At 39.6% G+C, this 72089-nt stretch overlaps 1 protein-coding gene across 1 annotated transcript; it reads left to right on the top strand.

Annotated features, from left to right (window-relative positions):
• The first annotated feature begins 23942 nt into the window (after nucleotides 1–23942).
• LOC140852427 (DNA-directed RNA polymerases II, IV and V subunit 9A-like) lies at nucleotides 23943–60291 on the top strand. The gene is made up of 4 exons (XM_073245357.1): nucleotides 23943–23971; nucleotides 24076–24151; nucleotides 39855–40013; nucleotides 60142–60291. The coding sequence occupies exons 1-4, from the start codon at nucleotides 23943–23945 to the stop codon at nucleotides 60289–60291; spliced, it is 414 nt and encodes a 137-aa protein (XP_073101458.1).
• The last annotated feature ends 11798 nt before the right edge of the window (nucleotides 60292–72089 follow it).

Here is a 72089-nt window from a genome sequence, read left to right as displayed (position 1 = left end):
AGAGAAGAATCCATCAAGAGAGAGAAATATCCTAGAGAGAGAAAATTCTAGAGAGAGAAAGTAGAGAGAGAAAATCCAATTTCAGAGAGAGAAAGTCAGAGTTCAGACTGAAAAGAAGAGAGAGAAGAGAGAGAAACTCTTTCTCTCATCAATTTCAATTTATTTATTTATTTATTTATTTATTTATTTACTTACTTATATATATATATATATAAATATACATATATATTTATTTATTTATTTTTATTAATATTATTATTATTTTCTTTTCTTTTCTTTTTCTTTTTCTTCTTTTTTTTTTTTCTTTTTCTTTCCTTTTCTTTTCTTTTTTTTTTCTTTTTCTTTTTCTTTTTCTTCTTTTCTTTTCTTTTTCTTTTCTTTTCTTTTTCTTTTTTTTTTCTTCTTCTTCTTCTCGGTTCTTCCCGCACCGGAACAGGGGACCGGCGTCCCCTCGGCCTTGACCGGCCGTTCGGGCCACGGCCGCCGTGGCGGAGGCCGGCGGCCGATGGGGGTCACTCCCTCGGTCACGGAGGAGACATGGCCGGCGATCAATTCCGATCGCCGGCGCCGGAAATTCAAGGAGATGAATTGCGAATATTCTAAAATCAAGTGTTATAATTTTGAATAGAATCAGACTGGAATCAGATCTACCGCACGAATTTCGGAGCAATCTCAAATCATCTTATTTTCATCCTCAAGTTTATTCTAGGGTTCATGATGCAATCAGAGAGGAAGAAAAGATCCTAGAGAGACAAAATCCGTAAAGAGAGAGAAAAGTCTAGAGAGAGAATCTAGAGAGAGAAAATGTAGAGAGAGAAGGTAGAGAGAGGAGAGAGAAAAGAGAGAGAAAGGAGGGAGAGGAGAGGAGAAAATTTCTCTCTCTTCTTCTTCTTCTTTTTCTATTTTTATTTTCTTTATTTTTATTTTTCTTTTTCTCTTTTTCTTCTTTCTCTTTTTCTTTCTTTTTTTCCTTTTTCTTTTCTTTTCTTTTTCCTTTTTCTTTTCTTTTCTTTTCTTCTTCTTCTTCCTTCTTCCCGCGGTCAAAAACAGAGAACCCGCGCTCTTTCCGAGCACCTCCCCCATATCCGACCAGGTGAGCCACCTCCGGCCACCCTTTCCGGCAACGTCCCGACGCCGGCGGTGCTACCCTGTCGGTGGCAGTGCCACCGTCCCTGTTGCCGGCGGCAGAAAAGGAAAAAGATCACACAAACAGGGTATCCCTGTTTGAGGCCGAACCGGCACCTCGCCGGCTTCCCAAAAACACCGATGACCGGAGAATAAAAAGGAGAAGAGAAATACCTTGTTCCGCCGTCCAAAGAAAGCTCCGACGACCCCCTTTCTTCTGATCAACCACCCACGGTAACCTTTGAGAAAATTTCTCAAATACCTCGATTTTCCTCAAAATTTTTGTTGTAATTTCCTAAGAGAGGACGGGGGATCTTTATACTGGAGGTTTCCTACCCTAGCCGGACTCTTTGAGTCCGATTTTGCCGGAATCGTGAAGGAAGAAGACTCCGGCTAGGAGTCTTCCTCCTCCTCTGTTTTTTTTTTTTTTTTTTTTTTTATTGGCTGTGGCTGATTCTGGACCGGGGTGTTACATTCTCCCCCCCTTCAAATAATTTCGTCCTCGAAATTAAGTTATGTTGTTTGAGATACCTATTTCAAAGTATACATTCTTCATGTTATTCTCAAACTTACGATAATGTCATATATATTATTTATTTCTCATGATCTTGTTATAACAAAAATTATTTAAAATCTCAAACTCATCCCTTCTTATTGATTTCTTAACTTTTTGAAGAACTGTAATATTTTGGACTTATATTAATATACTACCATTATTTGTCTAATATATTTCACTCGAAATTCATAATTATCTCAGACTACCCTTGATAGAAAGTAAATAAAGAAAGGTCGAACATTGGACACTCTTCACGATTATCGATTTCTTTCTTCTCTTGACCTTCCAATAAATTTTATATGTAGACTCTCATCTTAAGGAAAATCTCAATCTTCTATATTAGTTCAAGTAACAATATTAGATTTAAAAAAAAATATGAGATCTATGTCAGGACATTCTAAGTTTGAACTAATATCAGAACTATCAAGTTATTAATAAACTTGAGATATCTAGACTTTCTTGGCATTATCTATAATGAAGCAACCTACTAACAAAAATTATCCGACTATGATCATATAAAAAAATTATTTTTTATTAACAACTAATGTATTCCATAATATCTTCAGAATCAAAGAATTAATATTTCTAATCAATTTAACCCACCATGCTTTTGCTGCGCACTTTGATCTTAATTTATCAATTTATATAATTATATCAAAGATAAAAATATCTTTATATGTTAGATCAATCCAGAATAGATCCAACCTTCAAATTTCATATAAGACTTAGGGCAAAATTTTAAGTTTCTTTATCTTTACTACCTTTGAGTATAGCATATAAAAATTAAATCTTGATCCACTTTCTATGTTTGAAATCATTGCATAAGTTTCATCACTCTTCAAGAATCCAACATATTTAGAATCAATTAGAGTTAACCTTAGATTTACCTTACAATCATTTAGATAATTTCTAAATCAATCTTCCTTTTTTTTTAAAAGAATTAATTCTAATTTGACAACTAAAAGAACTCAAGTCAACATCCTTATAAATAGAATTAACTTGATTATTTCTTATAGAGCTCCGTTCATCATAACCCTTAATATTAATCAATAAATCCATACAAAATTTTATCCCTTGTATAAGTCATTCAAAATTTAACACTAACAAGATGTCTTAGTTCAATTTAAAATCCAAACTTAACTTGAATAATTAATACACTTCACCATCTTCAATCATCACAAGAAAAAAAAAAAAAAAAATCTAATCCAAAGATAGTAATACGAATTATTAAGGATTTCATCATAACCTGTATATCATACTCTGACAAAATAAATTTTCTTCTTTAATTTAATAACAATATCAAAAGACTTTTGATCCACTTAAAAAGAAAATAAGCTATTGACTTGAAATTCAATGCAACTTGAAAGATCAAGGAATCATATTCAGAATATGATATTTTGAGTAACCAAAAATTTTACCAAGATGTGTATCTCATATTCTCATAATAAAATTTAAGTATATTTTCATCTAAGATTGAGTTTCATATATGACCTTTTATAGGTTCAGTGTTCAAAAATATTTCTCTCTCATATGATGTAATTTCTTCTTAGACCATACCCTAATTAACTTTCTTTTGATAAGTCCAAAATTCATAATGCTCAGTCAATTATCATCGAAATTAGAAAAAGTATCATGATCTTCGATCATATAAGTTTTATATTCCAAAATCATCTAGTATACTCAACATAACTTATCAATACCTCCCACTTCAATCCAAGGTCAACTTTTTTCATACTTAGGTCAACCTTACTAATTGAAATCTAAGATATAACTCGTCAATTCTATTATAGATCTCATATGCCACTTATACATAAATTTCATCTTAATATCTATTGATTTGAAATCTCAATATTGAATCTTCTCTTTTATATCTATCATGTTCCTCATGATCATGACCTAAGTTCAGATATCACTAGAATTATAATTCTGAATAATTATAACCTTAAACTCAAATACCACTTAAATCATATTTCCTAGTGATCATAACCTAAACTCTAATATCATTCTATCATACCTTTAATGATCAAAATCTTAAACTCCGATATTATCAATCATACTCTAATGATTATAATCCCAAAGTTTTGATATCACTTATATGACAATCCCTAGTGACCTTAAACTTGGGTTCTAGTACTGTTCTGTCATATCCTAATCACTTGTATCATTGTCTCCGAATAAACGTAACCTAAGCTCTAAGCTCAAATGCCACTCTGTCACATCCTACTGATCTTACATAAAGTTTTAATCTCTCTTCATAATCTTTAGTGATCTTAAACCTAAGCTCTGATATTATTCTATCTCATCCTAATCATTTATATCGTAATCTCCAATGATCATAACCTAAGCTCTAATATCACTCTATAATATTCTAATCACTTATATCATAATCCCTAATGATCATAACCTATGCTCTGATACCATTCTGTCACGCCCCGAACCCAACACCCGGGTCGGATACGTGATGGCCGCACACTCCTTAGAGCAAGCCCTAAAGAATATGCAAGGCCAAAATAAATCATTACAATCTTATCAACCATAATATTTAATTTCAACAGTAATTCATAAAACTTGCATAATAACAATTAACATTCCTTCAATTCTCTGATCAGATACTATGACACTCTATTTATCCTTCTGCTCACCCGTAAATCCAAGCCATAGCCAATCTAAGTCATCCTGCAACTCTGAGAAGAAAAAGAAAGATGAAGGGGTGTGAGCTTTACAGCCCAGTAAGAATTCCCATATCACACTGATGTAGTAATATAGTCTGAAAATAAGGATAAGCAATAAAATATAAAATCTCATGTTCAATGTCCAGAATAATGCAAACATTCATAAATTTTCTGTCTTGTCAAAATAGATGCATCATCATATGTTAACCGGTGAAACACTTTTGTTCAACAATTGTTTCATATCTTATCTTTCATTTCTCCTTTCATAATCATATGATTTTAACATTTTCTTTCTGGCTCTGGACTATCCAAGTCTATACCTCAGTCATCATCCGGATCGAATCCACTTTAAAAAGTCTTTCAAGACTGTCCCAGGATGAGCTCCTGGCCGGCTGTCCCACGTACCAAAGCCCGTGAGAGGCTGTCCCAGGCATAAGCTCCTGGCGGGCTGTCCCAGGCATGAGCTCCTGGCCGGCTGATCCACCTGTAAGCCAGTGGGGGCTGTCCCAGGCATAAGCTCCTGGCGGGCTGTCCCAGGCATAAGCTCCTGGCCGGCTGTTCCACATGACAAGGCTAGTCCATACCATATATCTCTTTCTTTTCATTTAATCATTATGTGTTGTATTCATCAATCAATTCTGTCTTCCATTATGATCAATTCAGATATGTCATATCCATATAATCATGCCATCAATCTCTGATACATATATATTAACATAACATACTCATGCTCAAAATCAAATAACAGTATCTCAGATATAATAATTTCATCAATCTCAAATCCGACGATGCAAAACCAATAATGCAAGACCAACAGTAAAATAGCATATATATAATGGTGATCATGTACAGGGATTCTTACCTTTACCGGTGACTGATCCAAACACAGAAATCAATGTTCTTCTTTGATTTATGAATTTCTTTAACAAAATATTCCACTCGATATCATATGCAGACAATCATCTCTTCATAACCCTGATCAAATATAAAAATCATATATAGAGAAAATTATCGATAATCGATCCTAATAACACAGATCGAGGACCTCTCTTAGAATTAATCAAAATTAGGATTTGTCTATGTATCAGGATCCTCCACTGATCCATAAGACTTCTAGAGAGAGAAAATCCATGAAGAGAGAGAAAATTCTAGAGAGAGAAAGTGGAGAGAGAATCTTCGTATCTTTTCGATGAGGCAATCATGGTCGAGACCATCAGAGGTCCTATCAGGATGACTCAATATGAATTAAGTGTTATAATTTTGAATAGAATCAGACTGGAATCAGATCTACCGCACGAATTTCGGAGCAATCTCAAATCATCTTATTTTCATTCTCAAGTTTATTCTAGGGTTCATGATGCAATCAGAGAGGAAGAAAAGATCCTAGAGAGACAAAATCCGTAAAGAGAGAGAAAAGTCTAGAGAGAGAATCTAGAGAGAGAAAATGTAGAGAGAGAAGGTAGAGAGAGGAGAGAGAAAAGAGAGAGAAAGGAGGGAGAGGAGAGGAGAAAATTTCTCTCTCTTCTTCTTCTTCTTTTTCTATTTTTATTTTCTTTATTTTTATTTTTCTTTTTCTCTTTTTCTTCTTTCTCTTTTTCTTTCTTTTTTTCCTTTTTCTTTTCTTTTCTTTTTCCTTTTTCTTTTCTTTTCTTTTCTTCTTCTTCTTCCTTCTTCCCGCGGTCAAAAACAGAGAACCCGCGCTCTTTCCGAGCACCTCCCCCATATCCGACCAGGTGAGCCACCTCCGGCCACCCTTTCCGGCAACGTCCCGACGCCGGCGGTGCTACCCTGTCGGTGGCAGTGCCACCGTCCCTGTTGCCGGCGGCAGAAAAGGAAAAAGATCACACAAACAGGGTATCCCTGTTTGAGGCCGAACCGGCACCTCGCCGGCTTCCCAAAAACACCGATGACCGGAGAATAAAAAGGAGAAGAGGAATACCTTGTTCCGCCGTCCAAAGAAAGCTCCGACGACCCCCTTTCTTCTGATCAACCACCCACGGTAACCTTTGAGAAAATTTCTCAAATACCTCGATTTTCCTCAAAATTTTTGTTGTAATTTCCTAAGAGAGGACGGGGGATCTTTATACTGGAGGTTTCCTACCCTAGCCGGACTCTTTGAGTCCGATTTTGCCGGAATCGTGAAGGAAGAAGACTCCGGCTAGGAGTCTTCCTCCTCCTCTGTTTTTTTTTTTTTTTTTTTTATTGGCTGTGGCTGATTCTGGACCGGGGTGTTACACTCCCTTGCGTACATAGCTGTTGTTTTTCAAGGATCGTTGAGGCACATTCATATCAACAACCTTCAATAGAGTGCAGCATAAAGGACGAGGCCAGCAAACAAATGGGCAGTCAAACTGTGAACTGGTGGAAACTGGATGATGGATTGTCACGCCCCCGATCCGAGATTGTGAATCGAGGGTCATGACAACCGCCGCATACTCATGAAGAACTCTCTCCATAAGCATGCAAGGCATCTCATCACGATATCGATGCATCACAGCGGAATAAATTCAAATAATTATTATTCAACTTTAATTCAAGTAATTAAATCAAATGTCTTACATCCAATAAATTTTTTTACTAAATAATAAAACAATAGATCTAAGTTCAATGAAGTTGACAATGCTAAATCTCGCCTCTAAAAGCTCTGTCCCAATATTTCTTCCCATGCTCGAAATTAATTATCTGAATCTGAAAAATAGAAAGAAAGGTAATGAGCTAGACAGCCCAGTAAGTAACAAGTATCTCAACTAGATAATTCAGATATTATATAATTTTCAAGAATAATGCTGCAAATAAACATAAGAGTATATTTCATGCTGATTTAATGCAAATCAAATATTTTCAAATATTCACATATAATATAATCATAAATCCGATTCGATTCAAAATACTCGTAACTCAACGGCCTCGACTATGACCAACGTTTAACCCTCATTGGCGGGGTCCACAGAATACCAGCGCACAACCCCCACTGGCAGGGTCTACAAACACCAGCGCACAACCTCCACTGGCAGGGTCCACTGAGTACCAACGTATAATCTCCATTGGTGGGGCCCACTGAAACATAGTTAGGCTGAGAGCATAAATCCGATCTGTATCAAAACACTTTGTACCATAATATATCATAATTTTTTTCACTGAACATGTGCATAAATCGACGTACCATAATATTTCAAAAGTATTTTTCTTTCAAAATATAATTTCATAAATCATGCATAATTTCAGAGAATAATTATTTATTTTCAGAATAAATATGGAACATCTCGAGAAGATGATTCATTACTTACCTTTCACGGAGCACTGAATGAACAGATCGACTAACTTCTAGGAGATTCTTCCGTACCTATTATCCAAAATTATATTTTTACATTAATTTTAATTCAAAATTAAATCTAACAAATTCCAAAATCAAAACCTCACTTAAAATCAGACTCTTCCCTAAACTCGACCAAAATCATCAGATGAAGCCTTCCACTATGCTAATCCTAGAGGAATAACTTTAGAGAGAGAGAAATCCATCAAGAGAGAGAAACAATCTAGAGAGAGAAAATTTTAGAGAGTGAAAGTAGAGAGAGAAAGTCCAATTTCAGAGAGAGAAAGTTAGGGTTCAGATCGAAAGAAGAGAGAGAAACTCTCTCTCTCATCATTATTTTTATTTTATTTATTTATTTATTTATTTATTTATAAATATATATATATATATATTCTTTCTTTTCTTTTTCTCTCTTTTTTTCTCTTTTTTCTTTTTTTTTTCTTTTCTTTTCTTTTCTTTTTCTTTTTTTTTCTTTTCTCTTTTTCTTCTTTTCTTTTCTTTTTCTTTCCTTTTCTCTTTTTCTTTTCCTTCTTCTTCTTCTTTTTTTTTTTTTCTCCCATGGGTTTCCTTTGGGCCGAAACAGGGGACGGCAGTCCCCTCCTTGTGCCGGGCCGTTCAGGCCGCGGCCGCTGTGGCGGAGGCCGGCGGCAGAGGGGGCCACTCCTCCGGTCACGGAGGAGCATGGCCGGCGATTGATTGCGATCGCCGGCGTCGGAAAATTCACGAGAAAAAGAGACCAAAATCGATCGCTGGCACCGAAAAATTCACGGGAAAAAGAGACCAAAACAGAGGTCCCTTTTTTCGACCGGAAATCGGCGACTCCCGTCGCCGGCAGCCGCTCACAAATGCACGGGAGAAAGGGGAAGGAAGAGAGGAAGGAGAGGAAGACTCACCTCGGCCTCCGATGACCCCACCGGCAGGCAATCACGGCGAGAATCAAAACGGTGTCCGCGGCTCCGATCGGGAAAAACAGGGAGAAAGAGAGAGGAAGGGGGCCGATGTTGGGTTTCTAGGAAAAGAGGAGGTCTTCTTATAGAGGGCCCTAGGACTTCGAGAGGTCCTAGGACTCCTAATTTACTCGGGTCTCATCGGAGAAGAAGACTCCTATCGGGAGTCTTCTTCCCGGTTTGATTCCTCTGTTTTTTTTTTTGGGCTTGGGTCTGTTGGATTGGGCTTGGTTTTGGGCTATGACATGGATGGTATCCAATGTATCATCAGTGCCACATTGTTTAAAACATGAGCTGCTACTCATCATTGAGGTCCCTATGGTCCTGGTATGATGGCTTCCCTTGTCGCCATTTGGCTTGGTATGTGTAGTATATATTACTCTGAGAGAAATCAAGCTTTAAACGAGTAAATTATTTATATGATCATTTCTCTGACATACCGATTCATGGTCTGATAGAGAATATTTGCATGTAATGGCTTATCATGATTTAGAAGATTGAGTTTATACCGCTTGAAAGACATCTTTGTGTGCTCTTATCTTTTTTTTTTTAATTATTATTATTATTATTGTTATTTATTTTGGTGAGAGTTAATGAATTGCTCTATAGAAAAAAAAAAGATCATTTCTTGAGAACAACGGTGGGAGAATTACCGTATTCTCAATGAAACGTTTGAGAGCAGGGCTCATCCTTTTCTGAAAGATCAAATAAAATAATTACCCGCATCACTCTCTTTTTCTAATGATATGATCACTCACATTTCAGAGATCCAATAAAGAGAAGAATGCTCTCATACTCTTCCTCTGTCAGTACAATAGTTGAAGTTGCCTCTATAGCCCCTAAAGAGTCTCCAACAATCTCTTTTCATACCCTCCTTGCAGTGAGAAATGACTATTGACTAATGTGTTCACAAGTTGAAGTTATTCATTTCCACTGTTTTTTAATTTCTTAAACTAGTGAATGATGTACGCAGTCTTTGACATGCCTTGGTGAGGTCCATTATTTTTCTGCCCATGGGGTTGGTTTAGGATAGTATATGTTGACATGGCATGAACTGTTCCAATAAGAAAACTACCAAACTTTTCCTTTTGTTTCCTTTTACTATATACATGAAATTAAATTAGATTAATCTATCGTTGGACGTCCAATGGAAAAGGTGAATGTCTCCATATATTTTTGAAAATTTGTTATTACTAAAACAGAGGGCGGCTACCTTTATCATTGACCTTAACCAGTCGTATATGTTTAAATCAAAGCACCAATGCATTCTGGTTACCCAAAACAGAACTCATTAGCTACTCTTCTCTCCTCTCGATGACCACCTGATGGTGACTGATAATTACCAACGTAATGTTGCCAGCATCGAAGAGTATTGTAAAGATTTGTCCATTGTTCGATGCGTGCATTGAGAATATAATCGGGGATGATAAATGGATAGTATTTTGATTCGATCGTTGATATAAAGAAAAATGCCTACAAGATCAGTTTCCAAATCTTTTCAGGATTTCTCACACTCCTAACATCACTATGCACAAGTTTCTTCTATCCTCAAATTGACGAGGCAACTTCCATAACCCTCTTAATTCAGCAGTTGGAACGGAGTTCCACCAAATGCAAACTAGCAACTATTTAGCCAACAATTGAGGAGGATGTGATACGTTGGAGATGAAGCGCTAATGGTATTTTCTCAATTCGCAGTACTTACAGCTTCTTCACCCATAGCGGCATAATTTCAAGATTCTCGATGAGCTTTTAGTCCTTGCACATACTCGTTAAAATTAAGATCCTCCTTTGGCTTGCATTCCACAATAGAATACTCACTATCGATAACCCTCAGAAGAGAAACTTTCTGGCACCTCAACATTGCCCACTCTACTATTCAACAGAAGAAAATGTTGATCACCTATTCACAGCATGTCAATACTCCTCCCAGATCTGGAAAGCGATTTCTGAAAGGTTCTCACTACCTTCTCCACCACAAAACATTCAGGAGTTCTTGGGAGTACGGAGGAGCCCAAAACAGGTGATTCGCTGTCTTGTTTCCGCGGTGATGTGGTGCTTGTGGAAAGAACGGAATAGAAGGTTGTTTTATTTTGAAGCTAACTCCTATGAAAGGACCATGGAAATGAGAATGACTTTGTTCAGAGACTGGCTAAGAGCAACTGAAATGCAAAATCGGACCCTGTTGGAGAGGATAATTCATTCACTGGAGCATCTTAACCTTCAAAACGATAATTTTTGAAGAGCTATTTTATTTTGAACAAATTCTTGACTTTGGCCGTTCGGTCTGGTTGAGCAAATGAATCAAGTACATAGCAACACCAAACCGACATGCATCATCTGAAAATTTGAGACCTATATCTGAAAATCCATCCTCTGAGTGGGCATATACTGCGATGGATGCAATAGAAACTCTTACAAATATGAAAAGGGTTCTGACAATCTGAAACTTTGAAGCCTGTATCTAAAAACCTGTCTCTGAAAAACCTGGAAACCTGTTAACTGTAACATGAGAACCTGAAAATCTGTAACTGCTTTTCCCTCTGTTTTGTTTGGGTATGGATTCAAGCTTTCTCAGCTTGATACATTCTTCCATCTGTAAATATTCTACTGCACGTACTAATAATTATAAGGGTGGTATAACCTCCCAGTTCATAAAAAAAAAAAAAAAAAGAAAAACATAATGTTGCCAGTAAATATGTATGTGATGGAAAGCATGCATAAATGACCGTCATCGTGTGAGAGAAAGTTGTGAGGACCGATGCAAGTGTGAGCTGAGTCCTGCATTGTTGATAAACCAATAAATCTTAAGTATTTATATCGAGTTATATAAGAAGTTCAAATAATATTTTCCAGTTAGTTTTTTAAAATAAGATCCTAGATCATTATAAACGCATATTAATAACTATGATACTTTAGGCTATTTAATAAATGTGTTTCTACTTTTTTCTATTATTTTTTTTCCCATATTATTTTCTTGAGCAAGAGTTGAAGCACATTTTGATGGAGCATTTTAAATATCAGATTGGATCATTCATCATGGATGAAGCTGCTGCGATCCTAGCCAATGTGGTCCACAACCCTATGATTTTATCTCTTTGCTGTGCCCTTGCTTATTTTTGGAGCATATTTGTCAAAACAATGAAAATAATTAGGTGGATCAGATCCATCGTAGACCTAGAATGAAATCATCTTAGGACATACCGTTCTTTCTTCTTTTTATGTGTAATACCAACATGTGCCAGGATAACTTCATTTTAAATCTATGATGGATCTGAATCACCGAATAATTTTTCTCAAAATACGTGATAGAGCCTGAAAATATGAAAAAATAATTTACCAAAAAAAAAGAAAAAAACACGAAATAAAAGTGAGAGAGAAACAACATGGTAAAATATCCGCCAAGAATTCCGCATAGCATCAAAAAGGATAAACAGAAACACACTGGAATAAAGACATATAAAATCCATTAGAAAACAAATACGAACCTCCCAGGAAACCAGCCGTCGGAGTTCTCCGGTTCTTTCTCCCACACGTTTAGCGAGAATCGTTACTCAGCCCAATTAAACTGGCTTCCAGGAAATTAACTAACACATGGATTCGCTTACTCCCCTCGTGAGCTTACCTCCCTCGACCTCGGCCGGGTTACCGAAGCTTGTACCCTCCGCCAGTGCCATCCCTGACGGTCCGAGGTTGGGACGCCGATCCTTCCCTCGGTAGTCCCTAAGCTCGCTGCTTCGATCGCCGGCGGTGACCGCACTCCGGCCCGACGGCCGGAGGATTTTTTTGACCTGTTTGACTGGCCGAAGTAGTGGCTCAGTCTTGAGTACCTTATCTAAATAATTTTTTAAAAAATATATTTATAAAAATAATTTAATTTTTAATTTATTTATTAAAGTGATGCAAACTCTATAAAATATCATTCAAACCAAAGCTTGTACCTTCTGTCAGTGCCATCCTCGACGGTCCGAGGTTGGGATGCCGATCCTTCCCTCGATAGTCCCTAAGCTCGCTGCTTCGATCGATGGCGGTGATCGGACTTCAGCCCGATGGTCGGAGGACTTTTTTGAACTGTTTGACTGGTCAAAGTAGTGGCTCAGTCTTGAATGCTTTATCTAAATAATTTTAAAAAAATTTATTTATAAAAATAATTTAATTTTTAATTTATTTATCAAAGTGATGCAAACTCTATAAAATATCGTTCAAAATGATGTTTTCTGATGGTCACATCACCACCTCTTTTCCACCCTTTTTTCACATAGACGACAAAAAAAAAAAATCGTCATTTCAAATGGTATTTTTTAAAACACCATTTGAAATGACATTTTTGAAAACGTCATTTGAATGGCGTTTTCAAAAATATCATTTCAAGTGACGAGTTTAATTATTAATTTTTTTAAAAAAAATAAAAAAAATAAAAATTATAATTTTTAATTTTTTAAAAAATAAAAATTATAATTTTGATTCAAATAAAAATCATTATTTCAAATTAGTATCCCCATTTCAAATTATCTTTTTAAAAAAATATCTGAAAAAAATTGATGTAAAAAAAATAAAAAAAATAATAAAAAAAAATTGAAAAAAAATAAAAATTATAATTTTAAATTTTAAAAAAATAAAAATTTTAATTTTAATTCAAATAAAAATCATCATTTCAAATTACAATCTGCTTTTCAAATTAATTTTTTTAAAAAAATACCATAAAGGAAGAAAAACATGAGAAAAAAATAAGAAAAAAAATAAAAATTATAATTTTAAATTAAAAAAATAAAAAATTTTAATTTTAATTCAAATAAAAAATATCATCTCAAATTATTTTTCTCATTTTAAATTAATTTTTTTAAAAAATATTCCAAAAAATCTTTAAAAATTAAAAAAATACCATAAAAAAAGAAAAAAATGAGAAAAAAATAAAAATTATAATTTTAAATTTAAAAAAATAAAAATTTTAATTTTAATTCAAATAAAAAATACCATTTCAAATTACTTTCTCCATTTCAAATTAATTTTTTTAAAAAATATCCCAAAAAAATATCTTAAAAAATTAAAAAAAATAAAAAATACCATAAAAAAATGTGAAAAAAATAAAAATTATAATTTTGAATTTAAAAAAATAATAATTTTAATTTTAGTTTAAATAAAAAATATCATTTCAAATTAATTTCCATATTTCAAATTAATTTTTTTTAAAAAATATACCAAAATTAATTTTTCCCTTTTTTATGGTATTTTTAATTTTTTTAGTTATTTTTATGTGATTTTTTAATAAAAAAATTTATTTAAAATGGAGATAGTAATTTGAAATGATAATTTTTATTTGAACTAAAGTTAAATTTTTTTAAAAAAATTATAATTACAATTTTTATTTTTTTTCATTTTTTCCAATTTTATTCACTTTTTTATGACATTTTTTATTTTTTTTATTTTTTTTGGAATTCAAATTAAAATTTTAATTTTTTTTATAATTTAAAATTATAATTATAATTTTCTCTCATTTTTATCCTTTTTGGCATTTTTTAGGAATTTTTTTCCTTTATTTGAAATATTTTTAAAAAAATTAATTTTAAATTAATTTAGTAATTTGAAATGATATTTTTTATTTGAATTAAAATTAAAATTTTTATTTTTTTTAAATTCAAAATTATAGTTTTTATTTTTTTCTTATTTTTTTATTGTATTTTTTATTTTTTTAATTTTTTAAAATTTTTTAGGATATTTTTTTAAAAAACTTAATTTGAAATGAGGAAAATAATTTAAAATAATTTTTTTATTTGAATTAAAATTAAAATTTTTATTTTTTTAAATTTAAAATTATAATTTTATTTTTTTTCTTATTTTTTTCTCATTTTTTCTTCTTTTATAGTATTTTTTTAAAAAAATTAATTTGAAAAGGGGATTGTAATTTGAAATGATGATTTTTATTTAAATTAAAATTAAAATTTTTATTTTCTTAGAATTTAGAATTATAATTTTTATTTTTTTAATTCTTTTTTATATATTTTTTATTTTTTTATGGTAATTTATTTTCAGATATTTTTTTAAAAATATAATTTGAAATGCGGATACTAATTTGAAATGATGATTTTTATTTGAATCAAAATTATAATTTTTATTTTTTTAAAAATTTAAAATTATAATTTTTATTTTTTTATTTTTTTTAAAAAATTAATAATTAAACTCACCATTTGAAATGACGGTTTTATTTTTTTTTTCATTGTCCACATAGAAAAAGGATGGAAAAGGGGTGGTGACGTGGTCATCATAAAATATCATTTTGAATGACATTTTATAGGATTTGTATCATCTTGATAAATAAGTTAAAAATTAGATTATTTTTATAAATAATTTTTTTTAAAAAATTATTTAGGTAAAGCGTTTCTCAGGCTTAAAACATGCCACCTTCCCATGGGCCCATCGATCGGAGGGCCCTGATCGCCGGATGTTCCGCTGCCAGAGTCGTACACTGTAAAATTCTCTCTCTCCCATTGCACGGGTTCGCACGTGCCGGGGGGGAACTGGGTACACGTATCGCGCGACGCGTAAAACGTGGATCGCTGTGATGCACGGACGGAAGAACAGGGATTATCCGGCAGCGGAAAGCATGTGAGGGATGGTCGGCTTTGCGCGGTCTGATGGGGATCGGACGCGTGAGGATCCGAACTTGTCTACCGACCTCGTTCTCCTCCTCCAGATTCTGCACTGAGCGTTCCGTACAGCCTGTCGACGTCTCTGTCAGATATCTTTACCCGCTAATAAATGCATTGTTGGAGTCGCATGGATTTGCCGTTGAATGGTTAATAGCATTCGCGTGCTAGCATGTCCGCTTGACCATAACAAAAAAAATTTGTATGTAATATCATTGCTTGATTCATGCCAACTAAAGATGAGCAGACATGGAAGAGAAATAGTGACGTATGGTCTTTAGATAAAGCATAATATAATAAATATATCTTATCAAATAAGATAAAAGATAACAAATATGTTTCATCGGATAAGATAGGAAATAATGAACATATCTCATCTAATAAGATAAAAAATAATCGTCTGATTCTTCTTCCTCCTCACGGTGCCTCAGCCTCTGTTTATAAATAGAGACCCATAAGAAATCTCAAGGAATGCAGTCTCCTCTCTCACAACATACTCTTTTTTTATATTTTCTGATTTTCTAATTTGAGCATCGGAGGATTTCCATCGAAGTCAATTTTGATCAGAAACTTATTTTATAAGTCGAGTTGCCGCTGTCAAGAGTCTATCCACATCCTTTCTCCAGCCAATCCGGTGTTAGCCAAAAGATTAGCGATAATAGATCGGCGCTAGATGAAGGATCCACATCCAATATGAGAAGGAACAAACACTCTGTCACCATGACACTATGCAAAAGAATTTTGTTGTGCCGCTCTAATGCCATTATCTCAAGGTTGAGTTCCAAAGGCCGAATGCCAAAAGGCCAAACTTCTAAAAATCAAATTGGCTAGATACCGGCCAGATCTAGGCCCTATTATCAGATCGGCCAAATGCCAACTAAATTCAAGCCAATCATCTATAGATAAGCTAGATATTGATCAGATCCGATCATCTCCAGATCTACCAACATTGTTCAGGTTCAACCATCTTCAGTTGAGTCGAGATAAAAATCAAAACCAAGGTCAAGCTACCAAGCTATCAAGATTGAGTCGAGGTAACGATTGATCAAGATTAAGGCTAAACTATCAAACCCAAGATCGAGCTGAGCTAAACAAAAAGATTGAGGCCAAACAAATGGTCAAGTTAATACCCATCGAAGAAGATGTTAATGTAATATTCACTATCAAGTTGATAATCGTTTATATAATACAGAATGTTTTACATCTAAGTTATATGTATCTTAGTTCTGGACATACATACTCACACCTAAAACTTTATAATCCACATTTTAATCTTTAAATTATTTTAAATTCTTATTTTCTATACCATATATCCATTCATTTGGAGAAATCCTTTACATCTCCTTAGTTATTAAAGATTTATTTAGAGTTAGGAGAAAATTTAGCCCATGTGATAGTTTTAGGGCTTCCAAATTACTTTTTGATAACTTAGGTAATGCTTATCCACAACATAGTAGTCAGGATAAGCAAATGGGAGGACAACATGATAGAAAGGTATGCCATGAAGTTAAAGGATAAAGTGATTGATATGCAGATTAATTAGTAGATTCACCCTATTACAATGGGGATTTCCAATCCCGAGCTTAAGAAACCTAAATCAATTGTTTGAGCTGTAGATTATTAAAATGCACTGCAGGAAAATAATGATTCCCACCGAATCAAAAGAAAACCTTCCTCTTTTCTTCTCTATGTCATCTTTATGAACATCCCTCTCTTCCACTATTTCCGCGTACACTGCCACTGCCACAAGCTCCTCTTTGAGAGTGCCACTACAACCATGAGCGACAACTCCTATATCATTCCCATCTCATTTTTCTTCTCCTTTTTTTGGTTATTTTTGAAGTATTGCGGATGACATCCTTATCTCTCCTTATCAAAATATTTTAAAAAAATTTGCATATTTGAACTTTCTCTACATCCAACTAGAAGTATTGTGGATGGCATCCCTATCTCTAAAATTCCAACCCCTTGTTTTAGTCGAACTTGGCATGCTCACGAGACTTCCCTGTTGAAAATCAAATCATATACGTGTATAATGTTTCATGTAGCCTCTTGATCTCTACATTGGAGGTATGTTAAACCACACATATTGTTTTTAACTATACAAATAATATGTAAAATATTTCATATATTTCATAAACTTGTAGGTCATTTGGTAAAAACTTTACACCATAAAAAAATTGCAGCTTATAAAATTATTCTTCTCTGTTTTCTTATGCATTATTTGTCTTTTTGTTCTGCATATCATTTTTGTTGTCTTTCTTTTGGTGGTATTTGATTTTATTGTTCGTACAATTTCAGCAAGAAATGGAAACATATACTTTTGAAACCTATGCATGCATTCTTGGGATATTCTGAACAAGGTTAAAATTCTCTCCTTGAGCCCTTGTAGAGCTTTCTACATAGAAATAAGTCCTCTTGGAAGAAGCAGCTGAAATTAGTCCATTGATCTAGAGGCTATATCTGGTTTGAAGTTGTCAGCTTACCAAGCTAGTAAATTCTCTCAACGATTATTCCAAATATCTGAGTTCCAATCTCATGTACACTAGGGACCTACATGTTATTGTGATTGAATTGCATATTAAGTGGTTGACTTTCATGTTTAATAATGAATATTTAGTATTGGTACAAAAACTAGGAAAAAAATCTTGGAGGGTGCATGCTCTATAACGAGACAAGTGAATCGGTGGACCATCTTTTCTTGTCATGTGTTGTAGATCTGTACCTCGACCTCGATTGGAAGGATCCTCGGCTTCGACTAATCTATGGAAAATAGATGCTTGACAGGTCACATGCATACAAATCATGAAGGTCGTCGAGTACACTCAATTGAGCTAGTTGTAGTTGCTACATGTCCTCCGCCCTTACTAATGATTTCACCTCGGCCGTGGACGTTATATTTTAGCTCGTCCATGGCCGACTAATTCCAAAATATCTGAGGTCAACACGCACTCCATGATCTCCAAAACCTCGGCTTTGGACGATCTATTCTAGATTGTCTATAGCCTAACTAAGCTCTCTGCTATCAGATCCATCTCTCTCCTTTCCAAATTCGAAAAGTTTAGATAAAGAAGGATTCTTCCGCGATTTAATCTCTCGCAAAAGAAAATAACTTCTCCGAGTCAATCTATACACCAAATCTAAAAGCAATCACGACTCCGAGATATATACAACTCCGATTCCTCCTCTGTAAATAAAGAGGCTTCAGAATCCTCAAAGTAAGTTCTCAATCCTCTCTCTCTCCTTCTCATTGTTCTTCGTCTCCTGACTTGAGCGTTGGAGGGTCTTCACTAGAGAATACTCCAGTGAGAATTTTTTATAGGTATTCAGATGGAGCTCCAATGACAGAATCACTTCGACCATTGTCATCTCGAACACTTCAGTGAGGAATTTTTGTAAGTATTCGGGTGGAGCTCCAACGACAGAATCACTTCGACCATCCTCATCATCCGACCTCAGGCGCGGAGATCAGGAGCAACACCATGCAATTTCTTTTTCCATCATTTGAAGTGTGTATGTTCATCATTAGGTGTGCTTTATCCACAATTTAGTTTTTGAGCACCTCTATATAGATAAGTGGAGAAGAAAATTCATAAACCCATCTCACTCTATCTTCTTAATATTTGTTGGCTACTACTTGGGTGTGTTGGAAGAGAGAGGAACTCTAGGATCTTTTAAATATCTTTTAAATAAGCAGTTATCTATTGCTCCAGCCATTTCAAAGGGCCTCTCAATTTTCATTGCTTGGTCTAATCCACGCAATTAGTGCCCCCCATGCGTAATTAGTACATCCACCAGGGCCCTTATGCTGCATTCACCATGGTCTCCGAATTACCGGAGCTCGTATTATTAGTTTGCTTATTCTTGGTGCTTTATAAATTGAAATAGAGAAATTTACTTTACGGGAGTGTAATAACATGTTGTTAAAACTCTTCTATTTGAAATAAGCATGGTTTGTATAGTTGTAATTTGATAGCCAATATGAAGCAAAAATATCGTGGTTATTTGATTATGAAGTTTATGAATGTTAACAATAAATTAGATGAAGCTCAGCATGGTTTCGCAAGTTTAGTAAGATAACCGAAGTCCTTGATCTATTGTGCAAGTTAACTATTTCAACTAGCCCAATTTTGCTAAAGAATTTGGGTTGATGTCTTTACAATGACATCTTTCATGGGAATGCATGATATGGATTTTGGCATTAATTTCACTGATTTCGTAGATGTTTAAGAATGGAAGACGGCACCTTGTTGCTGAAAGAGTATGGGCCGGATTTAAAATAACTGGCATTATAATACGCTCTGAGGGATTCGTTATGCTTATATATGAAAAACAGGCATTTGATTCATAGCATTTTATTTTATTTTTTTTCTAGTCAAATGCGTTGTCACTTCATTGTTTCGGTACATGAGAGAAAGTAAGTGAAACGTAGTGTTATTTTTCGTATAATAACACTACCAACAGCATAAACATCCAGAGGTGATGATCTGTACCCTGGACCACCTTCAAATGGGGCCGAAACCTCAACTTCAGGAACTCTATGGCGGGCTGGCTCGAAGCATTTATCAATTTGAAATTCCTTCAGCACGTCTCACACGCGATCCACCTCGGCCGCTCTCTCAGACATTATGGCTAACACGGGATGCACCTTGGTCCTTCCGACCAACGGCCCCGCACCGGCATAAAATCGCGGTGCAACGTTAACAGGAAAAGGAAAAAACAACAGACGCGGCGACGTTAGCCACCTAAATCATTTTTGGGCGAGAAATTATTGCATAGGCTTTGAATTATTCAATAAAATATTATTATATTATTTAATAATTTAAATTTTTTATATGATTAAAAATATAATTGAAAATAAAGTAAATGGTTAACCACAATTAGTCATTTTCATCCAATTTTTAGTGAATTATTTTAATTTTGTTGAATATTATAGTCATATTTTATTAGATGGTTTAAAGTCCGCATATTGGAACAGTTCTAACCAATAACTTCTTATTCGGGATTATCTTTCATATGAAAGAAGGGTTCGTTTTCCTCCACGTAAATCCACCATTGGATCACCCATTTGTCGCTTTGAGATATGTGTATATGGAAGAATGATGGAATTTAGAGCGATATTTCGACGCAACATCAAGATTCAAATATTTTTTCCAATTTTTTCTTCAGCTTATGTTTGCTCCAAAATCCGAGATCAGGAGATTGGTTTTCTCGTACACATAAGATTCAAGGATAACAAAATGTCGTCGTTCTAACTAGATGATCTTTGTTTGTTTTCATTATTTGTATGTTAAGATGACATGAAGCCCCCATTGAACTGATCGTAATTTTGACAACATTCATTTGATGTAGTGATAGCACTTCCATTTAAATGATCAGTAGCCTTCGTTACATTTACTGACTTGTTGGACTTAATGAAAATGCGCTCATGTGTCCTGTCTCACAATTCAGAGCACAACGTATTGGTACTAATAAGCTTTTGAATGAACGAAATTAAAATACCTCGCCGAGAGTAGAGGTGACCGGCAGGATATAATCGGTTAATATTATATAGTGACATAGCTCATGGGGGTAGGGGTATTTGGTATGAGATGATTAATCTAGAATTAAAGATGATGTGGGTAGAGATAATGAGATCAGCTTTGGTTGCACGGTGAACCTACGTAGCGGTGATTTCAAATCACCCTCACTTCTCAAATCACTATCCAACGAGGTGATTGGAAACCCAGACGGATATCCAACATCATTCTATCATGATAATCTTATATTAAAATATGTTAACCAAAATACCCTCACGATTGAGAAGTTTTTAGAAAGTGAAAATTATTTTTTTTGCCGCAATATTTTTTGCGCTGGATAGCTGAGGCATCTTCTCCACGGAAGAGAAGAAAAACGTGCGGATACTCTCGTCATATTGATTAGAAAGAGAAAAAATCTATTTGATTTTGTTCTAAATTTTTTCTATCTCAATTCTCAATTTCAACTCCCAAATAAATTGTCAAAGATATTTTTGATATTATATGGTCAGCGATCTTAAATTCTCGTAGTATATCAAACAAGTAGTTTGTATATACCTGGAGATCTTTAATCACTGCATTTTGGCAAACCAAATATAGTGATCTTAGATCACTATAGATTAGATCACCTCAGAATTTGGATCATCAGTGATCTTAGATCACCGCGGTGATCCAAATTGGATCACCAAACGCCCCTATATGCATTTGGTATGACTTTAAAAATCCTTCAACCCTTTACCAAAAAAAAAAAAATCCTTCAACCATTTCTAAAGTAAAAAATTTACTCTTAAAAAAAAATTAGTATTCCATAATATCACTTAAAAAAGTGCTTTCACAGGAAGTTGAAATAGCATTTTGAAAGAAATCAGACAAACTCAATTTTAGCTTCTTCATCCGTGAGATTGCCGAAAACTGCTGGAATATGATTAGTCAATCTATGAAAGATAGTTAAACAAAAATAACTACCAAATATAAAAAATATATCGAAAACAATTTTTAACTGAAAGCTTAAATAAATCTGATATCCGGAAATATATCATCTTTTTTAAAGTAATGAAACAAGAAGCATGCTCATAACTTGTTTGATAGAAGGTAAAACTATTTCTAGTCGAGCAATCTACAAAATTGCAATCCTAGTTCATTATTTGATGTTCTTTGTGGTTCCACCAAAAGATGAATCGAAAAGAATTTACATATAATGCACGTCAAAGTGTTTCACAAACTCAAAGTTGAACCTGCTAAGAAAAAAAAAAATCGAACAAAGCAGATTTATAAGCATGCATTAAGGATTAATTCTGTTATGCAAGATACTGGTAGATGTCCTCCAAATTACCTTATGATACATGTTGATTGATTGGGGGGGTTCTGCTCATGGCATCTAAATAGAAGCAAAGTCAGTCAACTTGGCCGTTTGTATCCATCAAATCCACATAAGGGAGGGCACGCAGCGGCACATCCGTGTCATCTAACAGGGATGGAACTAGTGATCTTTCTCTTTGTGCACCATGTAACAATTATTAATAGGTAATAATTTTTTATGAGAAAAAGGAACAATAGCTTGAATAGTTAGTTCAATTCACGTAAGATGTCATCATTTGAATTGGGTCTGTTGCTGCTAGTTTCCGGATCGATCAAAAATGAAATGTGATTGACGTTTGATAGTGATGGCTTGACTTGCAAAACAAGTCATTAACTGAAATTGGCTCTGATAAAGATCCTTCGATGGTAAGAAAATTAAAGAAGAGTGAAATGAGCCTATTATTAGAAGAGAATTGATTGTATATCTTCAGAATTCCCTTTGGCTCTCTTTTCATAGGTGAGAGTGGAAGCACTGTGAGGAGTTCAGAGAAACATATTGTTAGCTTTGCCTTATTACACATATATTTATTATTTTCTAATTTATTAGGAGAGATATGAAATTTTCTCAACCAGCATAAATTAGGCAGCAATATAAGCATAAAACTTTTCTGAAATGCTCCTTTGGATCGATCTTTAAAATATCTTGAATCGGTTAGCATCAAGGTCAAATCGGATCGAGATTTTTTTTTGTATCGACTCTAACTAAGATAAGATTTTTCTATCCGCATCAGCACCTACCAATTTTGACATGATCTAAACTTTGTTCTAATTTGTAACGAATACGAGTCGGCTCGATCCTATGACCGAACGAGCCAAATCTAGCCTCAAGATCTGAGTTTGGTGGGGAGCCTGATATAGTGATACGTTTATAATGTAGAATTTTCACGTGACTGACATGTGATCTATCTCTACCGCTCCGACATTCAGCCCCACACCCTCGCTAAATCCAGATGAGAGAGCGATTCAAGAAGCACGCTGCATATAAGGACATGTTTGGTTGACGTAAAGTGGAGGGAGGAAGAAGCATTTTCTGAGAAGTAAAAAAAGAGTTTCTTATTTGGTTGGAGTTTTAAGAAGAGAGAGTGGAAAAAGTACTTTTCATGAGAAGTCACTTCCCATATTTTATGAAAAATGAAAATCCATAGGGGAGGTGGGTTTTGGCACTTCCCGTGATATGAAAAATGGTGGTACTTTTTTTTTCTTACAATATCTTTTTAAGATACATAGTTAAAATTTAATAAAATATCAATGGATGGTTAGGATGAAATACTGAATGGTAATATAATATTATCTTAATATTTATATAAATTTAATATTAATATTAATTATATTTTAATATTATTTTAATATTTATATTAATATAATATTTATATTTATATCTATATTAATAAATTTATTATATTAAAATATTCATATTATATTAATATAATATTAATATATTAGTATTTTATTAATACAATAAATTATTATGGTCTAATATTATATTATAATATATTAATATTATATTTATATTAATATAAATATAATATTAATATTTATATAAAGTTTATGATTAAAAATGTATGGTTTTATATCTTAGTATAATAGTTATTTTATATAATTTTTTTAAAAAAAATAGATGCTTACCTATATTTCATAATAAATCATCTTTTCACGATCAATTAAATATATTAAAATTTTGTTTTTAAAAAATAATTTTTTAAAAATTTATTGGGCAGAAAATTTTTTTCCACGTGTCAAACGAAAGAAAAGAGGGGGCAGGGGGGCCGACCACATCAGCCAGCGGCAACAGGGACCGCAGGCAGCCACCATGAGTACCATGAAGTTCTGCCGCGAGTGGCACGTAACTCCTCTCGCTACCCTCTCCCTTCCCTTCCGTGTCTCTCTCTCTCTCTTCCTCTCTTTTGTTAAGCTCTCATCATCTCCTTTGTCTTCGGAGACAGCAACAACATTCTGTACCCAAAGGAGGATAAGCAGAAGAAGAGCCTCCTCTTCGCCTGCCGCAACTGCGACTATCAGGTCTCCTTCGTCTTCCTTCAGAGCTCTTGTTTTTTCTCTTTCCTTTTTTTATTTTTTGAGTGTTGGGATGATCTTTTCGTCGGTAATCACAGGTTGCTAGGGTTTGGTCTTTTTTTTTTTTCTTTTTTTTTGCGACAAATGCTAGTTAGAATAATTCATGCGCAATCGATTGCAATGGCATCTCCGAGGTGTGATCAGTTTCTAACCTAACCCCAGGCGTGCTTTTTATATGTATCCATCTCGATGTTGATGTCGGGAACAAGAAACATTGTGCAATATGGAGTGTCCAACAGCAGCGATGGAGCTGTTTGTGTGGATTTAAGTTACGACAAGACTTGGGTTGTAGATGAGGATTTCTTTCGAAGGGATCCTTGCGAGCCCGTAGCAGTTGATGATAAGGTGGTGGAGAAACATACTTAGATGGTCGTGAGATGTGTCGTGGTGATTTAGTTTGGCCTTTTCACGGAATCAGCTTAGGTTTTAACAGGTATTAGTGGTGACAGAAGAAGAGATTTATGTAGCTTGTCCTGGCATAAGCATTGGTTGTTATAGTCTTATAGCCTTAATTTCTATGAATTCACTCATTCTTACTGTTTTTTGATTAATTTTATGTTCTTGCCCATGTTATTCAGTATGTTAGTGCTTTTAAATTCTAATTTACAATGCTTTAGTTTGTTTAAGGCAATATCTCTTTGAATATATGATCTTTGATATGTATTAGATTGTTTAGGCCACAACCCAAAACATAGGCAACCTTCCCATTTTTTCAGTTATACCCCTTTAGGTAACTTCTTCAGTTATGCTTTAAGTTGATTAGACCACATTCTAATGTTGTCATTTCTTTTATAAAATTCCTTTAGGTAACTTCCTCAGATTTGTCAAGCGTGTTAAGCTCATATTCCACATTTCCTTCAATATACCGCTAAAGTGGCTGGAAACTTAATTTGTTTGTACCAGTGAAAAGTTCTTCCATGAGAATGGTCTCGTCCACCATAGATATATATATAACTTGATGCTAGTGATGAAAACCAAGTGCAGAATGAAGGGAAATTTATAATGTTTTTGACTTGGGAGCTGGGGCTATATTTAACCAGATCCTAATATCCAGATCATCTAGAATTACTGAAAAATCTTTTCGATGTAGTTATAACTTACATATAAAGTTGTAGCAAAGTTGAAAGTTGAGCAACTAGAAGACACTTAAATACCAGATCAGAAAAGGTATCAGATATAAAGCTGTCCATTCTAGAGAAATTTTTTCTAGAAAATTGACATTCGGATGGAAACTTTTGCTGGGTCTCAGCTTTTGAAGCTGTTGTCTTTTGTTAAGGTGCGTGACACAGTAGGTCCAATATGTGTAATTCAGATTCGAGGAGAGGATCAAAAATGTATAAAATATAATGGAAAACAAAAATAAATATAACTAACCTAAGATTTGGATCAATAAAATATAAAATATACAAGCATTTAGAATAACATAAATAAAATAAACTACATAGAATACAATATAATAAGATGAATTGGGAGAATATTAGATGGATGGAAAGGATCTCAGCAACCTTTCTTTTACATTTTAAATGGGTCTTTCCGTCATTTAATATTAAATCAATGCCTTAAATTAGTAGTGAATCTTAGTTTTGGAATGTTGGCTGATATTTCAATATTTTGATTACTATATATCAGCCAGGATCCCAGGTTATCTTTTTCCAGCTTTCCATATTAGTTGACATCAGTCATTTGCCAAGTCGAACAATTTACGGGCTCTAAGTCCTTCATTATTACCCCAAACCCCAAACAGATGAATTCCATCTAAGTAAAAATTGGACATCAAACTTATTACTGGATGACAGCTTAAATTAGACTCCATGCAATCAGCTCCATAACTAAATTAAACCTGTGCATGTTGAGAATTTCCTAAAATTTCTCATCTAATTGTAGGATATTTGTATAGTTCCTATTCTTCCTCTCTTTCCTTATTCACTGTAACCATATTTAATTATCCCTTATTTGATGGGATTTATATGGGATTTGATCTTATCCCTTATTTCATAGGATTTACACGGGATTTGATCTTATCCCTTATTTCATGAAATTTGATCTCTTAAGAAGATCATCTTTTTGTATATTTATGTGAGATTGATTACCTACTGAAAATATAGAAGTGAATCACATCTTTTCTCAGTGCATATAGTAACCTATTAACTGAGCGGCTCTAGAAGATCCATCCATGAAAATTATCACAGTTCATGGGATAATATGGGCTGAAATTCGACCTGTAAATTAGACTTTTGATCCTTGGGTGCTGTCTTGACATCTCAGCAAGAAATGCGACCCAATCTAAGTGCTGGAATCATTGGATTAGGTTTTCTTAGAAGAGTGGAAAGAAGAATTAGGTTTAATTGCTGTTCTGAAATTTCAAAAACTGAGAAAACAAATAGCACGAGACCCTGTCAAATAAAACCTTGAAACCACTTTTTTCTCATTCCTAAACCATACCCCATGAGTCTCACTTACTATTCATGATACTATTCACACTATGGTAATAGTAAACAGGGAAGCAATAGTAATTTTTTTTGACAACTTAATGAGGATGGATGTGGTGTATTAACTTGAATAATGTATTGAAAAATATGTCCTAAAGTCAATCGTCTGTTTGTAAATGATTGTGCTATTTGTAAATTATATATAAATTATTAATTAATAGAAGTTATTGGTATTTTCATCATAAATTATGTATCTTCTTTATTGAACTCCTGTGTTATGATGAAGTACTTAAAATTACTTTCAATCGATAAAAGAGGATTTATCGTATAGTTCTTAAACTTATTCGCGACCAAACGATATATTATTACTAGGACGATAACATTTATCAAGTATAGATCATTGTGTGTCATATGAGTTGATTGTCCTCGTAACCAAGGAGCGTGGAGATATTGGTATGATATGCAGGTGAAATGTAGGAGTACATTTGCACTGAACATGATCAAACTAAAGAGTACTCTGCTATCAAGAGTAGCTCGCGAAGGATATGGATGTATCTCTTTGATCTGAGATCACCACGGTGACATACATGCAACTCACTATGCTTTGGTGCCGGACTACCTATTTTTTCTAATACAGTGATGAAAGGTTTTTAGACACAGTCAAGCACTTGCTAAGTCGGTGTGTGAGTCAAGATAAAATTGACCGCTTCAAGTTGTTGGAAATAATGCTATAATATGTTTTAATTTAGTAAAATTTTGGTCAGGATAATCTTTGTAAGGAGTCACAGGATTTATAAGGTTGAGACATACTACGGATGTACTGATCAAGAGTTGACAATTTAACTCTGAAGTCATCCTAAGCATTGAGGGACAAAGGGATGAATTATATGGTAACCATATGCCAAAAGTTCTTGAATGTTGCTTTGTGATCATTCGATCTATCCGGATGTCGGATATCATTGCTATATGATCACTTCGATTAGTATAAGAATTTATTCTTGTGCAACTGACTTAGGTTCGAACTTATGAAGTCACACACAATAGAAGTTTCTATCTGATCAGATGGTTGATCAATGATTGAGAATCGTTCAAGGGTATAAGTATCAATATGATTGATGATTAATCTTATGCAAAAGTTGCTTTGAAATAATTTGCTAAAAATTAATAAATTATAAGAAGATTAATTAGTAATTAGATTATTAATTAGCTCGATTTGATTGAGCAATGAGGTTTGGATCAAGTCTAATTGAATTGGATTCAATTAAGTTTGACCCGATTAGATTATGAGATGACCTAATCGTTAAGGAAGATTAATTTCTGATTTGATCAAGACTTGGACTAGATTAATTTCTGATTGAATTAGGATTTAATTGAGTTGATTTGCTACCTAATTTGATTAGGTTCACTCTCATCTATTTGGATCTAACTAAATGAGATTTGGTTGGAACCAAATAACTAAAACCTATAGTCTAATTAGATTCGACTTCTCCTTAGCACCAACCCATGACCATGCCGAGAAATTTTTCATGCCCTCTTTGGTTTTGCGTGATGAATTCCCATGCCAAAGATAGGATTCTCGCCCCACCTCAACATCCTAGTGGATAAGGATAAGTTTGTTTGAGTTTAAATTCAAAAAGATTTTGAATTTGAACTAAAACCAACTCTTATCTTTATCCTGATCTTTATCTCATCACCAACCATAAAAGACCTCCATTTTGTGCGACAAAGTGTGGATGTTTTTATCGTGAAAATTATTCTTGAGTGGGGTGTGAAATAGTGAGTGGGGCGGGCCTTCTGTGTGTGAAACAAAGGATATCTATTTCCTCTTGGGCTTGAATCTCTTGAGTGGGTTCCCTAGGGTTCTGATTCTAGGATTTTGAGAAGAGAGGAAAGTGAGAAGAGAGTTTGTCTGATTTTCATAGTCTTCCACCACTTAATTCTCCTAAATCCATCTTCGGCTTTGGAAGAGTCCATGAGATTTGAAGAGGGGCGTAGATCAGCCATCAAGAGGCCTTCGCAAGGAGCTAGCACTCTAGGAAGATCGATCAGCATCAGGGCTTCGTGTGGATGTCCTATAGAGGTCGGATATTCTGTGCGGCTGCTTAGCATCAGGAAGAATCTCAAATCCACGGTTGTTAGTTGCGGTGATCAGCTACTCGTGCTCTGGTATGAGATCTAATCTCTGTAGATATGATCTAGTCTATCATAGATGTGATCTACTACTTTATTGATATGATCAATAGTGCTAAGATTTTAGATTATGCATATTATTTATGTCATATGATCCTTAGTAGGTAGTTTTGAGATCTGATTTAATACATGCATAGTAGATTAAATTATTTAATCTAGTTTGTTTTCGCTAAAAATTTTAAAAATACATGCATGAAACTGCCTATATTTTCTTCAATTGGTATCAGAGCCGAGGTTCGATAGGACATGAATCCATATGCATATATATATGAAATTAATCTATCTCATATGTGATATGTTAGATTAGATGTCTTAGTAGCCTAATACTCGGATTGTGCATCACCAGACCGTCCGATCATAAGAGCAAGTAGGATTTAAAGATCTTCTCTTCTCATTCCATGGGTTCTCTTATGACGTGTAGGGATGCCATTATGATGTTTCATGAAGAAAAACCATAATTTTTTTTAAAAAAAATTATTGTAATCATGGTAAATAAAATCTCAAATCAAAAATAAGTTTAGATTAGATCTAAAAATAATTTATGACTGATTTTATTGTTGGTTATGCAAAAATATTTGTTCTGAAAATTCTGCAATGTGTTGCTGTCAAGCATGCTGAGTCGACTCAATTTTGATTTGAGTCGACTCAGAATCTTGGTGGGTCAGCTCTGTTCCTTGATGAGTGGATCCAGTCTATGCAAGCTGAAAATAAAAGTTATTGTTCATCATCAGTGAGTCGACTATATCTCAGAATTTAGTCGACCCATTGTGATGAGTCGGCTCAATTCAGGAGTGAACCGACTCAAATTTTAAAACTAAATATTTATACATAAAATTTAATATAAAATAGTTTACACTTGAAATGGTTTCAAAATCTAACCTAAATCCATGTTAATTCTATACTTAATTGAGAATTAAGGGTTGAACATTTAGATTTAGAATTATTAATTTAAGATCTAATGATATTGCATAAAACATGGGGCTATGGGTTAGCTTAAATCAAGTCTTTTTAACTGGGTTAGATCTAGGATTAGAATCAAAGAGTTAATTGACTAAATTAAGTAATTGATCAAATCTAACCAAAAATTGATTTAGATTAGATCAAGGACACCCTAGATCAAATATAATAGTTGTAGTTGATCAAATTCATGTCTTTGATAAGACCAAATGGATCTAATTGTTAGCTCAGTGGTTGAATCCAAGTCTATAAGTTGATCAAATCGAAACAGATAAACTGATTGGTGTCTAAGGCAAGTGGTTGAACAAGATTTTTAATTGGAACTGTTCTCTTTTCTAGCCAACTACGTTGGTGTTTAACTAAGAAAAGAAATGAGGACCCTCCTGTCAGTTTCCACTTACTTGGCCAATATGGTTGATTTGATTTTGATTAGATCACTTAATGATTTGGATTAATCCATCCTAGCTAGGTAAATCAGTTTTAACTGATTTAGGTGTTTTTGGATCGACTTGTTTGTAATCTTCTTTGATGGCTCTGTGAAATCAGTGAGAGGATTATATTAGCTGATCAATCTCTTCTCTTATTTATGAAAACATATAAATAAATCTTTTAAATTATTAGGTTCTTAAAATGGAATAGTTATAGGGATAACTAGATCATAGCCTTTCATTAAGGTGGATGATAATCTGTCCAATAGTTTGATAATCATTGGAGGCGCCACACGTCCGGTGCTTGTCTGCTATTGAAATTATCATTCATTATATGATGACTCAGTTGTGACTCTCTGATGGATGGTCAGTTTGGCCGAGCCACTCGGGTCTGATCATTCATTAGTTAGATACGCTAAGTGTGGTCGTATTAATGGTTGGACCTAATCAAGATTTTCAGTGGATGCGCTACACGCCTGTTGAAGTGATACTTAGGGCAAAACTAATTACTAAAAATTATTTGGAGAAGTACTTGGTTAAGAATCTACCCATAGATATATATGGATTGGCCGAGCCATATTTCGGTCCGTGTGTAGTCTGTGTGGATTCTAGTACCTGCTAAGGAATTAAAATAATTTCTCGAATTGGAGGTAGAGGCTATGAATTCGTATAAAATAGTGGAAGAACCTTTAGACTAAAGTTCGAGTCTTTAGGCTTGAATAATTTATATACTAATAGGTCTTATGGCTTTTCTTTTTATGCAGTTATGGCTAGTACCTTATCGCTTCAATCACTGTTGGACAGTGATAAGTTGATGGGACCCAATTTCGATAGCTGGTATCGAAAAATTAAAGATCATCCTGAAGCACGAGTGGATCTTATATGTTCTAATAGATCCAGTATCTAAAGAACCCGCTCTGAGCACTCGTGGTGCGGTCTGAGACACTTATCAGAAGTGGCTCAACGATCGAACCATGATATGTTGCATCATACGGACGGTGATGAACGATGAGTTCAGTCATAAGTTTGAGGATGCTCAGTCGAACTATATACTGTAAGTGTCGAACGAGTCTTTTGGTACTTCTGATGATGTTGAGAGGCCCAAGATCAGTTGTGCTGTCTTCAAAGCTCGAATGAGGGAGCATCGGTCATCGATCATGTACTGTATATGATCGAACAGATCGAGCATCTGAGTAAACTTAGATTTTTTTTGCATGAGCAGCTTGGGAAAGATGCGATTCTGAACTCTTTGTCCAAGTCTTACCTTCCCTTTCTTAGTCATTATAGAATGACTAAGCCCGCAGTTAACTACCATGGTTTGTTGGGATTGTTTCAAACTTTTGAGAAGGATCACTAGCTTCACAAGGAGCTAGTGAATATAGTGGGGGGATCCTCTTCTGGGCGTCATCCCTTTAAGAAAGGGAAGAAGAAGAATAAAAAGATGCAGAGTGCTGGGGCATCTAAGTCCATTCAGACTAAGAAGTCTAAGGCTGATCAGAGTCAGGCAGAGTGCTTCTATTGTAAGAAGCTGGATCACTGGAAGAGGAACTATCCTCAATGCATTGCTTCTTTTGACCCAAACAGATCGAATAAGAGAAAGAAGCAAGCAGTTGCTGGTCAAGGTAATTATATGATAACACTTTGCAACTTCTTTATTTGTGATACTACGATCTGGGTATTGGATACTGAAAGTCCTATTAGTATTTGTAATTCGTTACAGGGACTTCAGGTCAGTAAGAAGTTTAAAGATGACGAGAGATTCTTGAACGTTGGAGATAGAAGATCGGTTCCAGTTCTAGCTTTAGAAATTGTCAAGCTTATTAATTTTCAATTCTAATATCATTATTTTGAATGATTGTCATTTTTGTCCATCTTTTTTATTGAATGTAATTTTTGTAGGCCTTTTGACCATGAACAAATATAAAATTTCAATAAAGAATAATTATTGTGATATCATTATGAATGGTGTTACTGTGATGAATGGATAAATGAGTAATGGTATTTACGTTTTATCATGATTTATTAGTGTAATGTACCCATCGAATAAGCATCCTAGATTAGATAATATCATAGATGCCTATCTTTGGTATTGTAGGTTAGGTCATATTAACAAGAATAGGATAAATAAGTTAACTAAAGAGAGAATCCTGGAAGTCAATGATTGTGAATCATTGTCGATCTGTGAATTCTATCTTTTTGAAAAGATGACTATATTATCTTTTACTGAAAAAGATGAACAAGCTAGTGAAGTTCTAAATCTAGTACATAGTGATGTATATGGACCAGAGGTAGATATTACTACATTATATTCACTGAAGATCTATCGAGGTATGGGTACGTCTATCTTATGAAACATAAATTTGAATCATTTGAAATGCTCAAACGATTCCATAATGTGGTTGAAAATAAACTAGGAAGAGTATTAAAACTCTTCAGTCTGATCGAGGAGGTGAATAACTCACCAGTGAGTTTCTGACGTATCTAAAAGAGAATGGATTCTCTCATAATGAACTTCTCTTGGGACACCACAACATAATGGAGTGTCGGAAAGAAGGAATCGAACTTTGTTAGATATGGTTCGATTCATGATGGGCTTTGCAAGTTTGTCGATCTTTTTTTTGGGGATATGCACTCGAGTCTGTCTATTATATACTTAATAAGGTTTCGAGTAAGTCTGTAAATAAAGCATCATATGAAATGTGGATTGGGCATAAGCCAGTGCTCTCATACCTTAGAATTTGGGGATGTCTGACTTATATCAAATGTTTAAAAATAGATAAGCTTGGACCTAGGTTGGATAAATATTTATTTATTGGGTATCCAAAACAAACTAAGGGTTATTACTTCTACTTTGCTGAAGAACAAAAAGTGTTCGTCATCCATAGGGTTATATTTTTGAAAAAAAAATTTTTGGGGAAGAAACTAATGCCACTAAAGTTGAACTTGATGAAGTTTGACAGGTAGAAGAATCGATACAAACAAATAAAAATACAGAACTAGATTTGATTAGATCAAACTCTGAGCTCGTTGTAGAGGCATTTTCGAAGAGATTCGGTAGAGTATCGCGTCAATCGGACAGATATTATAGTTTTTTGGTTTGGGACAGTGGTCCTATTAAACTTGATGAAAACAATAAGAATCTGATCACTTACATGGAAGCCATGCAGAGATCCGATTCTAATAAGTGGCTTGAAGCCATGAAGTCCGAAATGGAGTCCATGAAGATCAATGATGTATGGACACTCGTTGATCCATCTGAAAGGGTAAAATCCATAGGGTGTAAGTGGAGTTTTAAAAAGAAAAGGGACGCAACGAAAAGGTGGAGACCTATAAAGTCTATTTAGTTGCCAAGGGATATTGTCAACGTTATGGTATTGACTATGATGAGATATTTTTTTCTATGACAATGCTCAAGTCTATTCGAATTATACTTGCAATGATGATACACCTTGATTATGAAATATGACAAATGGATGTCAAAATTGCTTTCCTAAATAGAGAGCTAGAAGAAGAGGTATATATGATACAACCTGAAGGGTTCACATCCACAGATGAATCTAAAGTGTGTAAGCTTCAGAGATCTATTTACGGATTGAAGTTGGCATCTCAGAGTTGGAACATGCATTTTGATAAGACGATCAAAATATATAGTTTCATTAAATGGTTCAACATGGAGAATTTCAAGAAAGACTATCTTCTGATAGGCTATGAAATTACTCTCTCTAAGAAGGATTGTCTGACAACTCCACAAGAGAGAGCATATGAGTAGAATCCCATATGCCTCGATAGTGAGATCTATCATGTATGCCATGACATATACAAGACCGGATGTGGCATACTCACTAGGTATAGTGAGTAGGTATCATTCTGATCCGGATGAGAACCATTGAAAGATTGTAAAAATTATTCTTAAGTATTTAAAAAATACTAAGGATCAATGACTAATTTATGAAGAATCTGACTTAAAATTTATAGGATTTACAGATTTTAGTTTTCAGTCAGATCATAATGATAGCAAAAATATATCGAGATACATTTTTATCCTGAACGATGGGATAATCTGCTGAAAAAATTTCAAACAGCACACTGTAGCTGATTCTGTTTGTGAGGTGGAGTACATTGCGGCATCCGATACTGCCAAGAAAGCTATTTGGTTGTGAAAGTTCGTCAGTAAGTTTGAAGTGGTTCCTTTAGTTGAAGATCCGATTTTCCTGTATTGTGACAATACTGGTGCCATCGCTCAACCAAAGAAACCCAAGTTCCATTAGAGAACCAAGCACATCCTTCATCGCTATAACCTTGTCCATGAGATCGTGGATCGAGGTGACATCAATCTTTAGAAGATCGATGGAAAAAAAAATCCGACCGACCCATTTACTAAAGCTCTTAAAATCAAAGAGTTCGATGATCACAAGTGGAAGATGGGTATTCGATACTGTTTTGATTGGCTTTAGTTCAAGTGAGAGTTATTGAAAAATATATCCTAAAGCCAATCATCGTTTGTAAATGATTGTGCTATTTATAAATTATATATGAATTATTAATTAATAAAAATTATTTGAATTTTTTTATCATATATTGTCCATCTTCTTTATTGAACTTTTGTGTTATGATGAAATCCTTAGAACTACTTTCAATCGATAAAGGAGGATTTATCGTGTAATTCTCAAACTTGTTCGCGATCAAATGATGCGTTATTACTAGGACGATAATATTTATCAAGTATAGATCGTTGTGTATCATATGAGTTGGTTGTTCTTATGATCAAGGAGTATGGAGACACTAATATGGTATGCAGATAAAATATAGGAATATATTTGCACTGAACATGATCAAACTAAGGAGCACTTTACTGTCAAAAGTAGCTTGCGAAGGATATGGATATAAGTGTCTCTCCGATCTGATATCACCACGGTGACTTACAAGCAACTCACTGTGCTTTGATGTCGGACTATCTATATTTCTAATATAATAATGAAAGGTTCTGGGAATAGTCAAGTACTTGTTAAGTCGGTGTGTAAGCCAAGATAGAATTGATCGCTCCAAGTTGTTGGAGATAATGCTATAATGTGTTTCAATTTAGTAAAATCTTGGCCAGGATAATCCTTGTGAGGAGTCACAGGATTTATAAGATTGAGACACACTATGGATGTACTGATCAAAAGTTGACAGTTTAACTCTGAAGTCATCTTGAGCATTGAGGGTCAAAAGGATAAATTATACGGTAATAATATACCAAAGGTTCTTGAATATTGCTTTGTGATTATTCGGCCTATCCAGACGTCGGATATCATTACTAGATGATCACTTCGATTAGTATAAAAATTTATTTCTGTGCTGTCGGTTTAGGTTCGAACTTATGGGATTACACATAATAGAAGTTCTTGTCTGATCAGATGGCTGATCAATAATTGAGAATCGTTCAAGGGTATAATCGTCAATATGATTGATGATTAATCTTATACAAAAGTTACGATGAAATAATTTGCTAAATGTTAGTGAATTATAAGAGGATTAATTAGTAATTAGATTGTTAATTAGCTTGATTTGATTGAGCAATGAGATTTGAATCAAGTCTAATTGGATTCAATTAGGTTTGATCCAATTAGGTTATGAGATGATCTAATCATTAAGGAAGATTAACTTCTAATTTGATCAGGACTTGGACTCGATTAATTTCTGATTGGATTAAGATTTAATTGAATTGATTTGCTACCTAATTTGATTAGATTCACTCTTATCTATTTGGATCTAACTAAATGAGATTTGGTTGGAACCAAATAACTAAAACCTAGAGTCCAATTAGATTGGACTTCTCCTTAGTGCCAACCCATGACCATGACGAGAAATTTTTCACCCCCCTCTGGTTTTGCATGATGAATTCCCATGCCAAAGAGAGGATTCTTGCCCCACCTCAACGTCTTAGTGGATAAGGATAAGTTTAGTTGAGTCTAAATTCAAAAGATTTTGAATTTGAACTAAAACCAACTCTAATCTTTATCCTAATCTCTATCTCATTGCCCACCATAAAAGACCTCCATTTTGTGCGACAAAGTGTGGATGTTTTTATTGTGAAAATTATTCCTGAGTGGGGCATGAAACAGTGAGTGGGGCAGGCTTTCTTTGCATGAAAGTGAGGATATCTATTTCCTCTTGGGCGTGAGTCTCTTGAGTGGGTTCCCTAGGGTTCTGATTCTAGGATTTCGGGAAGAAAGGAAAGTGAGAAGAGAGTTTGTTTGATCTTCGGTCTTCCACCACTTCATCCTCCTAAATTCATCTTCGGCTTTGGAAGAGTCCGTGAGATCAGATGAGGGGCGTAGATTAGCCATCAAGAGGCCTTCGCAAGGAGCTAGCACTCCAGAGAGACCGATCAGCACCAGGACTTCGTATAGACGTTCTGTAGAGGCCAGACATTTTATATGGCTACTCAGAATTAGGAAGAACCTCAAATCCACGGTTGTTAGTTACGGTGATCAGCTATTCGCACTCTTGTATAAGATCTGATCTCAGTAGATATGATCTAATCTATCGTAAATGTGATCTATTACTTTATTGATATGATCAATAGTGTTAAGATTTCAGATTATGCATATTATTTATGTCATATGATCCTTAGTAGGTAGTTTTTAGATCTGATCTAATACATGCATGGTAGATTAAACTGTTTAATCTAGTCTGCTTCCGCTAAAAATTTTAAAATACATGTATGAAACTGCTTATGTTTCCTTCAAAATGCCCATGGGAACATCCAAATTGCTATTAAATGTCAGTCCTTAGTCAGTCGACAAAAACCACAAAAACAAAATATTTAACAAAAACAAAGAGCAAAACACAGCAAGCTAAAAGATTAAAGGAATTCTTTGCTTGTTATCGATGGTCTGTAGCCCTTCATCATCAATCTGGGTTCCTTTAATCAGGCCGTCAAAGACAGAGGGATCAAAGGGAGTTGGTGGCTATTACCCGGACCCTTCAGATTAGCCTAAGTATCTCACCCCATACGAATATGGACATTGGCATGACACTTCGATATGACTTTGGAAAAAGAAATTCTTAAATATTCAAAGGATCCAATGCGCTTAGTGGAGGGTTAGAAAAAGATGTTCATGATTGGCGGAATTAGATGGGCCAAAAATAAATCATCTTTTTTCATAAAAGAAGAGGCAAATTAGTCTTGTCAATAGTGCACTAAGCTCATTTTTTTTCCAAAAAGTATGAGAGACTAAAGAGTGCAAGAGAAGGATTAAATGTGAAACATTAGGCTGTTAATGCTAGCAAGCTTCCGCTAGATCTTTGCCACCACAACAAAACCAGTCGTCTCATATAAAATTTTTAATTTGATGCATTTTATTTATGGAATAAACAGTATGTTAAGATTAAGTGGAGTGTTGATGAAATCTTAAAGGAATATACTAAAATCTAAAACTCTCATTTTTCAAACATAAGATAGATATATTAAATTTCAGTACTTACAAATTTAACATATGGCAATTGAAGAAGCCACTGGGTCATCCTCACTTGCTTCCAAAACCTACCGAAGGCGTCAAACAAAATATGCCATTGAACTGAGGTGAATGTGAGTATATGAAGGGAATTCCAAGAAAAATCCTTTTTATTTTCAAACATGGAAAAATGTGTAATTTTAAAATTCCGTAAAAATAGTCCATTTTGGAGTTCTTTGAACCAGTGATCATTATACATCTGCCCTCTTGACTAAAGAAAATTCTTTTAACGTGCATCTACCTATATCAAGCATGCATCCATTACCAATATGTGTATCAATGAGCTAAAGCCGTATTCATTTGAGAAGATGTGCATGACATCCAGTAAATTCTGAAATACATTGTTTTTGAGAAAAGGTCGACCAATTTTTGCAACATCGTAATCTTAAAAATTGGCTGCTATGGTCGCTATAATAGTTGCTATAGTGGCCACTATAGTGGTTTGAGTCAAAAATGCTATGCTAAGTACCATAATTGCGCTATATAGGGTTTGAGTATGAAGCTGCCAACATATCGAAAGAAAACCTGCTATAGCGGCCACTATTCTATATTGAGAGAGCACATGCTGGGTCTAGTTATTTCATGCCCTAGTCAATGGAGTGTCACAGAGAAGATGAAAAAGAGAACTTAATTATGTTATATGATTGTGGATATAATTCTTCTATGGTTGACGCTATGTGACTATAGATATTCTTATTTTATGGTTGATGTTTGTGAACATTTTTATCCTGTAAGTATGCTATTATGTTTGGTGAATGATGATATTTCTCATTAGCATGGATCTTTACATTATATGGATGTTGACATGATACAATGATATTAGGTAGACGACCCTTTGTAGTTTTTCTCTCTCTCTCTCTTTTTTTCTTTTTTTTTTTAGTTGAAATTGATGTAAAATATTTATTTTTTGGTACTTAGTATCAATATATTTTAGCAGCCTGCTTTCAATAACAGTGTTCAATTGTGAAATATTGATTATTTGTTGAACCCTATGAATCATATGAAAGTAGGACACTCAAAATTTGAGGATCAAAGAGTTTCATAAAATATTCTTGATGGAAAAAAAGTGGGTGAAAGATCTTATTGAGTTAAATTTGATCCATGAATCTAAAAAATAGTGAGAATTCTCGATCTCTCTCAATATCTCTTTCTTCAAAGATCCAGGATTAGTGAGATTTTTGAGAGATTTCTATCCTTATTTGCAAGAGTCCGTGACTCCAACCAGAAATTTTCTAGCAATCTTGTTTAGTCTATCAAGAGTCCAGAAAGGGTCTGTTGCAAGGTGATGTACGCCAAAAAGTTTTTATGAAGTAAAGAAGGCCTTAAGCTGGCTGTTTCTCCTCCCCCTCTCCCATATCTCTTCCATTCTTGGTTATCCTTTCTTCTTCTTTATATTATTTTCTGTTAAGTGCTTCCTGCTATGATGTCAAAGCTTATCATCAGATTTCAGTTTTCTTCATATCTTTCTAGTATTTAATACTGAATTGAAATACTTGTTGATTTCAATATAAATAGAGATTTCAATACTCGTTATATTATTTGATTGTTCAGATCTAAAGTTATTGCTGCCTGTTTAAATCTGTGCGCATTAAATTGCTTATATCTAATTATAACCTCATAGTGTACCATTCAATTGAGCCTTGAGAGCCCTAGATCTTGATTTCTCCAATCATCCTTCACACATAAAACCCTAGGGCAGGACTGTTTGATCCTTCGCCCTAGAAGACTAATATTATTTCTTTGTTGTCCTGTTCTCAGCAACAAAGCTGCTTCAATCCCTAAACTATCCTATTCCTACGTCCTTGCACACAGCTCAGGCCATCCCAGTTTGATCCTCTCACCAAGCTTTATTATATAAAGTTGGTTTAGGTCTGTGGATTCTGATTCATCATTAGTTCATATTGAAGGACAAGTCTTCCACATTCTGAAGTGTGTGGAAATTCCTTTTTGAAACCGCATGTCGACTCTTATTTGGTCTCCTCTGTCATCTTTTCAGACAGCCAAAATCTAAGATCCATCTTTACAAGGGGCATTATCTAACCTGTGTTGCTTGTGTTCTAACTGTAGCGATTTTTTCTCATCATTTCATCTTTAACAGTGCTGCTCCATTGAAGTTTGCATTGAAATAAGCCCTCTTCTGATGCAGGAGGTTGCTGACAGCTTTTGTGTCTATAGAAATGAAGTGCACCATACAGTTGGTGAACGCACTCAAATCCTACAAGATGTCGCAAATGATCCTACTCTTCCTCGCACCAAGGATGTCAGATGCGTGAAATGCAACCATCCTGAAGCTGTGTTCTTCCAGGTCAGTTCTACTTCACCATATGTAATGTTATACTAATGAGCACAGATTCTGAATTAGATGATGGTAAAAGTCTGGAGATATTGATATCATTTTTGAATAATGCTTCCTTGCATTGATGTTTGATGCAAGAAAGCTTGATTTTATATAGGATCACCTTTTTGGTTAAATTGATTAAACAACTTTATTGATGTTTTAACTAATCATGTCAACACAACATACTTATAGAATCGTAACAGAACTACTATCTTTGAGGCACTTGGAACTGCTTGTCTCAAAGGCAAAGGGATTTGGGCCACCCTGCGACATGTGAATGGAGTTTGATGGGGAAGAGAGAGAATTAAGGTTTTCAAGGGACGTGCTTCTGTAGGGATGATCTTTTAAAGAGAGCTGGGAACGTCATCATGGTTGGTTGTCAATTGTCATATGCTAAATACTCTTGAGAGAGTTCGAATCCCGAAAACCTTCTTAAGCTGGGGCTTGTAGTAGCTCAGAGCCTCAGATGATGGGTCACAAATGGCTGACCCAATAGTAATACAAACGTCTCAGTGAATAAGTGCCTATGATTTAAAGAAAAATCTAGTCAGATGAGGATTCAGGAGTGGATTTAATTAGAAAAAGCCCCTGGATAATCTCTTTTGTATGGTTCGAAAGTGTTCAATAAGGGGTTTTTTAGGTTCCAAAAAGTTTGGAAGTATTTGTACAGTTATCAGCACGACCTCTAAGATTGTTGTCCAGTTATGTCTATCATCTTTTACAGCTTCTTTAAGCTATCGACTATGATCAGTAAATGTTATCTTGATGTGGCCTTATCTGTCATTACAAAGTTTTACATTGTCCAATGAAGTAAAATAATAAAAAAAAAACTAGAATATATCTTCTAAAGATTCTTAATTGTTTCTTGAGTTGTGTTGTTGCATTCTAAAAAGGCCTAGTTTTATACATGAAACCAAAAAAACTGAAAGAGACAGTTATACTAATTATTGATGTTCATTTCTTTTGTTAACTTTGCTTTTTTTTCACGGAAAAGTAAAGACATTGTTCTATGCTGTCCATATATTGTCCCGTAGTAAAATATAGTTAATAACACCATTTCATTCTTTATTAGCTCGGTAGAGCACAATCCGTGGCACTTGAGTTTTCTCATTTTTTTCAAGTAGGCATCCAATGATGCACACATCTTTGCCAACAGTGGTATCCTTATGAAACATCTTCAAATTTGTCAATGGATTTACAAGGATGCATCTGTGGTCCTGGTGTTACTTTATGATGCTCTTCTTGTCGCTAGGATGAGATGGTGACATGATGCATCATTTATCACATATTGAAGTAGTCTTAAAAGCACTTTACTAGTCTGTTACTCAAAACGTTTGCTCTCAGGATCCTTGACAGGTCCTTGTACAAACAGTGTTTGAGAGACAGAAGCAGTTAAGTTTGTTGCACTAATGCTAGCAAAGTGAAAAATGTCCCTTGTGACATGTTTTTATTCACATTTGTCTGTGCAACTTTAAGAGTGTTGTAGTGAAGTTAATGATTCTTGAAAGTTCGCTACTAGTTCTTACCCAATTCAGTTATATGGGTTTTTAAAACAAATCTATTACCATTACGATTTTATTTTAACTTTTCAATGCTTTGCTTTATATGGAAGAGTTTGCTAGTGAAATTTTATTAGACATCTAGTGAACTTTTCCCCAGCTATTTGTGAATTGTTGCTAAGAGTAATTGCTAAATGGAGTTTGCAAACACCTGGCCAAGTCAATGCACTAAACAAATTTAATTTTGTACAATATATTAGGATCATATTTTCTATTTCCTTCTATTGTCCTTGTTATTTGGAGAAGAACTGAAGGATCTGTAGGATGATGTCCTTCTCTTAGCCTCAGGAGGAGAGAAAATTGAAGGTTCCAAAACACCATCTGTTGTGGTTATCACACTTAAAGGATTAGAACATGCTTCATGAGATGGTGATATGAATTTGCTACAGATTATATAGGGTGACAATGGTCATGTGCATGGCATGCAAAGCTATTTATTTGATAATAAGATAAACCATTGTTTTTGCACTATGTTTTGCACATTCTTACTAGAAAAAGACTATTTTCAGCATATGGGATTTGGAAGAGTTCGACTATGATTTATACAGAGCTTTAATCAATTGTTAAGGGAATAGGAGCTGCAATGTTGATTAAACTTAGCATCAGATGTCATATATCATTGTGAATTATACACTGATCCTTAAAAAGTATAGGCCCTTGAGGATTAGATGCTAATTTGAAGCCTAAATTTAGGGTTATTGTCCTTCTCAGAAGTGCTTTACATATTCTTCTTTTTAATGTGAGATTTAACAATGATAATTGTTAATGATCATCATGTTCTTTTTGTGTGGCTGTGAGGAATGTGGTTTACCATGTTGTGATTCTATTCATAAAGCTTGCTACTGAAGTCCTTTGCTGAACTCATCGAGATGACTGTTTCTAGAGGTCCTGCTGTGAGTTGACTTCTCAATAGCTAAGTTTCAAAAAGGAATGGGCATTGGAATTACTATGTCGTGGAATCCTTCTAGAAGACATTACTTGTACTCACCTGATTATCAAGTGGAGCTTTTAGCCCAATTTGTTTTTCATCTCAATTTGGCAGATACAAATGGTAAACTGCCAAGGTGTACTCTTTCTTATATTCTTATTTAACCTTAGCACCTTTTCTTTTAAATCTTTTGGATATATAGTTCAAAGAATAAATTAAAGGAAACATATGCATGTCAGAGTGTCAATATTCACACACTACAGTAAAAAAAAAAAATTAACCATCATTTTTTGCCGACGCTTTCGTATGTGTCAGAGTATCAATATTCACACACTACAGTAAAAAGAAAAATTAACCATCATTTTTCGCCGATGCTTTTTGAAAGTGTTGCCAGGTTGTACTAACCTACCGACGCTTTTAAAAAGCGTCGTATTTTCAACGACGCTTAAAAGCATCGTAAAATTTCAGCATTGTCAATGCCAACATTTTTAGCAAAAGCATCGTTAAATAAAGAAAATACTGACGTTTTTTTGCATCATTATTTAGCGATGCTAAAATGCGTCGTTAGATTCACTTAATCCGATCCTTATTCTTCCGTGCTCTAATCTATCTGCCGCCGCCCCCTCCCACCCATTCCTCCCATTCCTCCGTGCCCTAATCCCCTCCCGACCCCCATCTCCGTCGATTCTCCACCATCGGCGCCGCACCCGCCGTCCACGTCGCACCGCCGTCCGCCGCTCCCCTCTGCTGCCGCATCCATCCACGCCGCACCTACGTCGTCCACGCCGTACGCGGTCCGCCCTCCTCGAAGCCACCCCACCGGCCCTCCTCCCCTCCCCCCTCCCAGCGGCCATCTTCGCAGGCCCAAAAGACCCCCCGATCCCCCTCCCCGACCCGGCCGCATCCCACCATCCCCCTCCCCGATGTCGTACCCCACTGCCCCCCCACCCCCCCGACCCCCGACTCGACCACTGACCTAGCCGACAGGTGGCCCCCCTGTCCTCCCTCCCCGACCTCCGACACCCATCCCCGACGCCGCACCCCACTGCCCCCCCCCGACCTGGCCACCGACCCAGCCGACAGGTGGCCCCCCTGTCCTCCCTCCCCGGCCTCCGACACCCATCCCCGGCCCTCCCAGTGGGCCGTGCTCCTTGGCCCCCTTGCTTACCGACCGCACCGCCTCCCTTCCAGCTATCGGTGCTCCTCTGCCCTCTCACTCTCTGATCTTTGGTATATAATTTAAATTTTTTTAAATATATTTTGGATAATTTAAAATAGATAAAATATATATTAATTATTGACTGTTATATTTTTTTATTGAATACATATATTTGACGAAAATAATATCGTCTAGTATTTTCTCGTATTATTGTCCACTGTAAGTAATTCATTTCTCTAATAATGTTTTGTTTTTTAGATTGGAAGATTATTCTCATGTATGGCATTATTTGGAAGTGTACGTAGTAGTTAAAGGATTTAGATAATATTTTAATTATTTTTGTTAATTATTTTTAGATTTAATTGTGATGCCTTAGCTTTTGATGGCTAGACTGACTTTGGAAAAGAGATTGTTTGTTTTATTGTATATGAGAATTTTGAATGACTTGGTTAAGATGCATGCTAATCCTAAGGGTTTATTTTGTTGATTCTTTTGTTATTTAGTTGCCATCGAATAATTATCTAATTTAGTTGTTAAAAATTTATGACACAGTGCACAATATTTAATTAACATGCACGAGACTTATGTCTCGGCCTTGCGTGCTCGGGTCTTTGGTCCCAGTTGGAGCCGAAGGCATCCAGCCCTACACGCTTAGGCCAATAAAAGATGCCATACAATGTTAATTATGAATTAATTTTTAAAAAAATTATATTGCATAGAACCATAAACCCATCTTTTGATTAATGTACATATTCTATTGTATCCGTATATTTATTTATTTTAATAAATATTTAATTCTGGAAGGTATCTTGTGCGTCTTAAAGATTATGTACGAAATAGAGTCTATCTCGAGGGCTCGATTGCTGAAGGATATATTGCTGATAAATATTTGACATTTTGTTCAAGATATCTTCAAGGTGTAGAGACTATTTTTAGTCGACCTCAACGGCATAATGACTTTGTGGAGAATGCAGAACTGTATAAGTTCTCAACTACTGAAAATTCTTGGGAAGAGCTGAAAGTATTGTACTTGATCAAAAATCTTTAGCACAAGCATATCGTTATGTGTTACTTCATAGTGATATAATATCTGACCATCGCAGGTTAGTATATTTAAGGCATGATATTAAGATTTAAATTTTATATTAGATATAATATTTTAAATGATATATTTATATTTTGTGCAGTGAATTTTTAATTTATCAGAGACGAGCCAATCATAATATTTGTCCTAATACAAGGATTGAACAGCGATGGTTGGTCGAGTTATTCCCTATGTAGCTTTCGAATCAGGTGTGATTTATATTTAATTATGGGATATATTAATTTTTGATACATATTTAATATCAGATAACTCAACAGCACTTTATATCATTTTTTTTAGGTATCAAAAATGATGGAGAGAAATAATTCAGATGAACTAATAGCTCTTGCTCGAGGACCTAACAAGATTGTAAATAGATATAACAGTTTCATAATTAATGACTTTAAATTTCATACTAGAGAACGGAAGAAATTTAGAAAAATACAGAATAGCGGTGTTATGGTGGAAGCGGATGGAAAATCCTATTATGGTGCACTTAAAGATATCTATGAGTTAGATTATTATGAAAAATTTAAAGTAGTATTGTTTAGATGTGATTGGGTAGACATAAACTCACCAAGGGGTTTGAAACAAGATGCAAATAGATTTACACTTGTAAATTTTTCAAGGTTGATACACACTGGTGTGTTATTGAAGGATGACCCATTCATTTTTTTCATCTCAAGCTCGTCAAGTATTTTATGTACAAGATGCAAAAGATAAAGATTGGTTTACTGTCATCAAAACAAAATCTAGAGACTTATATGATATGAAAAATCAAGTGGAGCATGATGACGATGACACTTATACACAATGTATGTCCTACAATTTTGTGCCAGCTGATGATTTAAATGCTACGACGACGTTGGTTAGGACAGAATTTGAAGGAAACACTACTGCTTGATTGTTACTGATAATAATTATTTATGATGTATATAATTTGCATTAATTATTGTGTTATTTTACTCCATATATTAACTGATTCTACCTTTTATTTATATAAATGCTAGGTGACATCATGCATCGCAGGGGACGATATGTTGGTGTGCAGTTCCAGTTTTCACAGACAGAGGCCGGTACGTCTTCTCAGCACAGCAGCCTGAGGTCAATTCAGCTGCACAGCATTCCGAGCCCTGTCCTTCTTCATCATCAGCACAGCACGATCCTCCTATTTATCAGTCAGATGATGAGATACACGTGCAGGGTATATATTATTTTTTATGTAATTTTATTTTTATTTTATTTTATATATATTTATGATATCGTTACTTTTATGTATTTTTTGTAGACGGATCCGAGAGAGTACGCTTCAGACGCGGACCCACAGTAGTACGAGATGTGTGGTAGATGCGTGAGGGCGAGAGAATTGTTGTGGAGTGCAATCAGCTAGGTCAGCCAATTAAGAAAGCTGTCTGCTTATTGACTTCATTTTTGGAGACTGTTACTCGGAGGCCTCAGCTATGTCCGTTGGGCTATGCAAAATGGAATGACATGCTTCCAACGTACAAAGTTGAGCTCCTCCGAGTTATAGAGGTAATGAATTGATGTTCATACTGTATATTAATTGTTAATTACTTATATAATTTATTTCATTTAACTTTTTTTTTATAGAGCAAGTTTGTTCTTCCTCCATCCACTCATGATTTTGTAATGAAGTCTTTCAACCGCAAATGGAAAGAATATAGAGCACAATTGAAGAGGGACTATATGAGATAGGGTATGACAGAGCAGGAGGTTACTAAGAATTGTCCTCCTGATGTACCCCCTCATCAGTGGATGGAGTTGGTTCATTATTGGTTCTCCGAGAGGGCACAGGCATATTATCTGCTCATTATCTTTTCTTTTAAATATTTTATAAAAATATTAATTTATATTATATATTATATATTATATATATAATAAGTTCTTTACTTTATTTTACAGACTTATTCTACTATTGGTAGAGCTGCACGAGCAGCTCAGTCTGTTCCTCATACATCGGGGTCAAAGAGTTATGCACGACTCCGACAGGAGTTTGTATGTTCCTTAAACTTTCATAATTAACTTCTAATTTTTATGTTGAAATATTTATATAACTAATATCATTATGTATCATGGACCATGTCTGTATCATGATACTCATATATTTTTTTAAATTATTATAACTGTTTGCTTAAAATTAAAATTATTTGTGTAGGTGGATGAGCATGGGAGGGAACCCGATAAAGTGAAGTTTTATAGAATGACTCATACTCATCAGGATGGTACTTTTATTTGAGATGAGTCGAGAGATTTAGATGTACGGTATTATTAATATTCTATTTTTTACAATGATTTTAATTTAATTTTGTTAGCTATTAATGTATAACTCTTATTTTTAAAATAAATACAGGAGAGGACTACATCTCTCATTGCGGAGTGTGACGACGAGTCCGCAGCATCTACGCAGCAGAACCGTATCGAGGTCGAGGTATTCACAGAGTTGATGGGACCAGAGCGCTACGACCGAGTGAGGGGTTATGAAGTAGGAGTCACCCCCACTCAGTTATCTGAGGTTAGTAGATATACGCAGCATGCTGCAGTAGATGCTCAGGATTCACGCGTCCGCAGACTCGAGGTGGAGATACAGGAGATTAGATAGAGTCGTGCCGCTGAGATGGAGGAGATGCGACAGAGCCGTGCTGAGATGCAGGCCATGAGGGGACAGATTGATCAGCTTACATCTTTATTAGAGATGTATGGCCCATCTCAGATAAACACATATTATTAAATATATATTTTTGTATTAATTTAATAATCTATATATTTTTATTTATAGATATGCAAATCAAGCTTTTCATATGTTTCTTGTAGGCTCCTGGCACATCAGGCACCCATCGAGACGGCGGCACGTCACGTGGAGACAGCAACGACCATCCACCTACAGATTGACATCATTTTATTTTTATTATAGTCTTATATTTTTGGTATATTTTTAGTTAGGTTGAACTCTTGATTGTAATGGATGATTAGTACTTTATTTTTATTTATATAAAATAATATCTTTTGGTTTGGTTAAATTTGCTATTGAAGTTTGCTTTTGATGTGAATGGTGGTGATTGTACAGGTTTATGTTTGAATAATTGATATAATTTTGTATAAAAATGTATGTATTCTTTTTCTTATATATAAAATTTATATATATATTTTTTTTATTGAAAAAATTAACGATGCTTATAAGCGTCGTTAATAGACTGATTAACGACGCTTATAAGCATCGTTAGTGACTTAACTGCCGATGCTTCGAAAAGCATCTTGGTAGAGTGGAAGACGCGTTGTCATTAACGATGCTAAAAAATATCATAAAATTTAATTTTACGATGCTTTAAAGCGTTGTTAGAAAATATTGCAATGCTTTTAAAAAGCGTCGGTGCTTTTCGTCTCTTTTCGTCTCCACTCTTACATAGGCAACACTTTCGCGATGCTTTTTGAAACGTCGTAAAGCTTATTTTCGATACTTATTAGCATCGTAAAATACCTTTTATAGCGTCGCCTTTTACCATTTTCACTGTAGTGACATCATAGTCAGGTGATCATCCTAGCCAAGCGACCATTTCATGTATTTTTGAATGTGGCAGTTTATAACATATGTCCTTAACAAGTTTAAGAAAATCCAAATTCTACTTTCACATGTACGCAAACCAGGTTCAAACTGTTGGGATATACCGACCGACCCCCGATGCCGACTCACCGACTGACCTCTGACGCCGACTCATCCTTGGGATGGTCCAACTGACACCCGACTCTACCCACCCGACGGACGGACGACTCCGACAATATCCGGCCCGGAGTATGCCGGCCAAACAGGCCAGTACTATCCCCAATCGGTCGAAAGGCCGAACCCATATCATCGACTCTCTGTCAGGGGTGGCCGCCGACGTTCGATTTCTACAAGCCACCAGATCGGGCGACCGTGCTCTCGAGTCACCACCCGACAGCTGAATCCCAACGTATAGTCGGCCAGCCCGTCCGAATGCCGTATAACCGGCATGGGCTGCTATCCCGCCAAAGACATGCCGTATGACTGTCAGGGGGTGTTGTCCTGCCGAGGACGTGGGGCGCTATCCTGCCAAGGACATTGATTAATTCTAATGACCTGACAGCCCATCGATGATTTGACAACCCCCGACGATCTGACAACCTCTGATGATTTGACAACTCTCTAGTTGTCCACACCATTAATGGCGGGACCATACCGTATTCTACTATAAAAATGGGGTATGACAACAGCTCTGGTAAGCTCGAGTAAGCTCTCAGAAGCTCTCTCTCTCTGAGGCTCTCGCCCTCTCTCCATCACTGAGCCCCCTTGATTCTTTTCCGCTGTTGCCTAATCTCCTCTCTGACTTGACCATCGGAGGGTCCCTGCTGGAGGTATCTCCGGTCAGTGTGGACTTCCCTTGTAGGTGCGCATTTTCGGTGACCAGACGACGAGGGGATTGGCCGCAATAGATTTGGCACACCAGGTAGGGGGGTAGACGACCTCCATAGAGCTTGAAAATCCTTTCAAGATGACAAGAATCAAGGCTCAGCAATCGAGAGCTACCGGATCGACGAGGCACTCTTCCCATCGGGAAGAGGTCTCCCCTCCACTCTCTATGGTGGAACCCAGCTCTCCGCATCCTATGGTGACCACGGAGGCACAGATTGCGGTGATCATGCAGCAGATGACTGTTCTGAGGAACGCGGTCAAAAACCTTCAGCAACAACCAACCCAGTAGCAACACCCACCGACGGAACAACCGACGACGTGCCCGATGCCGTCCAGAAGCAGCCACCGACGCCCGCATCGATCTTTGTCTCTTCCTTAAGAGCGGCCGTCTCAGCACTCCCATCGAGAAGGGGGGAGGTGGCCACAGTGTGACACCCATCGGTCTCGGCGTCTCTCTCCTTCCCAACTGGAACGAGCGAGGAAGGAGAAGCGGCCGCAGACACCGTCTGCCTCCCTCTTAGATTCGTCAGGAGGTTCAACCCCTGGGGTTTCCCAACACCGATGGTTGGAGGACTACGAACGTAGGTTCGAAAAAATCGACCGTCGGCTTGCCCAGCTCCAGGTGGATGGACAGAAGTCTTCGAACGACGTCGACTTTCAGACCACCTAGCCTCTCTCCCGATTCATCCTCGATGAACCGATTCCTAGTCGGTTCAAGATGCCTCATGTGGAGCCTTACGACGGCTCCACCGACCCAGTTGACCATCTAGAGAGCTACAAGGCTCTCGTGACAATCCAAGGGGCAACCGATGCCCTCCTCTGTATCGGCTTCCCCGCCACACTTCGCAAAGCTGCCAGGGCCTGGTACTCCAGCCTCCGCTAAGGAAGTATCCACTCCTTCGGATAGCTCGAGCATTTTTTCGTGGCCAATTTCAGCACCCGCCGGAAATCGCCACGAACCTCGGACAGCCTTTTCTCCCGTAGGTAGGGAGAAAATGAAATGCTCCGACACTTCGTGATCCGATTCAACGCGGCCACGCTTGAGGTTCGGGACTTCAATGAAGACATGACCATATCAGCCATGAAGAGGGGGCTAAGGGGGTCCCGATTCACATACTCCTTGGACAAGACCCTCCTCCGGATATATGCCGAATTGCTGGAGCGCGCGTATAAATACATGCGCGCAGACGAAGGAGCTTCTGATCGGTGCCTGACCGAGATTAAGGGCCCGAAGGAGAAGCGAAAGAAAAGTCGGGCTCCTGCTGAGCCTAGCGGGCCCCCGACCAACAAACGGATCTCGCCCCGATGACAGAGCCCGAGATCGCCCCGACGGTGGAGTCCGAGATCGATGCATCGCAGGTATGACTCCTACACCTCTCTCTCCACTCCTTGTGCGCAGATCTTAATGGAGATCGAAGGAGAGGAATACCTGCGACGGCCTCCACCTCTGAAGGCAAAGGGCCTCGATCGGAGAAAATACTGCCGATTCCATCGATGCCATGATCAAAACACCGAGCAGTGTATCCAACTCAAAAATGAAATAGAGGCCCTCATACGTGAGGATATCTCAAAAAGTTTCGAAGGAACCCGCCAACTCGACCCATCTCCGACCGATGACCCCAACCGATTGAAGAAGCAGCGAACAATTAGCCTACGGCCGCGGTCATCAACATGATCTCCAAACGATTGGACCGAAGGACGATTGCTGAAGGAGAGTCGATGAAGAAGCTGCGTCAGGATGATGTAATCATCTTTACAGATGAAGATGCTCGGGGAATCCAAACTCCCCATGATGTCACTGTTGTTGTCTCGGCAACAATAGTGAATTATAATGTAAGAAGGATTCTTATTGATAATAGAAGTTCGACTAATATTTTGTTCTACTCGACCTTCTTCCAAATGCGACTGTCGATTGATCGGCTCAAGAGAGTCTCTACGCCCCTAGTAGGTTTCGCTGGAAATGCCGTCACGGTGGAAGGAGAAATTACTCTTCCTGTGACAGCTGGAACCGAACCACGATAAATCACCGTCCACTTAACTTTCACGGTCATCCAAGTACCTTCGGCCTACAACGCCATACTTGGAAGACTCGGACTAAATGCTCTTAGAGCGATAGTCTCGACATACTACCTGCTGGTCCGATTCTCGATCAAAAACAGAGCTAGAGAAATGCACAGGGATCAACAGCTCGCTCGGCGATGCTTCCAAATCTCCACTCAAAGTAATGCACCGAAGAATTTCCTGCCGGTCGACAAGTTGGACCAATGGGAAGAGGAGGAACGGGGTGAACCGGCTGAACAGCTAGTTTCCATCCCAATAGCAAAAAATCCTGAACAGGTGATCTGGGTCGGGTTGCGATTATCCGATTCGGAGCGACAGCAGCTGGTTGAGCTGTTGAAGGCCAACGTCGACGTATTCGCTTGGTCGGCAGTGGATATGCCTGGCATCCCTCCAAAAATAATGACTCACCGACTCAACATCGCCCCTGGCATGAGGTCGGTGAGACAGAAGAAATGGTCTTTTGCTCTCGAAAGGCAAAAGGCCATCGACGAAGAAATGGATAAGCTACTCGAGGTGGGGTTCATCAGAGAAACCACATATCCCGACTGAATCGCCAATGTCGTCATGGTGAAGAAAGCCAATGAAAAGTGGAGGATCTGTATCGACTATACCGACCTGAATCATGCCTGCCCGAAGGACAGCTTTCCGCTGTCGAAGATCGACCAACTGGTGGATGCGACGTCCGACCATCGACTGCTCAGCTTCATGGATGCCTTTGCTGGATATAACCAGATCTGGATGGCGCCCGAGGATGAGGAGCATACGGCCTTCGTGACCACCAAGGGCCACCTTTACTACTATAGAGTGATGCCCTTCAGTCTGAAGAATGCCAGAGCCACCTACCAGTGACTCGTCAATAAGGTCTTCAAAGATCAAATCGGGTGCAACATGGAGGTGTACGTGGATGACATGCTGGTGAAGAGTGCATAGACTTCAGGTCACATCCAAGATCTTAAAAAAAATTTTTGCACTCTTCGACGACATCGGATGAAGCTGAACTCGGCCAAGTGCACCTTCGGAGTGGCTTCGGGGAAGTTCCTCGGGTTCCTCATTTCTCAACGCAGAATTGAGGCCAATCCCGAGAAGATAAAGGCGATCATCGATATGCGGCATCCGAACATCAAAAAGGAGGTACAGTAGCTCAATGAAAAGATCATCACGCTTAGCCGATTCATTTCTTGATCAGCTGAGAGATGCCTCCTGTTCTTCAAAACCCTGAGGCAGGCAAGGGACTTCTCTTGGCCGAATAAGTGTCGGGAAGCCTTCGAAGATTTGAAGAAATATCTGGCTTCTCCGCCCCTGCTTGTGAAGCCAGAGGTCGAAGAAACATTGTACCTTTACTTGGCTACCTCCCCCGAGGCGGTTAGCTCAGTGCTCGTCCGGGAGAATGAGAGTCGAATTCACCAGCCCATATATTATACCAGCAAAGTACTCCACGAAGCTGAAACTCGATACTCAAGGGTAGAGAAAATGATATTCACCTTGGTCGTATCAGCACAGCGACTCCGTTCATATTTTCAAGTGCATGCCATCGTGGTCCTCACCGACCAGCCCCTGAGGGCGATCCTGTATCATCTCGACATATTAGGACGACTGGCGAAATGGACGGTGAAGCTGAGTGAGTTTGATATTCAGTACCGACCGTAACCTGCTTTGAAAGTTCAGGTTCTGGCCGACTTTATTGCAGAATGCCTGACAACCAACCAAATGTCGGAAGATGGGAGCTCCAAAGAGGCTGCGATCTCTGAATATGACCCCGGGTCAACCTGGATATTGCACATCGATGGAGCTTCCAATGCTCAAGGGAGTGGGGCCGGGTTCTTGCTCACCAACTCGGAGGGAGTGGTTACCAAGTACGTCCTCTGATTCGACTTCAAAGTCTCTAATAATCAAGTCGAGTATGAAGCACTCCTCGCTGGCTTTAGAGTGGTGAAGGAGCTCGGAATCGACAGCCTCCGAGTCTTCTCCGACTCTCAGCTGATTGTGGGGCAAGTCAGAGGCGAATTTGAAGCGCGGGACCCGACCATGGCAAAATATCTTCAGAAAGTGAGAGATCTTGTAGCACATCTTAAGTATTTTGAAATCTCCCACATTCTCAGGATGGAGAACGCTCGGACCGATGCACTCTCTAGGCTTGCGACGTCCGACTACGGCACTTTAGGCCAGACACTTGTGGAGAGTCTCGAGCAATCGAGCACCGACAAGACTGAGGAGGTGCTGCAACTAACGACCGAGCCAAGCTGGATGGATCCGATCATTCAGTATCTGACCGATGGAACCAGCCCCGGAGATCCCACGGAAGCCAAGCGACTTCGATGGACGGCCTCCCAATATGTAATGATGGACAGGCGACTCTACAAAAGATCATTCTCCCTTCCCTTGCTGAGGTATCTGGGACCGACGGACGTGGACTACGCACTCGGAGAGGTGCATGAAGGGATCTGCAGAAATCACCTGGGGGGCAAATCCTTGGCCTATAAAGTCCTACGGCAAGGTTACTACTAGCCCACCATGAAGAAAGATGCGGCTGAGTTGGTTCGGAGGTATGAACCATGTCAAAAGTATGCCAACATACAACACCGACCCGCTAACCAGCTGACTTTCATTGTTGTCCCGTGGCCCTTCGTCCAGTGGGGAATCGACATACTTGGCCCTTTTCCTCCGGTATCTGGCCAAAGAAAGTTCATAGTTGTCACGATCGACTACTTCACCAAGTGGGTGGAGGCCGAACCTCTAGCGTAAATCATCGAGCGCAAGATGGAAGACTTCGTCCAGAAGTCCATCATCTTCAGGTTCGGGCTGCCACACACTATCATCACCGACAATGGACGATAATTCGATAACCGAGACTTCAGAGAACTCTGTGCAAGATTTTATATCATGCACAAGCTGACCTCGGTCGGGCATCCACAGTCCAACGGAAAAGTTGAAGTAACCAACCGAACCATTCTACATGGATTGAAGACTCGACTGAATGAAGCCAGAGGCCTCTGGGTTGAGGAATTACACTCCGTCCTGTGGGCATACCGAACGACACCCCGTATCCCGATCGGAGAGTCTCCTTTCAACCTGACCTACGGGACGGAGGTAATGATCCCACTCGAGATCAAGCTACCATCGACTAGAGTTGAGCAGTACTGTGAACCAGGCAACTTCGAGTGTCAGAGAGCTGACTTGGACCTCTTATCCGAGCTCCAACACGAGGCTTAACTCCTCATGGCCTCTTACCGACAAAGAGTGGCCCGATACTACAATGCTAAAGTTAAGCCCAAGTTTTTCAGACCCGGAGATCTGGTCTTAAGGAAGGCGGAAGTCTCGAAGCCTCTAGATCAAGGAAAACTGTCCCCGAACTGGGAAGGACCCTACAAGATAGCAGACGCCTGTAGATCGGGCACCTACCGACTTGAGACTCTGGGAGGAACGGCCATCCCTCAGACTTGGAATGCCGACAACTTGAAATTGTACCATCAATGAATTCTTTATGCCCTTGTTCGGAATACAACTCAATTTTGAAACCCCAGAGTCTATGAAGTCCGGCTCCCCGCCATGGCTCGGCCCTCGCCAAAAATATGAGCCCCGACGCCCCGACTTGGGCCTGACATTCCGTTGGGAATCGACGGCCTGATCACCAATGACACATCAGACTCTTGTGAGTACCGCTCTATCCACATTAACGGAAGGCCGGCGTTGGTAATGAAAACCTCTCTAAGTTGAAGCCACACCCCTTCCACAGTCGATACTCGATCAATGTGACTGGCTAACTTGCCGACTTGGCTCCTGCCAAGAAGGGCAAAATGCCAACTCGACCGACGTCGCACTCGCGACATACTGATCTGGTCACGACCGATCGAAGAGTATTCGACTTACCACCGTTTATCATACGTCGCGACGTATACACCCGATCAAGGTCCGGACAATGAATATTCGACTTATCATCGTTATCCTAACTAAATACGTCGGACACCACTCGACTATAGGATTCTACAGAATGATCATATCAACGAGCTGCATCCGAAGGTCGGTCGACACCCGACTCGACATGCACATCTGACCCAGGTCGGGGCGACGGACGCTCGACTTACACCCTCGACCATCGGATCCTATACAACCTGTACGACAGTCAGGACGTCGGTCTATGATCGGAGCTTGCTCTTCCCTTATCGTGGCGCACGCTACCGGCTATCTTGATTGGCTATGCGGGATCCTACTGAACGTCCTAACATGGTACGTCGGGCCTACGACTTGTACGCTCGGGGGAGTCTCGGCGAAACATACACTTTGAAGTCACATGAAGAAGAAAATTAAAAGTTTTCAATTTCATTCAAGTTGAAACTGGACTTACAAAATTGGGCCGAAGCCCGATTACAAGTATCCAAAACAAAAGCAAAAATAATAGATGCTCTGACTACTCGTCGGAGTCAACTTCCTGGATTGGGAAAAGTTCAGGGGTGACTGGTGTGCCCGCTCGGGTCGGAGTAGGATCGGAGGTTGGAGCCGCCTCACCTTCGGTGGCTTATTCCCCCGGCTCTGGGATGGCCTCCTCTGCAGCAGTGTGATCTCCCAACGTTGGGTCGGCCACCTCCTCTGCGGCTTGGCCCTCCGACCCTGGAGGAACGACACTGCTGAGATCAAGCTTCGGGTACAGACCCTGGACTGTATCCCGGGCATCCTCGTACCCCACTCGGTACGAGGTGAAGCCACTCTCCAGAAGCTCCTCGCAATACTTGTCGGAGCCGCGGAAGTCCTCCACCGCCCTGGTCAGCGCTTCCTTGGCTGACTCCGCCTCCGCCTTCGCTATGTCTGCGTCGGCTTGGGCGGTGGACAAGTTCTCCTCTGCCTTGGACAGATTCTCCAGGCTAACCCAGAGTTGCTCGTGCTCAGCCTCGAGCTCACCGACGCAACCATCCCGCTCATGCCGCAGCCGATGAGCGGTACGGGCCTTACGCTTGGCTTCCTCGCGGGCTGACTGAAGTTTGGCCCCCGAGGCAGCCAGGGCATCGGTAAGATGGGAGATCTCCTCCTCGATACTGACCTCCCGATCGGCCGACAGCTTCAGCTGCTCGACCAACGTCACCTTCTCAGCTTTGGCGGTCTCTGCCCTGCCCTTTCAGGCCATCCAGATGTCGTCGAACCTCCAGTACCCGACCTCCAGTTCGAACATACTATCGATCAGCTGTAAGCAGAAGGCCGATCGTCAGAAGAATAAAATAATAAAAACAACGATGGAGAGGGAAGACAAAGCAGAACTTACCCCGGTCAAAGTTGGGTAGAAGGAGGACAACATCTCGATCACTGGCCGACTCTTCAGAAGCTCCCGATCGATCGAGAGAATGGTCGCCTGACACAACCTCCTGGCCAAGTTGTGGTTGGCCAGGGCCGACGCTCTCTCAGGAACCCGAATGTCGGACGAGGCAACACGGTCCCCCGACCTCATGTCGTCCGCCGGCGCCATCGGGGCCTTCCCCCGATCGACCGTCCAGCTCCGAAGATCGGGGAAGGATGGGAGGCTCGAACTTGACTGAGTCCCCCCCGAGGCCGTGATGGGAGCCGCCGCAGGTCGTTCGAGCTCCCGTGCTCCAACCCGAACCTCCTCCACCGACGAGGCCACCGATACTCCTTCGGCTACCCCCTCCGTCGCCCTCTCCTCGGGTTGCGCCTCGGGTGGCACCGCCGACGCCGACAAGGTAATGACTGGTTCGGGCTGGGCGGTCGCCGTCGCCACGACGGTCGAGGATGACGTCTGGAGCCTCTTGGGTGGCCATGAAGGTCCAGCCCCAGACGTCGGTCTCTTCCTCGCCGCATGCTACCGAATATCGACGTCCATCAATCTCACTCTCGACGGCATGCCTGCAATTTCAACAAAAGAGTTAGCACAAGTTTGGAGACAGATAAAAAGCTAAAAGACAACCGACGGGTCAGACTGTACCTAGACGGGGGGCCGAACTTAGGTCGGCGTCATAAAGAGCTTGTTTGGTGACAAGCTCTCTCTGCTTCGGTATCGACATATCCTTGAGTCGGTAGAAGTCCTCCCGATCTTCTGCTTCCACTCGGCTGTTTTCGTTCGGCTGAGTTCGAGGGTCGCCCCAATGAAAAGGAAACCCCCAAGGTAGCGAAGAGGAAGCAAAAAAAAATTGGTTCTTCCACCCATAGATTGACGAGGGAAGGTCGGTGATGAAGGAAAGACCTTTTCGGAGATTGAAAAACCACCACTCTCGGGCTTTTGGATGGGGTCGGAGGACGAAGAACGTCCGAAAGAGAGAAATTCGAGGGGAGGTCGGCAGAAGCTGACACAGCAAGGCAAAGCTGACTATTAGTCAGACTGAGTTCGACGCCAGTTGCACCGGACAGAACCTGTAATAGTCCAAGATGTTCCGGACGAACTCCAAAATCGAAAGACGAAGACCAGCCCGAAGGTCCTCGACATAGAAGGCCACCCCTGGCCCTGAGACGGGTTATTAACCCGACCCTCAGTCCCTGGGGCGAAAAGTCCGAACTGCTCTGGGATACCATACAGTTCCTTGAGCCGTTCGACATTTGGCCCTGAAAGTGAAGAAACCTCCACCTCTGGGGTCGACTGAGAATCATCAGTCGGGTTCCCCGACTGACTTCCTGGAGGAGAGGTTCTAGCCATGATGCTAGCCCCAAGAAAGGAGAATAAAAAAGAAAATCAAAAGGAGGTGAAGATGCAAAGGAAGCGAAAAACGCAAGAAGACAAAGATGAAAAGTTTCGAGAAAAACTTTTCAAGGAGGAGACAAGAACAACTATCTGGAACTGGGGGACCACTCGACAGAGTCCCAGCGTCAGTAATAGGACTGTGAAAAGTGAAGTTTTGGATACAAGTGACCCTATATATATAGTGCCCCTCGATGGCCAGGATGGGAGCACGCCCAACGAGGGTCTTTCGGATGTTGACATGTGGCAGCATCTGGGCCCTTCCTCGGTCCGACGATTCGACACATCTGCCCCAGATCGAGCCACATCGCCTCCATCCGTGCGAATGACTCTAACCCAATGACCTCCTGACACGTGGCAGAAAAAATCGCATCTCGGGATTAATTAGCTGACGGCGGTTCGCATTTCTGATGGGATGCCTGATGGCGGTCCGCGTTCCCAATGGAACACCTGGCGGTGGTTTGCATTCCCAATGTGATGCCTGACGCCAGATCATCCGTTGATGTGGTCGGCAGAATCGAGGCATGACGTGATGAAAATCCACTCCTTTCGCCCGACGCCGTCACCCACGTGGTAACATGGGCCAACACGACATCAGACTCAGGAGTGGGAGGGGCAACTGTTGGGATATACCGACTGACCCCCGACGCTGACTCACCGACTGACCTCCGACGCCGACTCATCCTCGGGATGGTCCAACCGACACCCGACTCTACCCACCCGACGGACGGACGACTCCGACAATATCCGGCCCAGAGTATGCCGGCCGAACAGGCCAGTACTATCCCCAACCGGCTGAAAGGCCGAACCCATATCATCGACTCTCTGTCGGGGGTGACCGCCGACGTCCGACTTCTACAAGCCACCAGATCGGCCGACCGTGCTCCCGAGTCACCACCTGACAGCCGAATCCCGACGTATAGTCGGCCAGCCCGTCCGAACGTTGTATAACTGGCATGGGCTGCTGTCTCGCCAAGGATATGCCGTACGACCGTCAGGAGGTGTTGTCCTGCCGAAGATGTGGGGCGCTATCCTGCCAAGGACATGGATTAATTCCAATGACCTGACAGCCCATCAACGATTTGACAACCTCCGGCGACCTGACAACTCCCGACGATTTAACAACTCTCCAGTTGTCCACACCATTAATGGCGGGACTATACCATATTCTACTAAAAAAATGGGGTAAGGCAACAGCTCTGGTAAGCTCGAGTAAGCTCTCGGAAGCTCTCTCTCTCTCTGAGGCTCTCGCCCTCTCTCCATCACTGAGCCCCCCTGATTCTTTTCCACTGTTGCCTAGTTTCCTCTTTGACTTGACCATCGGAGGGTCCCCGCCGGAGGTATCTCCGGTCAATGTAGACTTTCCTTGTAGGTGCACGTTCCCGGTGACCAGATGATGAGGGGATTGACCGCAACAAAACTATATCAAGAACCAAACTCCCTGCTTCTTGGACTTCCTCATCTTGTAGTTGATGCCAGAAGCTGTTGTTTTTCCTGAGTTTTATTTCACAGTTTGACAAGGATTCCAGGAGTGTGAAATTAGATTCTTTTTCTTTTTTTATTTTTTGAAAAATAAAATACATCCTTGAAACACATGCAAAATTATCATGTACGACTGATCAAAAATTAAGGACCAATACTTGCCGGTTATAGCATCCAATGTGATTAACTGATGATTCTGAAAGTTGGTATTCAAGGAGATCGTACATGAATGCACTTGCAGCTCTTCAGAGTTCAGAGACATGCCAATACCTTAGAAAAGCAATAAGTGTAATGTTGATGGATGTGCTTGGTGGTGATGAAGAGCACATATTGTGCTCGTTCCTGGTGATCCCATTGTTTTCAGTAAAATCTTGTTTCTTTGGCATCATCAAGAGGAGATACCCGGATGATTGAATATATATGGATAGCCATGCATTATTACTTGGGACATCCTGGAAATCGGCCTACATTTCTTTAATCTATTATATCCTCTCTTCTGAAAATTTACTGTAGCTTATCTGAAACTCATTACCCAGCACGTGAGATGCCATAATCCACATCTTTTTGCATGCTTTTGGAATCGGGTAAACTACGTGCAGATCACTGAATTATTGCTGGCTAGTTTTGCAAATCCGCTTTTGTAGACCTGCTAGTTAGTTTATGTTATATATAGCTGATGTGGTTTATTTATGGAAATTGCAGGCTGCTAGTAGAGGGGAAGAAGGTATGACCCTCTTCTTTGTCTGCTGCAACCCAAGTTGTAGAGCCATCAAAACCGGCCGGCCTGACCCGTGGAGGGCCGGTCCTTCACAAATCGGGCCCATTAGGGTCGGACCAAAAAAGTTCTTTTGATAAACGGGCCATCAAATAGGCGGTCCAGCCCTAGCCCTTATAAGTGAAGGGCCTAAACGGGCCGGCCCTTATAGCTCACCAAAAAAATTAAAATAATTATAAAATTTATAAAAATTAAAGAATTATAATAAATTAAAAAACTCTCAAACATAATACTTCATCAAATAAATAAATAAAATCAATCCCTACATCAAATTTTAAAACACTAAAAGTGAACATGAAAAAACTCCAAAATTTTTGTAATAATATCATAATCTCTATTCTCTATAAGAAAAAACACCACAGACTAATTAAACTCCACAAAATCAAACAAACCAAGAAGTAATAAATATTGTTCAAATAACATTGAGTCCAACTATTGAAATTCAGTCCCTATTCTTAAGATTTTTGTCAACATTTCATTAATCAATAATCATCCTCATCTTCATCAATTATAACATTAGAAACTTGACAATCTTGTTTTGACAAATTTGCATCAACTTTTGTAGTTGAATCATCATCTTCATCTGCAATCCACAAGTAACAAATAACAAAGATCAATAAATAGTTAGAAAAAATCTATTTTGCATCTAACTAAATTCAAATTCTTATCTTAAATTATAAAAAAAGATATTACCATCATGAATAAAGCCATGTAACCAATTGCGGGTGCAAATGAGAGCTTGCACATGATCACCAAGGAGGCAGCATCTATATTTATTTAAAATATGAGCACCAATGCTAAAAGCTGATTCACTAGCCACTGTAGTGATTGGTATGCTTAGTATATCACAGGCCATTTGAAGAAAGGAGAGAGTAATAATGATCAGATGGGTAGTGGGAAGATGAATAGGGACTAAGGCTTGAAAAAAGTGATTTGAGTTATTAGACATTAACGATGGAAGTAATGACTAATGAGACATAGAAATGAGAAAAAAGATATTATAGAAATAATTGATTATTTACTGATTACTTTAAGTGGTTAAATTATTTTAAAATAATTTTTTTAAAAAAAACGGACTGGCCCGCGGGCTAGACGGACCAGCCCTCCACGGGCTGGGCTATAAATGGATCGGGCTAAAAGGCTTTTTTGTTAAATGGGCTGCTAAAACACTGACCCAGTCCTACTATTTTAAAGATCTAAACGGGTTGGCCCGCAGGCCAAGGCCCATTTTGACGGCGGGTATCGGTGGAGAGATTGATGAGTAGATGCCACCGTGCAGTTTATGTCATGGTCATATGACTCCACGAGAGCTTCAAATGGCCTACCAATTTGCTTATTGGCCAACAGAAGACCACGAACATTCCTGCCCAGAGTTAAAGTACTACTTGGGAATGGTATCATATATCAGTGTGAGATTTAGCTTTTGGTGCATCATCTTTGCGTCGTGTGTTTCCCTCCCTAATTTGAGAAGTAATGATACTAGAGCAGGTACCACACAAATAGATTGTGGCCACAGAATTGAGGTTGGCCCCAATGCAGATTAGGAAGCTAGCTTCTCTGTGGACCATTTATCTTGATTCCAAACTATCCTCTACCTAACTTTCATCAATCTACGTCAACAGTAGCTTCGTTTGTCTTGCTGGCCATGAAATAATTTCTCGTCCTGCTGTCACCTCCTGTATGTGCCTTCCTGTGTGAACTTCGTTTGAATGGGGACACAATTTTCCAGTGGTACAACGGGCCACACACCTTTCGGCCCTGAGTGCTTTTCCTAACTAATGTAAAAAAAAAAATTATTTATATAAATAATTTAAATTTTAACTTATTTATCGATTTGATGCAAAAATGATAAAATGTCATTAATGACGTTTTATCATCACCACGTCACCCTCCATTTTTCACGTCGGCGACACCCAAAATTTTTTTTTTTTAAAAAACGCCATTGGATATGACGTTTTTAAAAACGCCATTCCAAATGGCATTTTTAAAAATACCATATTATTTGACGATTTTAGTTTTTTTCTCAAAAAAAAATAAAAAAATATAAATTTTAATTTTAATTTTATAAAAAAATAAAAATCATAATTTTAATAAAAATAAAAATTATAATTTCAAATTACAATCTTCTTTTCAAATATTTTTTTTTAAAAAATATCACAAAAGAAGAAAAAAATTAGAAAAAAATGAGAAAAAAATAAAAATTATAATTTTGAATAAATTTTAAAAAATAAAAATTTTAATTTTAATTCAAATAAAAAAATAATTTTAAATTATTTTCTTCATTTAAAATTAAATTTTTTAAATAAATATCTAAAAAAAATTTAAAAAATTTAAAAAATAAAAAATACCCTAAAAAATGAGAAAGAAATTTGAAAAAAAATAAAAATTATAATTTTAAAATTAAAAAAATTTAAATTTAAATTTCAATAAAAAACATCATTTCAAATTACTTTCTCCATTTCAAATAATTTTTTTTAAAAAAAAGATATTCAAAAAAATTAAAAAATAAAAAAATAAAAAAAATAAAATATACAATAAAAACTAAAAAATTTAAAAAATAAAAAAAATAAAAATTATAATTTTAAATTTAAAAGAAATAAAATTTTTGATTTTAATTAAAATAAAAAACATCATTAGAAATTATTTTCCTCATTTCAAATTAATTTATTTAAAAAATATTCCAAACAAATAAAAAATAACTAAAAAAAATTCATAAAAATAAAAAAATGGTAAAAATAAAAAAAAATTATAATTTTAAATTATAAAAAAAATTAAAAATTTGATTTGAATTCAAGAAAAATAAAAGAAAAAATGCCATAAAAAAGTGAAAAAAAAAGAAAAAAATGTGGAAAAAAATAAAAATTATAAATTAAAATTTTTAAAAAATAAAAATTTAAACTTTAATTCAAATAAAAAATATCGTTTCAAATTACTTTCCCTATTTGAAATTATTTTTTTAAAAGAATAGCTGAAAAAAGAAAAAAATTGGTGTAAAAAAAATAAAAAATACCATAAAAAAAGAAAAGAATTGAATTAAAAAAAATAGAAATTATAATTCTAATTCAAAAATAAAAATTATAATTTTAAATTTAAAAAAATAAAAATTATAATTATAATTCAAATAAAAAACATCATTTCAAATTACTAAATTAATTTAACTTTATTTTTTTAAAAAATATTCCAAATAAAGGTAAAAAATACCTAAAAAATGCCAAAAAGAGTAAAAATGGAAGAAAATTAAAATTAAAATTTTAAATTATAAAAATTTTAATATGAATTCTGTTGGGTATAAAATACCCCCCAGTCGAAGTTCGTGACGGGAGTGACCCTCCGGGGATCCAACCGACTTTCGACCTCCGGCAACATCTCTTCAAACCTTCCAGGCGGCCGAGCCTCCACCACACTCTCAAGTTTTGCCGACGGACAGGACCCCGCCAGCGTCGATCGGATTTTTCGCGACGTCCGGACTCCTACGGGAGCCGGACCTTGCCCCCGACTCCAATTACAGGCAGACTTCGCCCGGGCTCCTACGGGAGCCGGACTCCTTCCACGACTTCACCTGCAGACTTCGTCCGGACTCCTACGGGAGCCGGACTTCGCCCACGACTCCAGCTGCAGGTAAACTTCGTCCGAACTCCTACGGGAGCCGGACTTCGCACCTGACTTTGATTGCAGGTAGACTTCGCCCGGACTCCTACGAGAGCCGGACTCTGCCTACGACTTCACCTGCTGATTTTGTCCTGACTCCTACGGGAGCCAAACTCCGCCCACGACTTCACCTGCAGACTTCGTCCGGACTCCTATGGGAGCCGGACTTCGCCCACGACTCCAGCTGCAGGTAAACTTCGTCCGGACTCCTACGGAAGCCGGACTTCGCACCTAACTTTGATTGCAGGTAGACTTCGCCCGGACTCCTACGGGAGCCGGACTCCGCCTACGACTTCACCTGCTGATTTCGTCCTGACTCCTACGGCAGCCGGACTCCGCCCACGACTTCACCTGCAGATTTTGTTCGGACTCCTACGGGAGCCGAACTCCACCCACGACTTCACCTGCAGACTTCGTCCGGACTCCTACGGGAGCCAGACTTCGCTCACGACTCCAGCTGCAAGTAAACTTCGTCCGGACTCCTACGGGAGCCAGACTTCGCACCTGACTTTGATTATAGGTAGACTTCGCCCGGACTCCTACGGGAGCCAGACTCCGCCTACGACTTCACCTGCTGATTTCGTCCTGACTCCTAAGGGAGCCGAACTCCGCCCACGACTTCACCTGCAGACTTCGTCCGGACTCCTACGGGAGCCGGACTTCGCCCACGACTCCAGCTGCAGGTAAACTTCATCCGGACTCCTATGGGAGCCGGACTTCGCACCTGTCTTTGATTGCAGGTAGACTTCGCCTGGACTCCTACGGGAGCCGGACTCCGCCTACGACTTCACCTGCTGATTTCATCCTGACTCCTACGGGAGCCGGACTCCGCCCACGACTTCACCTGCAGACTTCGTCCGGACTCCTACGGGAGCCGAACTCCGCCCACGACTTCACCTACAGACTTCGTCCGAACTCCTATGGGAGCCGGACTTCGCCCACGACTCCAGCTGCAGGTAAACTTCGTCTGGACTCCTACGAGAGCAGGACTCCACACCTGACTTTAATTGCAGGTAGACTTCGCCCGGACTTCTACGGGAGCCGGACTCCGCCCACGACTCCAGTTGTAGGTAAACTTCGTCCGGACTCCTACGGGAGCCGGACTTCGCACCTGACTTTAATTGCAGGTAGACTTCGTCCGGACCCCTACGGGAGCCAGACTCGCACCTGACTTTAATTGCAGGTAGACTTCGCCCGAACTCCTACGGGAGCCGGACTCCGCCTACGACTTCACCAGCCGATCTCGTCCCGACTCCTACGGGAGCCGAACTCCGCCCACGACTTCACCTGCAGACTTCGTCCGGACTCCTACGGGAGTCGGACTTCGCTCATGACTCCAGCTACAGGTAAACTTCATCCGGGCTCCCACGGGAGCCGGACTTCGCACCTGACTTTAATTGCAGGTAGACTTCGCCCGGACTCCTACAGGAGTCGGACTCCGCCCGCGACTCCAGCTGCAGGTAAACTTCGTCCGGACTCCTACGGGAGCCAGACTTCGCCCCCGACGCCAGCTGTAGATGGACTCCGCTCGGACTCCTACAGGAGCCGGGCTTCGTCCCCAACTCCGGCTGAAAGAAGACTTCATCCGGACTCCCACGGAAGCCGGACTTCGCCCCCGACGCCAATTGTAGGTGGACTCCGCCCGGACTCCTACGGGAGCCAGGCTTCGTCCCCAACTCCGACTGAAAGAACACTTCATCCGGACTCCTACAGGAGTCAGACTCCGAGCTCCTCTCAGACGGGTGGCTAGCCACCTCTCTCCGCCAGACACTCCAGCCGAACTTTGACCGACAGGCCTGGGCCCACTGGTAGGCCGCAGCAACAGCCACGACCCTGCTCCATCTCCTGCGACAGATTCCGTGCAGCTCCATCACACCCTGGCAGGCCGCAGCAACGGCCACGACACTGCTCCACCTCCTGCGATGGATTCCGCACGGCTCCATCACTCCCTGGCAGATCGCTATAATGACCACGATTCTGCTCCACTCCCTACGATGGATACCGCGCGATTCTTCCCACCTCCTGGCAAGTCGCGACAACGGACGCCGTTCCACTACCCGCAACAGACTCCACATGGCACGTCTCGATGGTGGCCATGATCTCACTCCACTACTCTTCGCAATAAACTCTGCCTGACTCTGGGCAGCCCACTGCCAGATGGTTACGGATATCGCTATCAGTCTGCTGCCCCCTTTTCGCCTATAAAAGGGGGGCCCCAGATACGTTATTCTGAGAGCTCTATTTTCTATCCCCATAACTCTGCTAAAATTTTTATTCGAGCACTCCATTCTTGTTGAGGCAGAGAACTGACTTGAGCGTCGGAGGGTCTTGCCGGAGCAACCCCACCTCCGGTTTAGACTTCTTTTGCAGGTCCCGGTGGCGACCGTGACTCCCTCGACTCCAGCTTCTCCGATGCAGGCAAATTTTTGCACCAACAGGATTGGCACTAGAGGAAGGGGTGTGTCTTCGCAGTATCCTTGTTCTTAAAGGAGCGCTCAACGGGACCGCCTCTGGTCATCTTCTCCGACATCCACTCCTCTTTCCCCCACTTGATCTTTGCCCGATGCCTCCCCGCAAGGCATCCACACGGTGATCCACGACCTCCGCGGTCAGATCTCAGGCTCCGGCCTCACCTCCAGTCTCCCAACCTTTACCTCCTCCTCCGACAATGATGGTTGGCACGGAGCAATTCGACCTACTGGCGCAGCAGGTCAGAGGCCTCACTGAAGCTGTGCAGGCCATGCAACAGCAGCAGCAGCCGCAGGCATCGGTGCGGCCAGAAAGAGCATCGCCAGAACTCCAAAATCTAGCGGTGGGACGGGCCACTTGGGCCAGTCGCCCAGTCTTTCTCGGAAAGACGAATCCAAGGGTGGAAAGCCCCCAATCCGACTACGACTCCACCCCTGGAAGGTCTCTGTCCCCATTCTGTCAGAGGACCCTCGAGACTCGTAGTCGTGAGGATTTCCTGGATCGGAGGCTCCAGGAGATGAACCGGCGGATCGAAGAACTCCGCCATGCTCCCCCCGCTTATGGTGAGGATATTTGTACTGACCCTTCCTTTTCTCAAATGATCATGCAGGAATCGATCCCGCCAAACTTCAAACTCCCCCAGTTTGAAAGCTACGACGGGACTTCAGACCCGGTTGATCATCTGGAGGCCTTCCGAACGATGATGCTGCTTCATGACGCACCCGACGCCATTCTATGCTGAGCCTTCCCATCCACCTTGAAGAGAGCGATGAGAAATTGGTACTCGGTGCTGAAGCCGAATACCATCTTTTCCTTCGATCAAATGAGCCACCAATTTATGGCCCATTTTGTCAGCAGTCGGTGCCCCCGAAAGGGTTCGGAGTCCCTCATCAACATCAAGCAGAGGGAGGGGGAGTCCATTCGAGCCTACATCAACCATTTCAATGTCGCCGCGCTGGAGGTCCGAAACTTGGATCAATCGGTAGCAATGGCCGCTCTGAAGGGCGGCCTTCAGAAGAATGACCTTTTGTTCTCCCTGGAGAAGAAGTATCCCAGAAATTTTACTGATCTGTTGGCTCGGGCCGAAGGGTACGCCCGAGCGGAAGAAGCCTTCAAAATGAAGGATGAGGAGACTGCGAGAGAATGGCAGACGGGAGACTCGAGGAAGCCCGCAGTCGAAAAAAGGCCGAGAGAAGCTCGGCCACGTTCTCGGACTCCTCCCGGGCACAAGCGTGTCCATACTCCTCCCCGGGTGCGTAGGCAGAGAAGTCCGGACCGCAGAGTTCGGCGGGGTTCTCCACCGGAAAGATTCCGCAACTATGCCCCCCTCAATACCTCGAAAACCCAAGTGCTGATGGAGGTTAGGGAGCAGCTGCCAAGGCCGAAAAGGATGCACACACACCCTGGGAAGCGCAATCCTAACAAGTTCTGCCTCTACCATCGTGACCACGATCACGATACAGAGGAGTGCATTCAGCTCTGGGACGAGATCGTGGAGCTTATCAGATGGGGTCGGCTCGACAGGTTCATTCGACGTCGACCTGAAGGCAGAGAGGATCGGCCAAGGGCCCTACCGCAACTTGAATCGCCAAGGAGGGAGGAGCAGCCCAGAGATCGGCCTCCAATCGGGACCATCAACTCTATCACCGGAGGACCTCAAGGAGGAGCAGACCCTCCACGACCATGGGACTTGAAAAACCTGTAAATGTATTACTAACGACTTTGCTTTGAATCAAAATTCCTTTCGACTTTGCATGTCTTTCCCTTTTGGCACGGACTTATTACGATTGGGGATAACTCCTTCAAACAATCAAAACAAGGTCATGTTAGGAACAGGAGGAGAACCTCATCCTAACATGAGTAAAATGAAAGTCTGATTATTTTAAGATCGGATCGGAGGAGAGGCCCATATAACGGCCCTTAGGTGCCCCCATGGTCATGCTAGGAACAGGAGGAGAACCTCGTCCTAACATGAGCAAAATAAAAGTTCGATTATTTTAAGATCAGATCGAGGGAGAGGCCCATATAACGGCCCTTAGGTGCCCCCATGGTCATGTTTGGAATAGGAGGAGAACCTCATCCTAACATGAGCAAAATGAAAGTCTAATTATTTTAAGATCAGATCGGGGGAGAGGCCCATATAACGGCCTTTAGGTGCCCCCATGGTCATGTTAGGAACAGGAGGAGAACCTCGTCCTAACATGAGCAAAATGAAAGTCCGATTATTTTAAGATCGGATCGGGGGAGAGGCCTATATAACGGCCCTTGAGTACCCCCAGGGCCACGTTAGGGACAGGAGGAGAACCTCACCCTAACTTAGGCAAAGTCAAAGGCCTGGTTCTTTTAGACCGGATGGGGGGAGAGGCCCTACAATGCCCTTATGCGCCCCCACAGCCATGTTAGGGACAGGAGGAGAATCTCGTCTTAACATGAGCAAAGTCAAAGGCCCGATTCTTTTAGATCGGATGGGGGGAGAGGCCCTACAACGCCCTTATGCGCCCCCACAGCCATGTTAGGGACAGGAGGAGAACCTCATCCTAACATGAGCAAAGTCAAAGGCCCGGTTCTTTTAAACCGGATGGGGAGAGAGGCCCTACAATCCCCTAATGTTCCCCCACAGCCATGTTAGGGACAGGAGGAGAACCTCGCCCTAACATGAGCAAAGTCGAAGGCCCGATTCCTCTTAGACCGGATAGGAGGAGAGGCCGAACAGTGCCCATATGTGCCCCCACAGCCATGTTAGAGACAGGAGGAGAACCTCATCCTAACATGAGCAAAGTCGAAGGTCCGATTCTTTTAGACCGGATGGGAGGAGAGACCCTTGCAACGACCCTTATGTGCCCCCACAGCCCCGTTGGAAACAGGATGAGAACCTCATCCTAACCTGAGCTGAGATTGACTACGTCAAGAATAGAAGGAGAACCTCGTCCCGACGATGATAAAAACTCGGCCGCCCAACAAAATTGGATAAAGGGAAAAGTCCCCTCAATGGCACCTCTATACTTCTACGCGACCCCACAAAAAGCAAGGGGAGGACCCTCGCTCGAAAAAGAGGAGGAAAGTTAAAAAGGAAAGCGATGAATTACATCAGCTACAGATGAAAAATAAACCACACCAAAGACCTAGGGAGCCTCGTCTCAACAAAGATGGAAAGTTCCTACCAAACATCTCCGGCCTCTAAGAAGGCTCTCGACACAGGTCAGAAAAATAATGACCCCTTCGAGGTAATGCGGAGTTTGGACCATCGAGCTCGAGCCTACGGTCATGGACGACAAGAAAAGCAAATCAGCGTGGCGACGATTGGGCACTTCCAAACGACGTCAACGTCGGACAAGTCAAAAGACAAAAGAAGTTCGACGGGCGATAATTTAATACAATACGTGGACGAGGTAACACAAAATCTCTTTTTCATTCCATTTGCAAAATATACACCATGAAGCCCAGAAGGCCAAAGGAAGAAAGGCAAAACCACAAGAACAAAACAAAACAACAAAAGAGAAAATGTATGCATGGAAAGACGGAAGGCCAAAAAGAGCCCTAGGGAAGCCCTGCTCCTTCCGACCTCGAATTATCTGCTTCACCCCTTATCCAGGACTGCCTTAGATTTTGAACTTCTTCTTCTAGCTCTCTCTTTTTTAGCAGCATGTCCTGGAGCGCCCGACGGTCACTGGCTTTCGTTCTCCACCTCTTGACGCCTCTTTCTCAGGACCTCGGATTCTGCCTTCGCGTCCTTGATGGCCTGCTGCTCACACACCAGCTGGATCTTCAACTGCTGCAGCTCGACCTTCCCCTCTCCAAGAGCGACGGATAGTTTCTCTGCGGTCCTTCTCAAGGATTAGAGTTCGTCAGAATCCCGAGTGGAAGCGGATTGAGCCCCCTCAGCTAGCTGCCTTCGAAGGCGGGCAACCTCGTCGGTCGCCATCCTGAACCTCCCCTTGTATTCGTCCACCTGCTTGTGCCAGCCGGCCCGGTACGCATCATAGCTCGCCTCGACATCCTAGAGCTGTTGCTGAAGGTCGGAGACCTTCTTCGACCACTCCCGATCGCTGTCGGCCCGAATCAAAAGCCGGGATGAACTTCCTTCCAACTGGCCAATCTTCTCCCGGGCAGCCGACAGCTCCACTCTGAGAGAACTGATCTTGACAGCTTGAGCCCAAATCTGATCGCTGGCGCACTTTTTGTATTCTTCAAGTTCCTTCTCGAAGTTCGCCTTCCTCCGACTGTACTCCATGATCCCCTTCACGTGGAGGTTCCGAAAGTGGGTGGCCGCTGCGGTGGCTTCAGAGTGACCCTCCCTCAACCTGCGAAGCTCGCCTTCCATCTTCTTCGACTTTTTTGTCAACTGAAGTACTTCCTTCTTCAGCCGCTGGATCGTGGACTTCAGCGGAATCCCCTGGGATAGGGGAAGCGCCTCGGCATGATACTGCCATCGGGAGACAAAAGCGTCAAGACGCGTCTCATTGCAGAAAAAAAAATAAAAAGGGGGAAGGAAGAAAGGAGAAGCCATCCACGATGAGAAATTCAACTTTATTGATTGAATGTTCCTCAAAGACAAAAAGAAAAGAAAAAATTACAGTAAAAAAAAATATAAGGTCGGAGGTCTCAGACCTCTGCAGTAGGGGTTGGGGAGCTCGGTGTCCCTGGAAGGGGGGCTGCGACAGCAGTAGCAGCGGGAGAGGGACCGGCCTCACCTTCAGACTCCCCGCCCAAGAAGCTGAGATCGAGCTCGGGAAACTTTCTGACCACCTTCTCCTGGCAGAGCTCGAACCCCTTGATGAATGCTTCTTGGCCGAATCGAACGTTCAGGTCCCTCATCTCCTCGGAGGCCTTGAACTCCTCCACCGTGAGAACTCTGGCCTCCGAGACCAGGACCAGAATCTGCTCCACCAAATTGACGACCTCGGCCTCCGTCTTTTTCACCGTCTCCTCCGAGGTCTGCTTCTCTTCCTCCCGGGCCTGCTTTTCTTTCTCCAGGGCCTCTTGGAGGGTAACTACTTCGGCGGCTTTTTCTTTGAGACGAGCGACTTCGGCCCGACGACGCTCCTCCGCCTGGATGACGTCCCTCCTCGCCCGGTTCGTCGCCTCGATGTTGGCAAGGAGCTAGTGCCCAATCTGCAAGGGCGGCTAGGGGATCAGAACAAGGGTCGAAAGGCCAATTAAATGAAGATTTATTTACCTCGAGAAAGGACCCTAGGGAGTCCAAAACCCTCTGTTCAGGATCGACGCGGTCAATCCTCTTGATGACTTCAGGCAGAATGCAGCCGTCGATCAACCGCTTGATCAAGTCCCTGTCATTGAAGGGATTCTCCGACTCTTCTTCAGAACCAAGGGACTCTTCAACGGCGGCTCGACGGCTACTCACCCTACGGGCCACCGACTTCCTTCTCCTCCCCCTCTCGACTCTGGGTGCCTCCGTGGAACGGACCCCCAGTCGGCGGACTCCTTGAAGAAGCCCGGGGGGCCGGTGGCTCAGAGTCCGAGGGAACGTCGATCGCGGGAGCCGCCTAGACGGGCACAGCTGAGCTCGTCTCCTCCACTCTGGCCTTCTTTGCTGATCCGGAGGCCACGACACCTTTTCTTTTGTGGGCCTTGAGGCCCCTGGCGAGCATCCGTGCCGCTTCGGCATCCATTTCTGAAAAAAAGAAAAAAAAATCGAAAATCAGTAATGGGGTAAAAAAGGAAGAAGTGACACGCAAAAAAAAAAAAAGAAGAAAGAAGAAGGACGGAAGAAAAGAAGAGAAAAGAAAAGATGGAATAC

This window comes from Elaeis guineensis, chromosome 11 (genome assembly GCF_000442705.2).
Source record: "Elaeis guineensis isolate ETL-2024a chromosome 11, EG11, whole genome shotgun sequence".
NCBI lineage: Eukaryota > Viridiplantae > Streptophyta > Magnoliopsida > Arecales > Arecaceae > Elaeis > Elaeis guineensis.
This window is presented reverse-complemented; position numbering and strand designations above follow the sequence as displayed.

Excerpts from the sequence above, each read along its gene's own strand:
- LOC140852427 (XM_073245357.1), top strand. The coding sequence starts at position 23,943 with ATGAGTACCATGAAGTTCTGCCGCGAGTG. Across the intron at positions 23,972-24,075 it reads ATGAAGTTCTGCCGCGAGTG|CAACAACATTCTGTACCCAA; the intron begins GCACGTAACTCC and ends CTTCGGAGACAG. Across the intron at positions 24,152-39,854 it reads GCCGCAACTGCGACTATCAG|GAGGTTGCTGACAGCTTTTG; the intron begins GTCTCCTTCGTC and ends CTTCTGATGCAG.